The sequence below is a fragment of the Enoplosus armatus genome, chromosome 10 (genome assembly GCF_043641665.1).
Source record: "Enoplosus armatus isolate fEnoArm2 chromosome 10, fEnoArm2.hap1, whole genome shotgun sequence".
Classification (NCBI taxonomy): Eukaryota; Metazoa; Chordata; class Actinopteri; order Centrarchiformes; family Enoplosidae; genus Enoplosus; species Enoplosus armatus.
This window is the reverse complement of record NC_092189.1, coordinates 19,011,481-19,083,569: the sequence shown is the minus strand read 5'-3', so window position 1 is coordinate 19,083,569 and position 72,089 is coordinate 19,011,481. Positions and strand designations below refer to the sequence as shown.

General features: G+C 39.1%; 1 protein-coding gene across 1 annotated transcript; it reads left to right on the top strand.

Annotated features, from left to right (window-relative positions):
- The first annotated feature begins 24,727 nt into the window (after window positions 1-24,727).
- lingo2 (leucine rich repeat and Ig domain containing 2) lies at window positions 24,728-37,309 on the top strand. Its single transcript, XM_070913350.1, has 2 exons — window positions 24,728-24,811; window positions 35,456-37,309. Exons 1-2 carry the CDS (start codon window positions 24,728-24,730, stop codon window positions 37,307-37,309), a joined length of 1,938 nt encoding a protein of 645 aa, XP_070769451.1.
- The last annotated feature ends 34,780 nt before the right edge of the window (window positions 37,310-72,089 follow it).

Sequence of the window (72,089 nt, the reverse complement as noted above, 5' to 3'; positions counted from 1 at the left end):
AAACCTCCATATTTGTTAGCCATCCTTTTTACAGTTTGGATACAATCAAACCAAACACCATATTACCAACACATATAGGTTAACAGGAGTCCTGTTTTACTGTACGTCAAGTTTATTCAAAATAGTGTCTTGATTTACTTACCTTATAAATCCAATACAAGTTAAAATATGAAAAACCAAAACTCTTATGTTGAATAAAAAAGGAAAGTTTAAAATCTTGTCTAAAAAAACTTCAGTTCAAAATTTCAGTTATGTGTTTTGTTTTTTTTCCATTGATTTAGTTGCTTTCCATTTAAGTAATGCATCTGTGAAGATACACATAAACATCCTACGCAGAAACACGAAGGTCGGACGTAGGTCAATAAGGCGCACACCTCCCAAATCTCAACAAGTCATGCAGATCTGTGTGTCAAGTCATGATTGGTTGATCCAACTCCTGTCAGTAGGTGGGTTCCAAACAGAGAAGAAAAAGACGTATATACAGCGCTTAACAAATTTATTAGCCACCACCCAGTGTCAGGTGTTTGCCACCGCTGCCCTAAATTAACAGTATTGCTGATTACCAAAATATTTTATGTTTCTGTAATGGTTAATCCACCAGTATGTGCAAGCCAAGCTCTTTAATCAAAATTATATCTTTAATACTAAAATATAATTATTGTTGTTATCCATGAATTTTCAAATTTACTGTTTTACAAAAAAGCAGAAAAAAATAGTAAAGCACATTATTATTTTTTGATTGAGATACCAAATTACAGTTATTTACTTGCATTCCTGAACAGAAAAATTTGTTTTGTGGTTGCAAGAACATAAGCTGTTATCAGGGCCAAAGGAGGTCATACAACATATTAAGATTTTTGGTTAATATATGTGGATAAGGACTATTTAGTTGTTCCAGTTTGTTATTTGCCTAATAAATAACAATACAATTTTTACTTTGAAACAAGTTTTTGATAATATTTGTGTTTTCTCATTTTTATGACAGGTGGTCTAATAAAGTATAAAGGAAACATCGACACAAGCATCTCTGACCGGCCCTTTCACATTCACCTACGTGCATGCAGCCCAGAGAAGCATGTTTCAGGCTTTAGAAAGGCTCTGGGAAAATCAACAGGCTTTACCTTTTAATGCAGCTTGGCTAGACCCATCCTCTTTGCATATTTTCACACAGAATTAGCTCTTGAACACTATAGAAGGTTACTCTATTAAAGGGTAGCACTGACCTTATCCACCTTTCCTTCAAACAGACTTCATCTAAAGAGACAGCTATTAGACCTACGAATGCCTTTGTCCCAGGACTCTGTCAGACTCTGACCCAGTCTGATCACCACTGGGCCATGTCAGGGCAGAGTATTTTCAAGCACTTTCCCCTATGGAGTCTCTCATGAAAGAGGACAGTGAGGAAAGTGGCGATGGCTGGTCCAAACTCTGCCTTGTGCCCCCTTGTATCTGAACAACCCCTGAACTAGGACTGTCAGTGCTACAGAATAGTTTTCCATGATCCCACCCCAGTTGTTAATGAAGTAGGACTTGCCAGAGTTGGTCAGATCATCGTGAGTGAGCTTCATTCAACACCAATGACCAACTGTCTTCTGGAGCTTGTGTGAAAGCTTCTAGTAATCTTAATTCTATGAATACAGGCAAATCCCCCTCACGCTTCAATAGTAGCTAAGGACTTGGTGTATGTGGAATGGGGTCTACACAGCCTTTAACAACCCGATAAGGTTAAATCAATCAGTTTTACATCAATTTTCATAGCACTAGAGTTACAATACGTAACCACTGTTTCTTTATTGTTTGAGATTACAAGTCACCAAAGACATGTGGGCAGGTAGAAAATGATGAACAAGGAAATAAGAGTAAATGAGAATTTGAGGGTGTTTATGTGATCATCATGATTACCGCTGCTCTTCTGAGATGCCAGAGACAATATAGTGAGGTTAAAGCGTCATGGTCCTTGTTGCTTACTATTTTCTGGAACAATATACACTCCTTCTTTTTATACACATGTTTGCTATGGTTTGTTTTCTGTTTTGTCACAACACACTGACAAAACCCGCCTACAATAAAGTTTAAGAAATGTCCTGTTAGAGAAGGGAGAGACTGTTTTTAATGGACTCCACACATCCGGCCTGTAAGAAGATTAAGGCCCTACCGACTGAGAGAAGGCTCGGTGTCCTTCCCTGCAGGGTCAACACATAAAAGAACTCATCTTCCCTTCCCTCCCCCATTTTGCTGTTGAACAATATGTAAAGGCAACTGACCAGTCCTCACACTGTAGACCTTCAGCAGTGTTGTCTGTTTACCGAAGCAGTCTTAACATCATTAATGCGTGCTGGATTCTGTATGCATCCGTACGGTATTCAACCTTGTTTTCCATCACGTTGTGTGTTTTTTTATAGCTACATGGTCTGCTGTTAAGCACTGATATACAAAACGGGCCCACAGGGCATAATGAGGATTTCAACTTCTGTTTGGTTACCCACATATACCATATAGCTATACTGTATATGTCAAAACAGTGTAGACAAACATGATTTGAGTTGGAGTTACATTTAAAATGTGAGTGAAGCATCAGTTCCATTGGAACTCAAAAGGTGTTAGGCATACAAAATTATTGTGAACCCCACCAGCGGATGGGCTGAAAGAACCCTAGTTTTTTAGTAACACTGAAGTGAGAGAGAGTGTGGATCTGGAGCTGGTGGGATAGTGTCACCACTGGGGAATTGTTGCAGAGTGTTTGGACTGACCGTGGGGTATGGTTTTGCTGACACAACAAGAATGTCTAGATTGTGCTTAAATTGTGTTCACCTCTCCCCAGAGTCCAGTGTTGGTGGAATTCAGGATGTGGTTTGGTTCACTGAATTTAAAATCCTCAGCAGCTAGACCTTTCACTTAATGCATCCCGGCACGATAAGATGATAACATTACCATTGAAAAGACAGGTGTGACCACAGCTGCAGTGATGTTACACAAAAAGGCAGCTGGTGAAGACCCAGCACAAGGCAGCGCTGGCTGCAGTAGTGCATGGGAAAGCTGTCACCTGTGATGTACTGCTATATTTGCATTGCTCTTTTCATACGTATTGTAGCAAAACACGCACACAAGCAATCAAGTCTACAGCAGTAAGTCCTTACCTTACACTATGCACATAGAAGCTTACAAACAAGAGCCATAAAGGGCAGACCAAAATGTATGCACCATCATTACTTCCTCAGTCATCCACACAAGCCACAGTCATGCATGCAAATATATTCCTCAACGCACACACACACACACACACACACACACACACACACACAATTATTGCCCATGCTTACACAGTGTGAGACTTTTTATTACATGTAAGACAGACTGAGTGACGCCAGGCACCCAGTATTCACCCTCCTCTCTCTAGCAATCTATTCTTACCTAATTATTGGGAGGGGGGCTTGAGACCTGCCTTAATTTGCCACTATGCAGTGTGCAATTAATCAAGGCCCTTGCTAACTGACAGCCTTAATGGACGCACTAAGCTCCTCTGTGATTGTCTGCTGGCTGCCTGTTCCGTCAGTGCGTAGCCTCAGAACTCAGACAAGCATACCCTTCAAGAGCGACTAGACATACGAGGACACTTCCACTGAATTGAATGGTGGGGTAGAGTGCTGAATGAGTACATTCATCTTTGCTTACACACACCCACCTCTCAGTTGCATTGCGGTAATAACTGTGTTAGAAATATCAACCTTTGATTCTTTATGATACAAAAGGCTCATACACAACTGAAGCTTGAGTTAAAACAATTCCTGTTTTTCTGTTTGCTTTGTTTTTCCTTTGAGCAGAGGAATGAATGTTCTGTGATTATATAAATGGGGGAAAGCAAGTAACATGGAGACAAAGGCAAGCATGGGTGCTTTTAGGGTTTCCAAATAGTCCTCTGGCACTTAAGGTTTCAACTGCACTCAGATGGAGAGAGAGTCAGGATGTTGCCTGAGGTGTAATGCAATGACAGAGATGTGGCTGCATTTACACCTGGGAAAAACTTTTCAGAGAAAGTCGGAATTCTCCAGAGGTCTGACCTCCACGAGGATGTGATGGAGTGCTCTATGAAGCATTAGCTCTAAACTTGAGGCCACAATTCAAGTGCATTACACCTCCAGAGAGACTTTTTTATATAGTATCTCAGGGCTCATCATGGCACTTAAGAATCACAACCACTTAAGCTGTACAGTCACTTATAAGTACCATAAATGCACGTTATTTCTTTTACACAGACAACTAGCATAGTTTTTTTTTTTTTTATATAACATCACACATGGTCTGTTGGCTAAAGGACCTTTCAACTGGTCCTGTTGTAAAAATAGCTCACTATAGTTTCTTTCGCCCGGATGTTTGGTGAAATGGCTAACTGTTAAGAGCTCATTTTTACCATGCAGCCTTCCAGGAGAAACTTGCAGGTCGGTTTCAATCAGCCACCAGGTTGGTAATGCTTGTGGGAAAAGCACCTGTGGCTGTGTGCCTTTAAGACTGACCCCATTCCACACTAAGCCACATCAGAGGTCTTCTTCTGATTTCATAACCCATCTTTAGCAGGAACATAAAGACTTGGGTGTCCTTTTGGGTTAAGTGAGTCGATCTCAGTTTGAATCCACTCCAAGACACTTGTCTCGTGCCTCCCTCAATTGCCAATTGCCTCTCTCCTTCATTTTCTTCTTTTATTCCTCTACTAAAGCAAAGATTCATAAAAGAAACTTTAAAAGAAACTGCTAGAAAAGACATTATACAAATAGCTTATGTGCTTTCAATAGGACTGGTGTTAAACCCATCCCCATAAGATTAATTCACTCATTTTGAAGCACAGTTTTGGTCAGAATTGCTTTAAGAAAGAAACATATGCTCTTATGTGCCTCAGCGCACAACGCTGTGGACCAAGATAGTATCCTAGCCATAGTTATCATTGTCTATTTCCATCATTGTTTCTGCTTTATGGCGCCATAGGCGACCATGAATGGCAAATTACTGAGAGTACATGAAGATGAGTTATTATAATGAAAGCACAAACAGTGCCAAAGATGAAAGATGGGTGGAGACAGAACTGCCAATGTGATGATGCACCACAGTGCAGGGTGAAATTCCCAAAAGCAGCACCACTGATGTTGTTGCTTTTGACAGGAGTGCTGAGGAGTGAATTTCAGCTTACAATGATGTTCTTTACATGAATGACAGGGAGCCTAACTAGAACCTCTAAGCTTTGTGCCAATCTCTCTTTCTCCCTATCAATCTCTCCATCAGGAACCATCAGGAGTTTTACAGAAATTAGACTTTGGATCAGTTTACAGCGTGACTTACGTCAGTTAAAATGGCATTATTTGTATCTATATGTAATTTGAAGAACATCACATCACTAACTTTGCAAACTTTGCAAACAGCAGTGGGAAAAGATGCAGTTTATTAGTATATGCATCCATTAGGCCACGGTTATATAAAATGGATTCATGCCACTGACAATCCAAGTCTTTCTAAAGAAAAACTCAACATTTAATTTCCCCCTCATGTTCTGCCAAGAGCAGTTGTTTGCTTCTGTGTTGAATAGACATCCATGGATAGTAATTATGTGAAATCATGTGAATTGTTCTTCAGGCTATTTAAATATTCACTGCTACTGTGTCATACTGTTATTGTTTCCCTGTTTATGAATAGGCAGCTTCCTGGCAATGAATACCCAATGAGAGTTTAGCCTTATTGTGTACTACAGTGCTTGACCTGCAGAAGAAATATGATTGCATGCCTATGGAATTTCAGCTATTGCTGAAGGCTATTGATGTTTACTGTAGTAACTCACGAACATGCTATTTGAACTATTTTTAAACCTACATATTTGGACATATTTTTTAAATTTTCATATGGTTCTTTCTTTTCTGCTTATATCTGTCAGTTGAGTATATATATATATATATTGCATATATCATATTGAGATATATATATATATATATTGCATATATCATATTGAGATATATATATATATATATATATATATATATATATATCTCAATATGTGTATATATATATATATATATTGACAGCTGTATATTGACTTCTCTCACCATTATACGAGAATTGAATTAAACTTTAATATAAGCCTTAAATTGCATAAATGACCACCAGTGCCAATATGTCTGCTCATGTTACTGTAATCAACTTTGGATGAAAATATGCACCAGATGGCATGTGCTAATCCAACTGTGACAGCATTGCTTGAGATACCAGTGACCAGAAAATTGCATAAAGTAGCAATCCTAACAATGTGTGCCTCGACCTTTGTGGTTTCTCACCCAGATAGAGAGTGTACATTGATGGAAAAGCTCCAGGGTTGTGGTGATATGAATGACCAAGTTCTGACCTTTGACTCCTCGGTGCTTTAACCCCAACTGTGAATAAATGATTCTAAAGGGCCCCATCCCAGAGGATTAATGTGCTCAGCAAGCCTTCAAGCTGCTCACAGGGGGCAGAGAGAGTGAAACATGTGCCACTGACTCTGTATAGTACAGTGATACAGTGACAGTAAATGTTGGAACAGCTCTGTTAGGAATCCTGTTTCCTTTGTCATTGAGGAATCAGCTCTGTGTTAAGGGCAATAGAGGTACCACAATTGGTGCCAAGGTGAGATTAAACATAATGTGCAGAACTGTGAAGTAATGAAACATATTAATCAAGTCAGATAATAGCTACCTGCACATTTGACTCAAGTCAGAGAGAATAGTTGAAGTTAAAATTAATTGAGTAAATTAGTAGGTCACAAAAGGGCATCATTGTGAATTTTTCCATGTTCTAAAATCTCCATTTGTCACGGGGACTATTACAACTGCTTGAACAGGTGGTGTTGTAAAACACTGTATGAACCAAAAATGAAGTAAGGCAGAAATCTCAAAATCTGGCCAAACACCTAAATACTATAGTTCGACATTTTGGGAAATAAGTTTATTTGCTTTCTTGCCGAGAGTCAGATGACAAGATTGATACCACTCTCACATCAGTACGGTAAATATGGAGCTACAACCAGCAGCCGGTCAGCTTCAGAGCTAACAAAATCTGCCTTCCAGCACCTCTAAAGAACTGTTTCCAATCTTTATGTTAAACTAAGTGAATTGGCATCTGTCACCAGCTTTATATCCACCGTACAGATATGTGAGTGTCAATCTTTTTATCTAACTCTCGGCAGGGAAGGCATATAAGTGTATTATAAGTATAGTTGAACTATTCCTTTAGGAATTTCAACCCCTCAGAAATATGATATATTATGATACAGAGCTGTTTGAATCATATCAACAACAATAATTGTATGCTATTAGGATTAAACATCACAATATCTGTTTAATTGTCACTGTCAGATTGCACTGTACCCACTACTTTTATTCATTAATTTTAATTTTTTTACTTGCTTACACTTATTCAGGGTCATTAAGACCAGTCACGTATCCCGGAAATGACTTTAAGCAGTCCAACCGGTCGGAAAATGCTCAAACACTCAAACACAAACACAAATAGTCAGACATGCTTACATTTCATTCGTGGGAAAAACAGGAAACTCACAAGTTGCACGTGTGAGTGAAGCTAAAATGTTCTGTCATAAAATAAGAACAGTGTGTACGTTTTGAATGATACAGTAGATACATTTAAGGCAGAACAAAAGGTGATCCATAGGGCAAAATATATTTTACTGAGTTTGAGTCAGTGATGTATCTCTGACCGCAGTTATTTCAAGGCACATCAAACTTCAGAATTGCTTCTTCACAACTGAAATGTGAATAGCTGGAAGGAAACCAACCGGATATTAAACATGAAATAATTTTAGTGTGAAATTGCTATTTTCTGTTTTCTTCTACATTTTGCCATCTATCATCTGCCCAATGTCTGCCTGTTATTGTCAGATTTGATTCCAAACAAAATGGATGTGGTTGATATGCTTTCATATTCTGATAAATTTTCCAGCAGGAAGATAAATAGTCCAGATATGTTTGTGCTTGTACAAGCGTTTTGCAGGGGTAGCACATTTGTCAGGCGCTGCTGACAGTGTTGGGGAGAAATCCTCATGGATCACTTGGTATCCAGGAAGAACGGAGGCCAGAACAGACGGACGGAGTCGCTTTAAATGGAGATGCCACTCTTACATGCCTTTAAATAGATCGTCGGACCACACCGCTATGTCGAACCACATAGAACATATTAAATATATTTTCAGCCACAGTGTGTGCATGTGTGTGTGCTAGCTGGTTTTCACCCACGAGAGCAGCCACAGAGCCAGGGGTGAATTATGGCGCGTCAGCTGCTTTTTTTTCTCATCGTTTTATGTGAGTTGAATATGAAGCTCCCCCTTTCTTTCTTAATGCTAGTAAAGTAAGACCCTCGGAAGCTAAGGGCATTGTTTAACTGTAGGGCCTAATTAAGGACAGGAGTGAAAAATCAGAAAGGGAGCTAGGAGGAGGGAGGAGGGAGAATAAAGGGTTGGGTTTGGAGGGAAAAGCCTTGGCCCACTGCACACAGAACAATCCTACTGTTGTTTTCTATGCGATTTCACAAGCTGTGGCATCACCAGCTTGTGATTCTGTTTTCCTTCAGCTTGAAGTCTTAGTTTGTATTCCTGTCCGCTTCTTGATCAGAAACCCCCAATGGGCAGTCCTCTGCAGCCATCACTCCAGGAGTAAGGCTGGTTGAAGTTAATTAAATCTGAGCTAAGTGATGCGGCAGAGTTGGTTGGGAGGTAATGGTCACCCATCTTCAGCTAGGACTGTGGAGTGTCCCGTCCAGTGAGAAAGCAGAAGTGATGCACTGCCTCGGAACGGCACAGGCAAATAGTTAAGGAGGACGGGGGCAACATGCCGTTAAATTGAATGGGAAAGATCTTTAAGGCAGGGCAGGGCTCCCAGGCAGCAGGCAGAGCTGATAATTTCAACGTCTACTAATCACATAAATGCCACTGACTGCTAACAGCACCTGAACATGATGTTTTTACACTATTTTGTTATCTCACTTGGTAATATTTTGTTGTTTTGTTCTGCTTCCAATCAATCATTAAACACTCCATCAAACAGACTTGCTGATTTAATGAGAAAGCACAGTTCCCACTAATCTCTGATAGATATATCGTGTTTGTAGAATTCATGTTATCATTCCCTAATTATCTGTAAATAATTACTCATTCTACACATTATGTAAAATATATATGTCATATATATTACATATTATATCATATTCTCAACCCTGGACTTAAGTTATCTACTCTCATGTGTACCAATCCAGCTTGTGAAACACAAACATTTTTAATTTCTGACACTGCATTATTGCTGCTGGGAACTAAGCTGAAAATAATACAGATCCCAGTTATTTGGATATAACTGCCATAGCCGGAGCAAACACACAATAGGATATACCTCTGACAGCTGCTTCGGAGAGCACCTACTGCAGCTCAGATATAAACCTTAGTAACGTCTTTATAATGTTGATTAAAAAGAAATGTATAGATTTACAGCTGCTTCATGCATAGGTGAACAAGGAATTGACTTCTCAATCAAATGCATGTTGGGGTTGCTTTGCTATAGATCATAATATAATTATGTATACAATCCATAGTTCACAGTCAATCACTATCAAGTCTGAAACAGTGTGTATCGTCTCGGCCCACATGCATTATCCAGGGTGCTGTTGCACTAACTGTGATGAAGCAGTACTGACAGAAGAATTGTTTCACATTTCATACTGCTTTTGCTTTTTGATTTTGAGCATTTAGCTTGTACCTTCATCTACTTACAATGGGTAATATTGATCCAGCAGCGGTAAACTACTTCAGGAGTCTGTGCCTGTGCATGTATGTGTTTTACTCTGGAAGACAAAAAGTCTCTTTCATCAATTCATGCAGAAGCTCAAAACGTGTAGGCCTACAATTCTCTAGATCAATGGGAACTATCACCAAGTCCTTTCTGGTTAACTGGGCTTCAATTCATTTACTGAGTCTTTATGCAGTTCAACCCAATGTAGAAAAACACCCCACAGCACTATAAAGTAATGAGAAAGCTTTTCGGGCAGAGCTCTCACGACAAAACTCCTTAACGTTCCAAGGTTGTCTTTTTTTTGTTTCCTTCATGTCGCCGTGACATATTGAGAGAGCTCACGCGTGGATGAGTACATATTTCATTGCCGACCTAATCTCATCTCTAGGAGTGAATATGGCACAATGTTACCTGCCACAGCTGATGGAATCACATTCAGCAGGGCCACTAAGAAGAAGAAATTGAGGCTCATTTTATCTGAGTTTACATTACAATGTTATGATCCCAAAGCTATCAGGGGGAAAAGAGAACTGGCATCCACGGCTCAAAGTTTAGAGTTCTGGACTCTTTAAAAGTGCAAGGTCTGGTTACACAATAAAAAAGATGTATGTGTGCGCATGTGCCCCTGCAGAAATGCACTTCCGTTTATTACAATTCCATTTTACAGTTTATACAATTAGCAGATATAGAGCATCTTAATCTAAAGTCTGAGTCAGCCAAATTTGATCTGCACTGCACCCTCACAGACCTGATGAAGCAGATTATTTGAGTTTTTGGGTGTAAAACTCATAAAGTGATACCCAAGGATGTTTCTTTTTCTGAAATACTGAAGATTTATTTCACAGAGTTTTCAGGGGCTTTTAGTGGTGGTGAGATATGAACCCTGATTTGGTAAAGAGTTGTGGCATTGTGAAGGGCTGAGGGGTCAAGATGGACTCATTTGTGTCATGTGCCACAAAACTCTGTTGCTGTTCTGCTCACAAGATTGGGAGAGAATATGCTGTTCTGACTGAAGTGCACTGTTGGGACCTGGAGATGACAATAGCAAGAACTCTCTCTCATGAGAGCAGCTCTTAGTGTGATCCAGTGGATGTTGTAGAGAGCAAATTTCCTGGTTGGAATAGTGGCTACTGTCTTATAGGGCAGTTGGTTGTCGAAGATCACACAAAGGTCTTGGCAGATAGGAAAGGTGTTACTGTAGTTTCATCTTGTGTGGGATAGGTTTTCTCAGGGAGGAAGAAAGTCATTTTGAACTTGAGCTTGTGGGAAACATCCACCTGGAAATGTCAGTAAGGCATGCAGAGATACGTTTTTGAACCTGACTGTGTGAGATATGATAACTAGCAACTTGCAAAGTGAGAACAGGAGGGAAGCGTGTTTTGCCTAAACTCTCATATGCCAGCCTTGGTGTGTCTGTCTGTGTGTGTGTGTGTGTGTGTGTGTGCGCGCATAAGCCAATGCTGTATATCAAGGGGGTATTGACATCTGATATTAGTCTGTCAATGTTGCCCATGATGGAGATGAAGACATGATTTTACTCAACAGCTTCTGGGGTCTATAAAATCTGTAGTGAACCCTGCCTCACCCTGCTTTTGGGAGCTGCTAAACCTAGTACAGATTTCATTAGCATGTGTTTTAATGGAGGGTTTTATTATTCCATGGTGGTCTATTCTTTGCAAGCATTTCCCACCTAGAAAGAATAATGTTTCTGAAGTAAACACTTGAATCATTCCTTTGAAATTTCTGGATATTTTTAGATGAGAAAGCTGAATATATGTATCTTCTGAGTACCTGCCCAGTACATATACTGTCAGCAGCGTCATGTAAGAGACTTTGGATGTGGACTTGGAATATGAAGGTGTTCACATACCACTGGACTAAACTTTGTTTCACTGGACATTTAGACTAGCCTTTAAAGGACATTGTTTTTCCTTTGTCACAGTTGTCTCTGGGTGCTGACTCTAATTACTTATGACATGACTTGGACCTGTGGATGGTGTTGTAGGTTATTTATCGGTGCGGCCTCTGCCTTCAATTATCCATCAGTGGATTATAACTTGTCTTTTTTCAGTATTTGGCTTCTCAACTGCGACTGGCTTTATAAAATATGACAAATCTGTTTTGAGATTGTTGTAACATTAGCTGATGAAGCTCCGTGGGTGAATTCAGAAAAGCGTTGTGTGATGTTGTACTACAACCAATAGTCCCTCAGGTGTTATGGGAGTCGCCTTTTAACTTGTTGAAAATACAGAAAGCAGCAAAAAGCTCAAAATGTACCTTTTTAGGCTGGTATTTACCTGGAGGTGTCATCATTGAATCTTGTTTCATGTAACATTTACATTTGCCTCCTTGTTTTGTTGTGCGTATAATTTTCTGCTTCCTATTTTAATGCAATGTCCTTTGTCAGTCAAGTGGTCGGTCAACATGCATGAATTAAGCTATTTATATTGGTGACATGAAATAACTCTACAGGATTTCAAGTACAAAAGAAAATACAAAACACACTTAAGCTTTAAAGCAAAGAAACATTTAACAGATACCTCTGCTGCCCCATCACAAGTCACTGTGTGGCTAAAATCTAGAGGGCAGATTTACCAGGTCTGCGTATTCACGATGAATCTAAACAACAACATGCACTTTCTGTTTCTGTCTAGTTCTGCTGTTATCTTTTTTCATAGATGTGAGATAGATGGGTAATTTCTGGGGCAGCGCTTAAGAGATAAAAACCAGACAGAGCTGCTTTTGCCCTGAAAATAAGAGATGACTAATCTAATATCTGATATGATTCACAGAGAGAACTATCACATATAAAACATGGGATGGTCTGATAAACAGTCTGCTGAAGCTTTCAGATACCAAATACATTTGTATTATCTGTAATGTCCTGTTTGTATAATATACCTATTATTATTGTACTGCAGTGCATAAATAGATACAGTACGTAGACAGTCTTTATTGTCCCAGAAGGGACATTTGTTTTCAAGGTCTGTATGTGTTCATGTCAAATACAAATCAGAGACAAATCAGTTTTATTTTTACAAGAAAGTAGACTGTTGTGTTATAAAAGGACTATGTAAGTTTAACATTTGATGCATTGTGACTTAACTTTTTTACAAACAAATGTACAATAACAGGAAGTATTGTTTGTCAAGACTTTTAATTTGTATCATCCACTTGAGTGCCACATGTAACCCATGGATGTAGATATATAATGTCTGAGACTGTCGTGTTACATATATAAACATATGTAATAGTGCTGATATCACGCCTGATTGACAGTAGCTCCGCCTACTCTTATTAAAAACAAAAAACTAAAAGAAAATCACGGCTGGAAATATTGGAGGAAATGCTTTCAGCAGTGATTTTAATTTAAAGAGAAATTTGGCAGGAAGCAAAAGTGCTGTTGCTATGGTTACTTTGTGCACTAATTCTAGAACAATTGTTGACCAGAACTGTATTTGACGTGTCAATCATAAAGCTTCATGTAACCATGGTATTATACAATGCAGAACTTCATCAACTTGCTCTTGTTTGGAGATCATTTCTCTCAGTCAATCGGTCAGTCTGCTTCTATAATACAGGAACCCATGAACTCACCCCACCGCCTTATCCTTCACCTCCCTCCACCAAGTTTTGAAGGACTGCATAGCTTGACTCCTCGTGCTCGCCATCCAAGCCTCATCATTTATCATTCAGGAACCTCGCATCAGAAAATGGGCTTTTAATTATTTATTTTCTGGCTGTGTCCTGGGTAATTTGGGGGCAAGACCTTGTGGTGATTTACAAGAAGGCCTCGACAAATGATAAATGTTCTGCCCTGGTGATATGATTGGAACCTTTACTGTCTTCCTCCAACTGCCTGTTCTTTTTTAAGTTTACCACCAGTTACTAAAATGTATCTTTTGGGGATTTTTTTGTGCTCTCTTCACTATGTACCAGTACAGGAGTCGTAATTAAACATGGAGAAAAGGCTGCCGTTATTCACCACGTTTGAATTACCCCACAACACCCTGTTTGAAGCAGATACATATCAAATTAAAGAAGCAAGACGCCATCAAGATGTTTTTTAATGAGCAAACATTATTCATTACTTTGTTTCATCAGTCTTACCTTCCCAAATAATCAAGATTCCCTAACAGGTGCAGTACAAGCAACTGCAAAAAAAAACACATTTTCAGTAATAAAGACGAGATGTTTATTTTCTTACTGGCATTTGTTTAATTTTGAATTCTTTAAACATCTCTAACCAGGTTTAAATTGCCCAGCGGTCATAAAATGTGCCAGTGATCCCTGAACACATAGTGTAAATAACAAAGTGTGAATTAAGCAGAAAAAAACTGCATTTGTGCACAGTGACATCCATGCTCATTATGTGAGAAAAAAAACGCCATTTGGACAGATTACGCTCGTAACGTCTGTAACATTAGACTGAATGGGAGAAGCGTTACATTACAACAGATTGCTAATGATCACATTCAGAGTTGAATGACAAAACATAGATCAATGAAATTACTCTACTTGCATTATGCTAACTCACTTCTCTGTGAGAAACAAAACCATACAAGGTGAAGCACATAATTAAAGACAAAGCATAATTCCCTATAATATATTGTGATTTCTTCCCATCATTTGGCAAAAACAGTCTCCACAGACAGCAGCAGAGCTAAAATGTCACAGAGGAGTTCAGATAAAAGGCCAAGGGCCTGAGAGTCTGCACACTTTTCTTTTTTTTCCTCTCCATTCTTCTCCTCTTCATTTTGTGTGGAGGCACCATCATGTGTGCACTGTGGTTTGATTAAGAGCTCCCCAGGGTTTGGCAGAGAGAAGAGAATGTGTTTACTACAACACTTTTATGCCATGTACAATGTTCAGTTTGTGGTCTTGATTGAGCCCAGTAGGCCTATCGAGATCGCAGCCTCTGCTCTCTCTAAACCTCTGGGGGTTAATTAACCAGACTAGGTAACTAGCTAGCAGCCTCCAATCGTATTAGCAGACAAACAGACCTATTTAATCTTCTTTGTCCTGCTCGTATTAGATAGTGCTCACAAAGTTGAACAGATTTTGCCTCGAAAATGCAAGAAAACAAAAAAATAACAAAATCAAATCTTTCCTCCGTGCATGAAGAATGTGCGTCTGGTCGTTTGTGCCGTAGTTTCCTGCAGCTGTGATACTCTGGAGAGATTTCTGAGATAGAGGCAAACGCAGGACGAAATGGATGTGGATTCTGCTTTCTAAGGGACTGTTTTTTGGCTTGGTTTCCTTTTTCTGTGGAATATCAGTATCAGTAGGCTACTCTCTGTTTGACTGTGGTAAGACACGTTTACTTCAGATCTGTATTAAAGACTGATTATTAAATGTATGTCTCTTGAATCTGTCAGGATCATTAAGGTTCATTTATATAAGCACTGTATTTTCATTTGGTATTTATACTGCAGTATTATTCCAATCAGTACAATAACTTGAATAGATTAATGTGTGAACTGATAATCTCCAACTGGAAAGGGGGATAAGGGAGGCAGAGGGAGACATATCTGCATTCCTTTCTGTGTAATCCTCTTTAATTTATTAAGCTCCATTTATTTATGTTTTAATTGTTGGAGTGTAGACATGTCTGCATTCAGTTAGTCATTTGCTAGAAACATTCTGTAACCTAATTTAGATGCTTGGGGTTGTATAATTCCTGGTTTCTATGTTTTATATAATATACATTTCATAATCTGTAATACTTAAAGTGGGATTTTTTGGATTTTGGATTCCTCCCCCTGCTGCCTGAAATAGTTTCTGTGTGCCACACTGAGATTGTGTCTGCCTTCAGACAAATAATTATTTTTGACTCTTACACAGATGGGAGTAAATCCATGTCATCCCATAAAATCAGCGCCAGTGCCACCAAACTTCATGATACCAGATGCCCTCTGTGGAAAATCAGAACAGCTTGCATATTTGAGAACAGAACTTTTGTGTATACTACCCAGCCTATTATCCTATTCCTCATCTGCTCATGTGGAGCAGATGAGGAATAGCAGCAGGGGAAAATGGTATATTGAGTAATAAATTCATCTTTTCTACATGAGTCCCCAAATATTACATTAGCACATACCTTGTAACCTGCAATCCCTGTGTTACTATCATGTGTCAGAGTTACATCTATTACCATTTCCCTCTCATGCCATGTGACAAAAGGAAAAACGTAAGTTACTCTCATGCAGAGATTCAGATAGGAGCTGCTTGCCTTTCAAAACCAAAAGTATCAGAGCTCAAAAAGAGACAAAGAGTCTTGCATAGGCATCTTATGCATCGTACTTCCAACAGAGCCGTTCTTTAGGCTTAATCTTCCTCCTGCTAAAACGGTGTGGAAATCTGAGCCATTATTGTTTTCAGCAGTGAGGTGTACGTGTAATGAGCATACAATGCTCGTCTGAGAGGTTTCACCAAAGTGCTGAGGCTTAAGGAAAAGAGGAGCATGATTCATCTTGTTTGTAAGGCGAGCCTTTATTAGGGGCAGAGTTAAAAAAAGGCCTTCCACCCAGAGGCTCTGTAATTGCTTTCGGCTGCACCTTGAGAATTTGATGAGTCAAGTCAAGACTTTTGTTTGAGTGACTGAGCAAAAAGACAGAGCTCTTATAGTGAAAGTGAATTATCACAGCATCACTGTGGAAACACAAAAGTGAAGGCCATGGGGTGTGAGCAAGCTTTAATGCATTAGACGTCAGGGCTCCTTAATTCTGTTCATATTCTTCATTGCTTTCATATGCTTTAATAAAAGAAAGAAAATGGCCGAGCCTGCAGTTAATTTTTGAGTTTCTAAAATCGATACTCGCCTTAACTCACATTTACCATCATCTGTGATTACAGCTCTTGCGAAGCATTGCATTCCACATCTGAAGCAACAGCTCGCAAAATGTTTTTGTTTATGTCATCTGCAACTTAAATAAGGATCATCTTCACATAGAGTGGAAACCTGATATTGTGACTGCTGACGTTGTCTTGTATTGACTAACAAGGCATTAGGGTCATTTTAAGTACTCATTTATACTGTACTTGGCACAACTTTTTGCCTTAAGTAAGGCTGGCACATTTTCTACCGCTATGGCAAAGGGGTAGAAAAACAGAACATTCATTGGATGGATGTTAAAAACATTTAATGCATCCATCTGAAAGCAGTTTTGTTGAGGAAATAAAATAACCTCTCCTGTACCAGGCCAAATGTCCATTTCTCCCATTGGTCTACAACAACAGGAGACACTGTTTAACAGTTCTTTGTACTTCTGATCAGTCATTACCATAACTCTAACACGCCCCCTGCACAAAATGTACCACATCAAAGCAAGTTCAACTCCAAAGAGTAAAATCCCTTTATGTTTCCCCTTTGTTACATCTACCCATGGTTGTCCTATCTCGCACATCTGACTCTATGATCACACAAGTTCCATGATTGTGCCTTGTTGTTCTGCTTTGACTCTCTCCTCTTTAATTACTGCTAATTTCCATAATGCCCCCTCACTTTCTCCTCATCCACTGCACTCCACACCCCTCTAAAAAGTGCCCCCCACATTCTCCAACTTGAAGCATTCTACCAAAAGACTTTTGTATGGGAAGATACGGGCAACTCTTTCCTCTTATTAAAGCAGAACGGGGAGTACCGTATCTGTCAAAAAAAGATAGGTTTGAAGAGTCTTCACACGACCCTTTGGATATCCTGGATCCTATAATGGGGCCCATGGGCTTTGTCATACATGATATATATCAAATTAATTGTCATATGGGGAAAATGGTGGCCAGTGGCCAAGGCACACCTCCATATGATCTTCATATTGCTGGTAAAGGAAGTTTTCTAACTCTATCTGAAGTGAAAAACTTTGACATTCGAGCAGTCAGACGTCTGTCGGGAAAAGAACAGCTCTATATCCTGTTCCCTTATGAACCACCTTGTTTTTGCAAATAGGGTGCCAGAAATCATTTTTAACCCGTCTAAATCACAGCCATGTCCTTAAAAATTGACCCTGAAGGCACCTTCACTTTCCTGGCTGAAACACTCAAGTCCACTAAACATTGGAGCACAATCAGCTAACCGTGTGCACATTGGATTTGGTACAGTTTGGTCATGAGATTTTTGAGGTTTATGTCATCACAGAAACATCTGTGATAGGGTTGAGATGAAAGGTAGACACACAGTTGCTATGAACAAGGTCATAAAATGTCAGGGCATTTCCCTGTTCCAAAATGTGACAGAGGCCGTAAAGCTGTGTGTTAAAATGAAAACATTGAGGTGTACCTGACGTATATAAACAATAATCTCTTAATAATCTCTCTAAGAAATCATAATTCTATGGACAAAAACAATTTCAATCATTCCATTTAATAAGAACTGAGGTGTGCTCAGGGATACTGGCCATGTGTGGCACATGGACATTCAGTAATTAATTGTTGGAAGTACTACCTATTCAGACCATCTGGACTATAATTAGGCCACAGTAGTGCCCTCTAGCTTAGAATCATCATGTTTCCTCCCCCCAACCGCCCCACCCCTCACCAGATTGGAAGCAATAACCTTTTCCCCTGAACTTTTCTGCCATCATGACACAGCGTCCTTAGAAGCAACCCTAAGGGGCACCTTGGAACAAGTAGTGCGTGGTAGTGCTGTTTTTGGCATTAGTTTTTGTGGCCACTCACACTGAAGCCTTAATGAAAACAGTTGGAAATAGGTCAGTAATGAAACTCATTCCTAGAAGTGTATGTTGTGAGGGTTAAGTAAGGGGCACAAACTGGGATATATATATGGCTCCACCTCCCAATATGATAATTGGATAAATCCACAACTGTTGCATTTAACCAACATTACGAATTGCATGTCACCTTCAAATTGTGCAAATTTTGGCCGTCCAGCTATTGAGCAACTTTCCCACATCAGCCCATTTCTGGCTTCTTTGAGCTGTTGGCCAATTATGTTGAGAGTTAATTTAAACATTAAATGTGGTCCATGATTGCGTTAGTGACCTTTTAACTTCTGAGGGTCCTTTTCGGTCTGCTAATTTAGGTAATTTGGCTGTTCCGCAGTCTAGGTTAAAAACAAAGGTGACCAAATTTTTTGCTGTAATAGTGACTCATATGAAACAGTCTTTTAGTCCTTTAGTATCACATCTGCTGACATGGTCTCTGTTTTTTTAAGTCTTATCTCAAAAGCAGTTTTTACTCGATTTTGGTTCATTACCTGCATGTTAGTGTTCTGTCACTGTACCAGTGGACAGCCTTAATGATACTGTTTTACTACAGTTTTTATGTTTCATCCTCGACATTTTCATAATTTGACTGCCACAATCGATTGATACTTTTCTTTTTAATAAGCTGTGTCCTGTCATTGTATTATTATTATTATTGTTGTGCCATTGTTGTTGTTGTTGTTGTTGCGAGCATTAGCAAGACCAGGGCCTTAGTGGGTTTTCATGCCAACTTCAGGTTTAGACCAGCTTCTTCGCTCTTCTTCTTGATAATAAGACCTGTTAGGTGTCAAGTATGATTTAGATCACTTACACTTTATGTTATTTTCTGCTTTTATATGTTCTACTTTTAGTGTATTTGCAGTAAATTTACAATGAAATAGTTAGAGATTTAACAAAAAAAGATAAGACACAGGGTGCTGAAAAACTGACTGACTGATAATAGATTTGTAAATACTTTCTGTAAGGTTTTGTGGGAGAGATATAGACACGCAGTGAGAGAGAACTTTTCTTTATCTCAACACTTGCCCTCATCACTTGGCCCTTAAATTACAGTGCAAACAATGCCAAATTCATCTGTTAAATCTGTATCATATTCCTGAGCTGTTTGGAGGCTTGCTTTGTCATAGGTCAGTGATTGAAGTTGTTGGCATTACAAACATTCCCAGAGTGTAAGAAATGATCAGAATATCTCAAGTGTAAATCTGTCTGTGTGTCTGTTTGAATCTTTTAATGTTATGCAGATAAACAGGTGTATAAATAAGGTGTGAGTGTGTGCACGGGGAACACTGATATTGTCAGCAGACAGCAGCAGATGGACTGTGACATGGAGTAAGGGTTGGCCAGACAGAGGCTCAAAGGTGTGGCTGCCTTTTTTTAAAACAGCTGCCATGGCAGATAAGCTCAGGACTCCATGTCCTCCCTCAGCAGCGGTTTACCTCGAATACTGTCCTTCAATTTCTAAGACATATATGCTTTGAAAACATTTCTTAATCACAAACATAGTGAATGACATACAAACCTCAATTAACCTTAATTAGAAAAAATAAAGATAAAAATATAATAAATGGCAGTTGTTTAAGGAATGCAGTGTGGACAGCAGTTTGCAAACTGAGAGAGTGTCTGACTAATGCTGCAGAGTTGTGAGAGGAGTATAATAAGATTTTCGTGAGGTAGTCCACAGAGCAACTGATTAATCCAAAGATTAATTTAATCTGTTTTCATAATAAAACATTATTAGCCGTTCCCTCCTCTAAGCGTTACCTTTCAGCCCTCTTAAAAGATTATACACTTCCCAATCACTTACCTGGAAGCAGTCAAGAAAATCATTAAGTTAAGTAGACACTGTCAGTGTTCAGGATGCTGAAAACGATGGGAGAAATCGTTGAAGTGCCATGAGAAATGGCCATGCTAATGATTTCTTTGCAAAAGGGTCCATCTGCAGTAGAGTTTCATTTTGCTTATCTCCAGCAAACAGACCCTTGATGAAACCCGTCCTAGGTCTCCAGATGGCAACAAACTTTTAATGTGAGAAGTCAAATCCACAAAGTATCTACTGTAGAAATACAGGATTGTTGAGGTGTGTGTCTCCAAATCTCTTTCCTTAGCAAAATTGGTCAGCAAATGATCTCTACTTCTTTGCTGTCCACTCGGTTAGCATAAAATCAACAAGTATTTGAGGAATTGTTTGTTCATGTAGTCGGACCAATTCTGGATTTTTGAGGCCAATACTGGCATCAATATTTGAGAGTTTAGAAAATCCAATCATGATTTATCAGCCGATGATTTATATGATAACTGTGTTTTCTTACTGTATTCAAGTTATGTCTCTGGATTTTAGCACACGCAAACATTTTGTGTGTTTTGTGTGATCTGTTCTAATTGATATATCATCAATATGAGGTAGATGTACACATCAAACATTCCTTTCACTGTAGCTACCTAAAACACATTGCCTTGGTAGACCTACTGTTAAAATATTAGCTTCCCACACCACCCCATTCCTGATGCTTAAACCAATCACCCAGGGCTATTGTTAGCTAAACTGCTGCTGTGTGGTGAGCTTCAGAGTCCCTGGGAATGCTTTCTCACTGCTCCGCCTCACTAAGCAAGCAACTTCAAGGAGACACAAAACAGAGTGAAGTGGAGAAAAGGAGGACGTGAGAGAAAGGGGAGGCCATTTTGGACTGTTTATTTGATATACTATGAACATAATCGCAAAAGTGGTACTAGCTGTAACATTAACTGTGAGTAACTGTTAGTGAGTTTTCAAGCTCTAAAGGCACTTTGAGTGAGGAAATGAAACCATTTGCATATTTGTTTTTTTAAGAAGTTTTTGTTGCACATAGGTATGTTTATTTAAAGAGCACCAGCTCATTTTACTCCCACTGGAGTTATATCTTTTTTATTATGATCAGTGACATCTTAATGCAATCACAGTTTTTTTTTTACAGCTGACTTGCAGTTATTAAACTTTTTTATTGCACAATAACAAAAAAAAATGGCCACAGATTTAATCTTTTATTTAAAAAGAACTGCTGAAAATTCAGTCATTTTGGCTGCTATAATGACAGAAACACTCTGTGAGCTCCTGGAGGGACTGAGTGTGGTTCAGTGATTAGTAGTAAGGGTGTTCCCCTGCCTCATTCACCCAGCACCCAAGGGAGCCAACGGAGCAGGAAATGTGTTTCGGTTTACCATAATGATGACAGCCACCTGAGGAAGGCCATTTGTATCTAACTTAGATACTTTGAAACAAAAGTTATGTAATACAGCTGAGATTTTTTTTTTACAGTATTGCACTTTTACAAACTTCTCCAATTTGAATATTTCCAAAGTTGCTTGAACTGTGTCTGGTAATCGTATTCCTGTGTTTGTACTGGAGGCAATCCGCAACAGAGAATGCAATTTAATTAAACTTGAACGTGTTTATTTTGATTAAATTCTGGCTACATTGTTTTGCACTGTTTTCACAAGTCTACATTGTTTAAGCAGTAACATTACCTGAGCACCCACCGGCAATGCAAACACAATCCAGCACGTTTGACTGAATGCTGCCTGTGGCTATTGCCTTTGACAAGCAGCTCTGACAGATCAGTATTCAAATTCAAAGATCCCTATTTTTTCCTTTTTCTTTTCATTTTACTCCCACCGCTTGCCTTCCCCACATTGTTCCAAAGGCGAGGTGTGTAAACTATACACAGAGACCACGCAAGACTCTCCTTATGAATTATTCAAAGTATAAGATGTGAACGTATCATGGTAGGATAATTAACAACTAAATATAGATGAAGGGCATGTTTTGTTGCTCAAGTTTGGATTGTTTTGTATTTGGTAATACATGATTGAGTAATCATTTGTTACTGTACTGTAGAGAGTATTCAAATGACTTAATATGTGACATACATACTACAGAATGTATGTCACCTTTGTAAATGTCACTTGTTATTTAGATTTAGAGTTATGAATCAAGAAACATGAAGAATTTGGACTGAGATATGTACTGAGCGAGACATTTTAGTTGAAAAATACATTTGTCAGTGCTCTCTGGTGGACAAACTCCTCGATGGTGATATCAAATCATCAGTCAGGTTCTTGTCACAATGTGACAGTGGACTAGACAAAACACAAATAAAGGTGACAAGACTAAGTATAGGGATATGCGAGTACAGCAAACCATTCTTTGTCATTTCTTTGAATCTATCTGAAAGTGATGATAATTAATAAATGCCAGCTGTATCCTTACAAAAGTATAAAGCTATTAAAGGTAATTTAACTATATATGGGGATGGCAATGGAAAAATAGCACTATACAACTGTATGATCATCACCCCTGCCCTGAATTACTATGTCATTTTGAACACATTCACACACACTACACTGTAAATACTGTCATTATTTCTGAAAAACAATGGCAATATGTCCCACCATTTATATCTTTTTAGGCTTCTTTATAGCTGCTCAGGAGAAACCAGGAGTAGATAACGGGGGGAATATAATGACAACTATTTCACTGATATGATACCTGATGTGAGCTTTAGGAAACCTATCCCACAGTGTTTGAAGTGAACATGAACAGCATGAAGTGCCATAAATGCAATATTGACTGAGACATTCCAGACAAGAATCAGCAGGACGGTCATTTTGGACATTATCTTTTGCCACCTGCTGTGTCTTTTATTTTATTTTGTTGCCGTTGTTCTACAACAGCTGAATCACGTGACCTGATCAATATCCAATAAGGTTTGTGATCCTTGCATAGACTATAATCCCATAGGATAACCATATTGAATGGCAGATAAGAGCAGGCTATAAAAACAGTCAAATCACTCAAACGCCTGCTTTGATTTGTCCCCTGAGAGTTTATTAACCCTTTGTAAACCCTCTGTCTTCAGCCATAACTGCAGTCAGATTAGCCCTGCTGTGTGAATTCCCCTGGGTAGTGATCATACTGTGAGGTCTTGAGGCAATGCTGCGCACTTTTATGTGGATGCAGTGTTTCACTTGAATCAGCAGCAATGTTGCATTTACATTTTGCCATTGTAAAACCGTTGCCGTGTGCTAAATGTGTATCGACAGCAATGGTCTGCAATAGACTGCAACCTGCTGCAATAACATTAGCACTCATGACATTAACACTGATACTTCATCTTACACCTATCAGGGTTTGTATAAGCAGCAGTAGCCGCGCTTTCTACCTGCTTATGCATATTAAAACTTCTGAATACCTGCATTGTTTTCTATTATTTCTGCTGTTAATTGTACATCTAAAGGTAGCAGATGACCCTCGCAGATTTATAAATGTAGTCTTACAGTAAGTACTCTATACTCTAAACTACTCTAATTTATTTTTGTAATTCTTAGTAAATGGGCTTTACAATCTGTACAATGTACAGTACGACCGCCCTCATCCTTAGAAGCTCAATTCAATGAGAAGAAAAAACGAAAACAACAAAACAAACAAAAAAAATACCTTTATAAGGGAAGGAATGAAACAGAAGCCTCAGGAAGGGATCCCTCTTCCAAAATGGACGCAACATGCAATTTATGTTGTATATATAATAAATAAATAATTAAATAATTAAATTACAATATGGAGATAAAGAATGACAACACATTAAGTGCAAACATATATGAAGAAACTGTACTGAAATTCATTTGATGTTTAAAAATTAACATGTATGGATTGTCAGGATGTTCTTTGAACCTTTGCTGAAGAACTTGATTTGAATGTGAACATAGCATAGTTCCATTGGAGTCATCAATGCACCATTACCTTTCCCCTGACTGTGTTTGAAATACCAATGTAAAGCCAAATAATCATTTGTGTATCTTTTAAAGCCTCAATATAATTTTTGTCTCTCACCAAACACCTCACAACAGAAGACAGAAGACTGAGACAATATGAGCGAGAACAATATAGAAGCAGATATAAAGTGCTGATTTTAATGGCTGCGTAAGGCTACATTGTCTTTTCAGAGGCACTACAAGCTGCAAAATTGAAAGGAGTTTAATGGCATTGAGCTGCAAGGTCAGAGGCCAGATCTCTTGATTGGTTGAGGAGAGAGAAAACCAAAGAGGGGGGAGAGTGGGGAAGACAAAGAGGGAGACACAGAGGAACAACCATCTCACACGCAGAAAATAAAAGCACAAGAGAATGAGATTTAAAACAAGAAGTCGTGAATACATTTTGATTTAGAGGACGAGATGGAGAGATGTCCTGCAGATATTTGTACAAGATTTCTTTCCAAGTATGCTGACACACTGTTGGGACATCACAGAGATGCATGGGTATGTTAGAACTGCATGTGCTCCTTTTAGCTATCGTCATGAATAATTTCTGTAACTTACAAAAAAACACAAATGTTAAAAATTTTATCTCTGCATTTGTTTGTCTGTTATTTTGGGCATAACATACTTCTTGCCCAGTGGTCCCTCATGGGTGTGCTGAACATATTGTGTGCAGAATGAGGCGTAATGCACAAACGACAACACCGGTTGCTTTGATAAATTCTTAAAGCTTGTTCAAAATGTTACATTATCATGCTCTGTATGAAAATGGAGTCATTGTTTATCAGTGTGAGTATGAGATGTTTGCAGATTCTCATTGTAAAAGCATCCTCTCAGCACAGTACTTGGTTTAAGCTGATGTACTTCTGGCAATTGGAAGCATGATGCTTTCATTATGCTGCAGTAATATTGTTGTTTTCTGAATTTTTGCTACAGGCATTTATGGAGTCAGCAGTACATGTCTTCCTTTATTATGGCTGATTGTTGGTAGGGTTACTTTGTTTTTTTTACCATGCAGCACTGTTTTTTATGCCAGGCTGTATTTGCTTTATGGTATACTTCGTTTTTCTGAAAACATTTACATGCAAATATAGGCCAGAATCAGGTGAGTGGGTGTAGGGGTAAAGGGGTTTGCCAACCACCTTTAACTGTCCCCCTGGTTGAGTCATAGCACCGATGAAACACCCCCTGACTCAGTCCTGATGTAGGCTGTCCAGACGTGGAGGGGAGGGGGGCGCGAATCCACAAGGGCTCTCAGGAGCCCACACAATGTGTTAACGGCGGCTGCAGATGCATTTTAATCAGTCCACACAATTTATCTCACATGGCTTTTCGGTTCAAAGGCAGAGAAGGAAGAAATTCACTCGTGATTCTGCTTACCTTTTTAAAAATGCTCTTTAGATGTGAGGCTGAATAAAAATACAGTCTAGGTCAGTGAAACTATAAGAGATCAGTGACAACATTTTTTTAGGCAGTCTTGCTGGTTATGCAAGTTTATGATGAAGTCATTAAAGGAAAGAGAAGATTAAGGAAATGAGGATATAGGAGCTTCTGTCTTCTTGGCAGACTCTCATCCTTTCTTTACCTGTTCCTGGCAGCAGTCTGTCATGATTTAGGGAGCAGTTCTTTAACACCCGCAGCACCCAGGTTCAAGTCTCTTTGTTGGCTTGCGTGTACGTACACTGCCGGTTGTATCCATGAGCAAAACACAGCATCCCTCGCAGCTTCAGGTGTGCTGTTGTGGGCTAATCTCTCTGTGGAGGCAGCAGGTGGAAAAGAGAAAATCCCTCCAGGCATCACTGACTTATCACTGTAGCGTTGCCTGAAATGTGAAATGAAAAATGTCAAACCTTAATTATGCTTTGTGGTAGTTATACACTGTAACATCGTATATCTTATTGTAGTTACATCCCAATCAGTGGCGGTTAGTTATGATAATAATCAATAACATACTTGCACTCGTCCATATAAATGCCCACATAACGCTCGTATGACAGAGATTCTGGTCCTCGATGCAGTTATTGATTTTTCACTGGGATGTAGATAGAGTAGCCCAGTGAGCTACATGTTATATTTAGTGTTTGTGTGATAGAATATATGTTACATAGCACATGTGCAGTATACATTATCAGTCTAAGTGGTGCTTCGGGTGCAGATGGTGAAAGATCTGTTTTCATTATCTAAACATATTTCTAGTTACTATGATTAATGAATGTGGGTCTTTGCTGTCCTTATTGGAGTGGAATATTAATATGTTCTGGGTATTTAAAACAACAGAGATGTTTATCAGCTGCATGTCATGTTACAGATGATAGAGGTGGCTATGAGGAAGGATCTGAGGTATTTTACAGGTGAATGTGTATGATTTATATTAATTATTTTACTTCAGCAGCGTAGCTGACAGTAGAACTTATTTTTTTAATGCAAACAGTTTAATGGCAATACTGTTTCTCCCGCAAACAAAAATATGGCATCTCTGTAGTCCGTGTTGGCCAACATATATGCCTATAACTATATATCTGCAGGCTGGCTGATTCATCTGTCATGTTCAAATACCAAATCATTTCAGTCAGTTTTGAAAACATAAACACAATGTAAAATCCCTCACATGGGGTCAGTTAAAAGTCAATACAGAAGAGTTGCTGGCAGAGTGTCTCCGTACCTGGCTGTAGATTTGTTCAGCAGATGAGAAGCTGTCAAATGGTATTCATCTTTTGGAAAGCACATTTGTAATATATCCTTTGGGTCATTCGCACCTATTTAGACTATTTGCTCTTGTTAATGTGAGATTATTCAGTCACAGTGAAGGAACAGACCTCTCTCTGGAGATCATTCTAACATTCTTAAGTGGTACCATAAAGCACAATAACATCGCCTCACTATTAATATAAAGGTGCATTAATGTTTATATTGTATGAGTCTAATGGGAGTGGAAAGTGGGTGTCATTTTAACTCAGAAAAATACACCACAATAAAACTCTTAATAGGTAACACATTGCTCTCTAATGAACTGACAAATTGGTAGATTTTTCTTTTCGCATGTCACTTCGTAAATGTAATGAAATGCCAATGCTCTGTTCCCATAGACCTTATTAAGTCCTCTCACATTGCCACCGTTGTATTTTTATCATCACGCATTTAATTACCAAGTATTGTTACCTTTTTTTTTACAAGCTCCCTCTTGTCTCCAAAGTTCAGAATTTTAAATAGCTATTAAACATAGGATTAACTCTCTTCTCTGAGAGGCTTTTCTTGTGGGATGAATCGAGATCCGACTGTTTGATGCGGCCGTTTTGACTCCTTTTCCGAACCAAGGGTTATCAGACACAGAAAAGAGCAACTGACTCAATCTTCCAAGTTTATCGCTAATTAACACGGATTAATTGAGCTTTGACTTCGCTCTGCAAGCCAAGCAGAAGGGCAATTTGTGCATGGAAGCCTATTATTGCCCCGAGGCTGTTGATCCTCACTGTTAAGGGCTCCAGGCTCCCAAAAGTCTCGATCATGTGACTATGATCATATTGCTCTTGCAGTGTGTGTCTTAATGAATTATAGAGTTTGCCACATTGAGTCCAATTCATTTATGTTGTGAAAACGGACACAATTACCAACCGGGGTTTTTAGATCATCTATGTGTATGAAGAATAATCAAGGTTGTTGCTGCTGCTGCTGTTCATTTGTTTCTTATTCTACTGATTCTACTATTAGACATACTACTGTCTTCTCTTGTTAATTATTTGTGTTTGGAAAAACTGATGGAGCCTGAGTTGTTTAACCGTATCCAGGTCACATCCTGAGGAGGCATTTTGTTGCATGAGAAGTCAGATTGACAGTGGTTCATTACAGAAGTACAGTGTCGTTAAGCATCTTGGCAGGCTCACCTTAAAGCCTCGCTGCCCTTTACAAAGATCTTTTCAATAATGGATAAGACAAAGAGCATCGCAAGTCTCTTCCCTCTCATTATGATCCCTTTTGATTACTCGCCGATGCTCTTTTGAAAAGGTGGGTTAATTGCACACTCTGACTATGAACTAACCTGCAAGTTAATAACATCTTTCCTTCAGGGTAGCATCATTATAAGATATAAGCCTCATTAAAATAAAATGATGATTTAATAACTTTCCCTTACAATGACCCTTACGAGGATGAACTGTTATTGTGTAGTTATCTGGGAAATTAAGACGTCAGACCTCTGCTGTTTTCAGAAAGCAAGAATTAACCATCTCTTGTCCACAGAAACTTTAATTGTCCGGTGCTTACACTAACCATGCTGAAGTCAAGTGTGAATATGTCAAAGTGGTGAAATAGTTTTATTCCTGACTTGAATAAATTTGAGGAATATTGCATGTATGTAGAGTTTTTTTTTAACCTTCCTTTTGGCACTTTCTGAAAGAGTCGACTTTCTTATTCATTCCTCATTATAACCAATTACACTACGATGTGTTGGACCCATTGATGGGAGGGCAGCCATGTCAGATGCTAATGTACAAGAGAGCCTGCTGCATAACTGCTGCATCCAGTATGTAGCACATTCTCTCCCTGCATTATTACATATAATGTTGCTTTCATTATTGCTTTATTCCTCACACAGCCCCGTTCCTCTGCGACTTTGCTCGAGCTCTGAGAGTTAATTTTCCTCCTTTTCCTGCCTTTCGAAGTGGCTCTTCCTCCAGAGCAGTCTTCCAAGTCAAAATATCAAAATTTGACGCTTTGATTATGCTTTTTAAGGGGTGTTGATAATTGCCGGGTAAAGAAAGCAACTGTCTACTGCCATCCACCATAGACGCGGGAAGGCTTTTCTGTGTGAAGAGGAATCACATTATGTGCAATGATCAGTGCCTGGGGGCCACATCAAACACAGTCTGAAAACCTTTCCAGAGGAGATAGAGGAAGGCCAATTTCACAAGTGGCTTTTTATTGGTTGATTGCACAGAGGCCAAGTTGTTATCTAAATCCTCAAACTACTTGGGCAAAATAAGAAGTGCCTTGTGAGCGTTCAGGGTGTGCAAACTTACCCCTCAGATGAAAGCCAAAGCAAAATGTTTACAACCGATAGTTTGCCAGGATTATGGCTTAAGAGACTAAGTGCAAACAGAATGTAGTGGTTACAAAGTCGACCAGTGACAAATAGTGTCATTGCTAGTGCGGAAAAACCGCATTATGCCAACTTTGATTTTCATGTTTTCACTTGAACTGACGGCTTATATAATCTTTAAACGGATGAACAGGTTTCACGCCCGACAGCGCACATTCAAACAGATTCAAAACACATGAAGTATTTAAAGAATACAAATAAGTCATATACAAAACTGTGGTTTTTCAAGACACACTCAATGTGTTTGCATCAGATCATATTAAGTCAGACTTTAAACCCTCCGCTGCCAAGATCATGTTGCAGTCTACCCAGCCAGCCTCCTCTACAGTGAGATCTACCATTGAGTGATATAATTTATCATTTGGCTAATTACATTCACTCCATATTAGAGCTGTTGGGCTAATTAGTTGGTAAATAATTTGAAATCAAACATGGGTAGTGGGTGTCCACTCTGCCCATCAGGGGGAGAGACACTGATGAGCAAACTGACCCATGATTGCTTGATTCAATTTGCTCCAATTAAAACAAAATCAACTGACATGTTTCTGTGGAGTTCCTGGCTACTGTAACTCAGAGGAGCTTACAGGAAAGAGTACGCTTAGGACCAAGGCTGTATTCTGTATGTGCAGTATGTAAACTCACCATATAGATAGATATATATATATGTATATATATATACATATATATATATGTATTCATTTGTTTTGCTGATATTCTGTGTGCATGAATGTATGAATACTGTTAAAATGTAGCTAAAGAATGCAGCAGCATGTGAATTGTGTCGAGATATTTATTGTTGATTTTCTCATAAAAGAGAATCAATGAATAAATAAATGTCAGGCTTACCTTTGAAATCATCTCATACTGTATATTAAACAACTTCCATGTCCTGACTGCAGGACTTTTTAGCATAAGATGATTATTTGTGGACTGCTTTGTCACAACATTATGACACAAAATGTCTGGAAATATCTAAAAATTGCCTGAATAACCAACAAAATTATCTCTTTGTCTTTTAGTTTAGTGTTTTCAAATACCAAAATCATGAGATCTTAAACACATTGCCTTTTTAGTAAACAAATAACTAATCGAACAAATTCTACTGTATTTACTATATTGTTTCTTTAGCTGTACTTATTGCACACCCATAGGTTAAGTGGAAAATTACAGGTAAATGAGCCATAATCACCTTTTTAAATGGAAATGTTACTGACTTAACTTTTAAATTGCACATTTACTTGTTTGTCTATTATCACCACCTTGCGCACTGTAGATTCTACTCGGTCCTCTAAATGCTCATCTTAAACACATTTGCTTTATGATATATGTTCCTTATATGTTCCTATTGTGGAAATTCCAAACTCCAAAAACTATTTAAAGACCCCCCCCCCCCACCCCGTGAAAGCCTTCTGGTGTCAAACTGTGCATATTCATCATTCTGCACAGTGAAGCTCAAACATCCAAGTAAAGTAACAGTAATGATGAATCATTGTCTAAGCAATGCGTGACATTAAAAGCACTAAAAATAGAAACACAAAATAGTACATATCAATTAGGGGAGGTACAAACACAGGAAGTTAAAAGATGTGAGCAAAATGAAAGAGTCATAGTGAGGTTGTGCGAAAGAAAAATACCGAGACAGAAATTCAGCGATGACCCGGGGAAGATATCAGTTGCCTGCCTGGGGAGCGATTGCAATCTCCTGTGTACAGTAGCTCCGCTCTCAGCTCTCGATTTCTGTCTGATAAATCCTCTTGCAGTGTTCACCTGGATACCAGAGTGTGCAGAGGTCAAAGCTACACGGATCTACATTAGTCTGACAAAACAGGTAGCGAATATACCTGTAATTAGCGTGAATATGTAAAAGAGTGAGGTGCAAGATGAAGTAATATGAGCCTCTTTTTTTTTTTCACGGAAAGCATTTCAGAGAATTGGTGAAGACATGTTAGGGGACTAACATGCGAACGCAGGGCTGTGTTTTGCCGCTGTGGTAAAGACAAACGTCACCCCAACTCATGCTCTTACTAGTTAGCCCCGAGCTGTGTTGAAAACTAAAGAGCGGCATCACGGGATGGAAGAGCCCTGCATGTTCTTAGCGATTCATATGGAAATTAGTTTGAATAGAAAATAGAAAACTGGATACGTATTAGAAATGAGCTAAGACTAATATGTTCTCTTATATTGGCATAGTGGAGGAGTAAATCATAATCTAATCGTCTGGAGTGTTATGTAGGTTTTAGATCCACATTGGGCCACTTGTGTACATATGCTTGGGATGATGGCATTGCGCAGGCGACCTCAGCACCGCTGCAAAATGGCTGTTCACAGATTGATGCTGAGTCAGACACCATTAGCTGTTATCCTCCCCCTCTCAGGATCCAACCCTGCACTAATGTGGGTCAGGGGCCACATTATAGAAACACCTTCACTGTGCAGTCTTATCTCATAGTGCATTGCAGGATTTCTGCGTTCCTGAATGTCACTGGAAGTTTTCCGAATAGAGATAAAATGGAAATGTTGGTAAAAATGGTACAAGAAATAAAATTAACTGTCCTATGGGACCCTAAAGTAATTTTTTTGACATTTGTTGTATTCCAGGAGCTCTTTCTGGCAAAGTTCTGAAATTCTTGTGTTTGACTTTGAAGTTAGAGTTGTGTGAGAGATTTTTCATTCTATTTTGTGGCTGCAATATATTCTATTGCTGAGATCTCTTTTTGTAGAGCTACCGGTTGTCTTTGCTTCCTCCATGTGACTGGTGAACATCAATATAAAATGGCGAATCTAGAAAAAAGCCTGTGCCCTTTGATTCTGAAGAACTATTGAAAAAAACTAGCACTGTCGTTTCAGGTGGCAGAATATATTCTTTCTGCTACCATACTCTCACCTTGATGTCACGTTGTCTACATTCTGACAGTTTACAGAAACACAAGCTACACTGCTAAAATAATATTTTTCATTCAAGGCTGAAAATCCAAGTTAAAATCCAACCAATGGATCTTCTTTTTCTATAACTACTGAATATGATAGGTCACAAAATCTAGCATCCTGTGTTGTGTTTTGTCTTTCCTTTTGAAGGGCACAAGCAGCACACAATCAATCAGTGAGCAGATAGTGGGGATTTTATTTGTGGATGTTGCCTTGGGGCATCTGACTAATTCTGTGCAGCATTTGCTCCTGCATGGGACGCACTTCAGCGGGTGCTACTGATGATGCACTTGCATTATGGTTCTCCAATTCAGAAGCGCCCAGGTGAGGGGGGTCACATCACAGGCTCACTCTTACACTGATTACACACTGTTACAAAGACATCCAATCATTATACTGATTAGACACCCTCTTAGTAAACCATTGAATCATATGGTGCTGCAATCCATGTGGACAGTGCATGTGTGCATAAGACGGTTATTATGTGGGAAGAATCACACGGACACGAAAATATCTCCTGTACAGACGTGTGTGTGTGTGTGTGTGTCACGGTCACGTTAGTGTATCTAGATATGTTTGATTGAACACTGTGTTAGATAAAGTAATTGATCGACGATACTGAATACTGGGTATTGTTTACATTTTTGGGGATAATATTGCCAATTCACTACTGTATCAATACCAGAATCAATATTTTTTTCAATACCTGAATACGCTGAATATCCAAATTCATTTTGCCTCAATAAAATACAAAATATCAACAAAACTATTAACACAATCAAGTATTGTTTAAGAATTTGTGTCAAGATTTAGTACTTAACGGTTTTTGATACTTGATACTAAAGACACTATTCGGTCAGACCTCAAAAACAAATTGATCTAGCCTTTGAAAATGTAATGCAGTAGCAATCTATGAAAACAAAGCAAATTAAATTCACACTTCCCCGTATTGGTTCACAAAATGAAAAACAGCAATAACAGAGGTGTTTTGTGAAGACAATTTTTGCTGAGCATGTTAGCATAAATGTTGAGCATAATACAGAAAGGTAGTGCTTTTAATGCAAGGACTAAGGGTTTAGCTTTACATTACAAATAAACTATTAGAAAGCTGTTGAACACTTAAACGGGCCAATGCACATTTGGCAATGTTTTACAAGTCAGCAGCAAATGAGAGACAACCATATGGTGCCCACTAACTGTAGCAATAAAGCTTTATAGCAAACTGGAGGCAAGGGAAAGTAAAGACACAAAAAAGGAAAAATCTATGAATATCAGTAACTGATGCACATTGAGGTCATGAATGAATACAAATATTTACATTTACATATTAGGTCAATGACGCACATGAATATGATTTAAAATCATATCAATGTGGTGCCTGCGTTTTAATAGAAAACAATATTTCGATTGTAAATTATAAAAACATAAAAACAGTTGTCTAATTTTATTGTGCACATTTGAATTGTGTCACTTGGAGCTTAGAGATGAGCGCTTGAATTGATTTCTTGGGTTTACATACTGTTTCTCTTTAGATGGGTATGCCATCATATTATCTTTGCACGATAATCTGTTAGCATATTAAGAGCCTGGGGAGAAATTCAGATTATTCCTCTCATAGGTTAAATTTAGCACAGTCCATGACACACCAAATGAAGCAGGGATGGTTTGCAATCCTTGCAACCTGTCACCCAGTCTGTTTGTGGCAAGCAGTGCATTCAGGTCATACAGTATATCTGCTCGTCTTCATGCGCTTCCAGCATAGCAAATAGATTTAAGATGGACCAGGTTTTGTTTTAATGTAGATTTTTGCAGAGGCTGCATGAAAACAATGAAATAATAATAAAAAAACATAATAAAATATATATACATACGTGAGCCAAAATGCCTGATATTTCTCATCTAATTCATGTATGTACACATCTATCAAGATCACTTAAAATGGAGGGGGTCGACCACAATCTTTTTGACCACAAAAGTGCAGAAAGTAGAAATAAGAATTCCATTTTTATTCATTTTTGCTGTATAATGGTGTTTGCTAATTTGTGCTTTAACACACAAATGGTTGATCAAGTTTATGGTTCTCACTGTACTGTAGCAGCCCTGCGCAATCACTTTAAATTACTTATGAGGTGATATATCTGTCAGGCTGACTCTCTTTTGCCATTGGGTTTATTTGAATGGAGATGGTACAATTATCTGATTTAATACATCCACCATTTTTTTGCATACTGTTTGAATTAATTACTAAATTGGATTAAAAAATATTAAACATGAGACCTTTGTTTAGTGGCATTTGCGACCTTTGTAGTAATCACATAAATAATATTTTTGCAACACTGAATAATGCCCTTCAACAATTGTTACTTGTTGATTGGCTTTGGTCACATTTGACCATGAACTGCATAAAGTGCCAAGCATTTTTTTCATGATTGATTTCTTTCATTCTGCCATTTTAGCTGTTTGGGGTTGTTTCTTCCTTTTCTTTATATAGACAGAGAACATGTGTGAAAAAACAAACCATGTCAACTAGAGATACAACACGTTTACTCAGAACACACTAAGTCACCCTGATCGGTTCTTCTGGCTTAGATTTGCAGTAAACACTATCAAAACTCTTCTAAAGGAAAACAAGTTTTGTGAAATTGTTAAAACACAGAAAGTGAAGTCGTAAAATGGGCAGCAAAAGATGCACGTTTAACAGTTATTTTGATTTTTGGTGAAAATCAAAGTAACTGCAAACACTCAGCGGGGAAACATTTTAACCAGAATTGTTGTGCCTTGATCAGTGTCCTGTAGATGAAAGGAAAACAAAAACAGCAGATGGAGACAAATTCAAACACTAGGAGATGCCCAACCAAAATTATGAGCCCAATTGTCAAACTTGCCTGTATTTGAATAAAAATCTAGATGGCAATACGACGGCAAGAATGAGACATTAATGTGCGGTGAGGTCCATCCAATCTGTTGTCATACTATACAATACTAGTAAAGGCACCTAAGGCTATATTTTTGCCATATTATTTGTAATATTAACTAATTCTACTGGAACACAGCTACCACAAGGCCCATCCTGAGTGACTAACCTCTTCCTTTCTCTCTTTGTTCTCGTCCTTTCTTTCTTGCAGAACCGTGACAGAATGGTCGACTGTATGAGCAAAGTCATGCTGCACACGGTCGTCTCATGCTGGCAACCATTCCTGGGACTGGCCCTCGTGGCTGTCTTTGTGGGTTCCACCCTGGGATGTCCCTCGCGCTGCGAGTGTTCGGCACAGAGCAAGGCAGTTGTCTGTCACCGCAAGCGCATGCCCAGCATCCCGGACGGCATCCCAACAGAGACCAGGATTCTGGACCTGAGTAAGAACAAAATGACAATGATCAGCCCTGATGACTTTGTTGCCTTTCCTGGGCTTGAGGAACTTGATCTCAGTGGAAATATTATCAGTTATGTTGAGCCCGGAGCTTTCAATGCCCTGTTCAACATGCACTTGCTCAGTCTCAAGAGCAACCGTATCAAACTCATTCCTCTGGGCGTCTTCACGGGCTTAACAAATCTTACCCGACTGGATATAAGTGACAACAAGATCGTGATCCTCCTGGATTACATGTTCCAGGACCTGCACAATCTAAAGTTTTTGGAAGTGGGTGACAATGATCTGGTTTACATTTCTCACCGTGCATTCAGTGGACTTTTAAGCCTGGAGATACTAACCTTAGAAAGATGCAACCTTACAGTTGTACCCACCGAGGCCCTTTCCCACCTGCACAACCTGGTCAGCCTCCATCTACGATACCTCAGCATCAGCACTTTGCATCCTTACTCATTCAAAAAGCTGTTCCGGCTGCGGAATTTAGAAATTGATAATTGGCCTTCACTTGACCATGTGCCAGCCAATACCCTGCATGGCCTCAACCTGACCACGCTGTTCATAACCAACACCAACTTGTCCTCCTTCCCTTACCAAGCCCTGAAGCATCTGCCCTACCTGACACACCTCAACCTGTCCTACAACCGCATTCGGCACATTGAAGGGGGAATGCTGATGGAACTGGTTCGGCTTCAAGAGCTCCATCTGGTTGGAGCTCAGCTAACCACCATTGAACCATATGCCTTCCAGGGCCTGCGGGGGCTAAAAGTCCTCAATGTCTCTTACAACCGACTGGATACACTGGAGAAGGGTGTTTTTCAGTCTCCTGAGGCTCTGGAGGTTCTTCTGATTGACAACAACCCCTTGGTGTGCGACTGTCGTCTCATGTGGATCCTACAGAAAAGGCACTCCATCTTCTTTGGGGAGTCACAGCCGGAGTGCAGCACACCTGAAGGTATTCGTGGCAGGCCTTTTAAGGAGTTTAAAGAGACTCTCCTGTCTTATTACGTGACATGTACCAAGCCAAAAATTCGTGAGAATAAAACTCAAACGATCACTGTTGATGAGGGCCAGCAGGCGATGTTGCGCTGCAGTGCTGAGGGGACACCAAGGCCCATTGTGTCCTGGTTGTCCCCACGTCGACGAGTTCTGACAAGTAGGAGCCATGGTAGAGTTACCGTCCACAACAATGGTACACTGGAGATAAAGTCAGCAGAGGTACAAGACAGCGGAGTGTACCTTTGCCTTGCCTCTAACACTGCTGGGAATGACACCCTGATGACTTCATTGGCGGTGAAAAGTCTGGGATCGCTGTATGCTAACAGGACCCAGTACTACACAGATCCCAACAATACCACTGCCAATGGCACGGCCGGCGTGACCCTCGGTTTAGACCTAAAGACTATTTTAGTGTCAACAGCTATGGGTTGTTTCACATTCCTGGGAGTGGTCTTGTTTTGTTTCCTGCTCCTTTTCGTTTGGAGCAGAGGGAAAGGAAAACATAAAAACAACATTGATGTTGAATATGTGCCTCGGTCAAAGTCTAACGGCACTAACGTTGACTCGGCAGAGGGACAAGCTGGTCCTCGTCGTTTTAACATGAAAATGATGTGACTTCTTACATAGAACCAAGATTCTGGATTGTGGAAATGCCCAAAGTACAATGTATTTTTTTGGAAATTGGACTACTGAACTTCCCACTGCTGCAGGGAGAGTGGTAGTGAAAAGATTTGGGGAATCATAACAAGATGAGCAGTACTTTAAATCGCTGGATCTTGACATAATGCTTGGATACTGTGTTTCAAATACCGAATATCGTAGTAGGACATCCTTACATAATTGCCAGTGGGCAAACTTCTTTATGGATGAGGAGTGAAAACTGCCGCCACGGGGACCTGAATGGAATAGGTGTCATCTATCAGCTTTTTGAAATTTATATGCCCAAAAAGGACATTTCAGTTTTGGGTTGGATCTACAGACTCTGCTCAACCATGTACAGTACCAATTTGTATCTAAGCTATTAACCTTCTTTGTTTAGTCTTGCGCCATGCTTATTCACTGAACAAATCAATGAAACAGACCATAATTTCCTATGTTCAATACATTGCATATGTGTACTTAATGCTTCATTATGTACATGTATGTACATATTCATTCAAAAGAACTATTCATAGCAATATTCATGGGATGCATTAGCCAAAATTGATATACCCCATATGTTCAGCAAGAACATTCTTCAGACTTTTGAAGTTTCCATGGATTAAGGAAGGGCTTTTATGGGTGATTATCTGTCCCTGATCCCCCAATTGAATCCTAGATAGTAACAAATATATATTATTTATCAACAAAAATAAAATAAAAAAGATTTTATTTATGAAAAATGTTGAGCATTTTGCAAAAACAGTCCTCAAACACTGTTCAGGATCTAACATAACACTTGGCTCATCATCAAGATGACCCAGTATTGGTCAAAGTACCTACATGAACCACCTTTTTGTCCTATTTTTGTCTCTTTTTATTACTTTACCTGTACCTTTGCTGGTTGGCAAAATACATGTGTCAATTTTACTACAGTGACATTTGCATAGTTTTCCCCAATAGGAAATTTGGACTTTGTTGTGGTAGTTCTTCATTTTGTTGTTGAATCATTTAGATTGTGAAAACTTCAAAGTAAAAGTAAAAAAAATGTATGTGAAATAAATGAAGATGTATTTGTACCAATGAGTCTGACTAAATACATAGTGAAATGTTCTTCTCCTCAGCCTCACTGACGGATCACAGACTTCTTTTGAGTATTAAGTAAACAGCATTATTGTATTAACATCACAACAATGAAATAAGGAATTTGCACATTATTCATGAAGCGTATTATTTATGTCTCCAGAAACACTCTCATGCGAAGTGACAATTATCCACCATTTCGTACGACATGAAACAAAAAATAGAAGCTATGTTATTACTTACATATACCATACTTTAATAGCAATACATTAAAGATTGCTAACATTGTACAGTGATGTACAGCTGTAGTACTACACTATACAACTCATTCACTTTGATAACGTAATGTGTCAGAAAACTGTTTCTAATTATTACCAAAAATTCATATTAAGAGTTTTTGATAATCAGGACAATCCCATGACAGTACATAACATACATAGTAAACTACTAAGCATTTACTGTTGTGCTGCATATATACATAACCTATATACACCACAGCTGAATTACAAACATCCATTACATTTCACTTCAGTTACCATAAATGTAAAAGGCCTAGTTGTCATTGGTAACAGCCACAGTAAAACTGTATATTATGCTACAATTTCTCAAAAGAAAAGGTGTTACCCAAGAACCTTTAAATAGTTTTGATGTATTCTTTGGCGATTAAATCAGCAATGACCTCTCACAAACTTTGGTGAACCACCCACTGATATCATCTGACTTGCATAGTGGGTACAAGTCAACATCATTTTTGTATGCTGATGTTAATTGTCGAATGACTACAATCATATTTCAGCGTATTACTCGCAATTACATTACAGTTTTCTCTAAAAATACATCGAAAATTGACTGTGAATAAATAATATTGTAATAAATGGTATCTTCTCTAAAGCAGTGTGTGAAACAATCAAGGAAACTAAAACTGTACTAGAAGCTACTCTTAACTTTATGCTTTATGTTTCTGAAACAGCATGAGTTGTCCGGTGAATGCACATCAAAAGTTAGGCACAGGTCATGACAGTGTTAAATTTTGAAGATTTATGAAGATGGCCGCACATGAAGCTCCAGTGACTTGTACTGATTGTAGACCACATCCTTTACCAGTGTATTGAATTTACATTGTATTTCTCCCAACTAATTTTCAGTGAGTACAAAAGAAATACATGCTTGTTGAAACTGGACCCCAAAAGAAACCAATATTTAAATTTTGATAATTTAACTTTCGCTTAAAACCTGATGATGTGTTTTTAAGAAAATATGCCCATATTTCTTAAAATATGCATGATGTACTGCAAATGTAGACCTTCATTACTCCCATCACTTTGTTATATTGTTCCTCAAAATGAATTGTGCACCCACTGACATAATGTTTTTTAAACTGCAGTATATAAACTGCTCTGCTTCAACTGCTGATGAACGGATTATGATCCAACTATATGGTGTTATTACATCAAGAAATACTTGCATAAGAACTGGAGTTATAATATACAGTAATTGCTTTCTGCTGACATTAACAACTGAATCTACTTGTATGACACGTCAGAAATGATTGGCTTCTTTTAAACTTTTTTTTCCATTTTGTTCCAAAGCATGTTTCTCTTGTGCTGTCCCTCATTTGTACAGTCTCATTATCTTTAGTTTCTGAGCCTGCGGTCCCCCGGGCTGCTTCAGAAATCAGAGCGCCAAATGCTACAGCTCCTCCAAAAATACAAAAGAAACAAGGTTAACTTTGTAGGTCAGCGATGCCCACGTCCAGTGTGTTCATTTAGTCAAATTACATGAAAAATGTTTTCCTCGCTGAACCTGGGAGAACGACTTTGCATTCCTGTACAAATGAGGCCCCTAAAGTAGAACCTCTTTTCTCTCCTCTTGTATAATGAGGCCTTTGGTTGCTAGAGTGGCACTCGTATACATAGGGTACATTGTATGCCCAAAATAGCTCTAAAAGAAACATTCTGCCCACCACGGTGTGGTAGTTTTTCAAGAGATATAAATTTCAGCCTTTCATCATAGATTATGGGAAATAGTTGCTGCAATAGACAGCTGCAATAGACTAGCATTATTCTGGGTACTGAGGTGTGTTCAAAGCTGTTGGATTTTCGAGTCTGTGTAAACTGCGTTTCCATGGTGATATTCAGAATCATCATTTTGTGTCATGCAGACTTCTTTATACTAATTGACTGCATTTTGATTGGACTGGTGCATTTGGATTGTATCTGAAAAGCTGTTAGCGCTATGTGGCTGTTTGTCCTCCTCTTATCAGTTATTGACTGATCTGACCACTCTTTTTTTCAGACTAATGAGTGAGGATAATTTTGCAAAGCAGATGGGAGTCTCTCAGCCTAAAATGACTAATGCAGTTTCTATTAAAATAGAACAGTTCTTGGCTCAAGCTGCACAGGAAAAATTTAAATGTCTGACATATCACTATCACCATGTTCAATCAATCAAATAGATCATTAATACTTCAGTCATTAAAACTGAAAATGACATACAGTTTTTAAAAGGTCAGAAACATAAAACACTTTTGTAAATTCCATGAAAGTATCGCTACAAACTAATGCTGTTTTTTGTGGTAAGTCATGAAAGCAGCCACAAGTCACAATGTTTTTACACGTTGTAAAGAGTAGAGTCAAACGCCCCACAGCCCCCCAGTTTGGGAACATCTGGTATATACCTGTGATTTAGATTTTCTTTTTTTTAAATAAATACTACAAAAAACAAAAGTGTACATGACAATATAAATGTGAAATTCAACTGAGAAGAAGAGAACAAGACTAAGGTGTAAAGTTCAAGGTATATTTATTTGTCATTCTCCAACACAGGGCTGCACAATGAAATGAAAGTTGTAGTTCACGCTACACACACACACTAGCAGCTCTGTGAGGCTGCACTTAGACACAGCAGGGCTTTGAGCTAAATGCTCACAATGACAATGCTAACATGCTGATGTTCAGTAAGTGTAATGTTAATTTAGAGTGTTAGCATGCTAATATTAGATATTCAGCATTAAAGACAAGCACAGCTGTGGTTGATGGGAATGCTATTAGTTTTGCAGGTATTTGGTGATAAAACAAAGTATTAGACACATTTAAATATTGACCTACTGGTGGCACTAGATGAAAATCATAAACATGTGTACCAGATTTTGTGCCAGTCCGACCAGTAGATGTGTCACTAATGTCTGCATAGAATTTCATGGCAAATTATTATTGACTCTGGACTAAAGCTGTGAACGGATCGAGTGAACAAAAGACATCACTACCCCTACAGCCCCACCGCCAGCAGACACACAACAGCAGCAGTAGTGGTAGTAATAGTAGAAGTCTGAAAAGCTTCCTTCAGTACCTCAAAAGAATCCTTTAAGATGCTGTAAGGATACAAAACAAAGTGCACCCCTACACACACCCACCACAAGATCACATGAAAATGGCAGATTGGCTGTGAATGAATGAATGAATAAGCTGTCTCATAAAAAAAAGATTGTCAGCTAGTCTGTGTAAATACACATCTGCAAAACAACTCCCAGGAATGGAAAAAAAAAGTCCACACTTGCTCACTGAGATCCCTGTAGTTTTGAAACTACACGCCACGTTTTTGATAGATTTCCAAGCCCCACGGGCGACGGAGCCCCTGCAACACATAAAAGATCAGATAGACCTGCATTTCGAGTGAGGAAAAGGAAGCTTGAGCAAACGGGAGTTGTGTGGTTTTGCTTTGACGAGAGAGAGGAGCTGGTTGTAGCTGAAGTCTGGGGCAGATGTTAGCCGGCAGGTTTTGGCTGTGTGTGCTTTCATTAGGTTTAGCTTTCATACGCTCCCCGGTGACAGGCTGATCTGCCAAATGAGCTCCCATGTGAGCCGACTCCAGTTCCAAGCCGACGTCCAGAAATTGTGGCTGGCTGCAAAAGAGGAAGACATGCATGTGCTGCTATGCGTCTTTTACACACATTCAAACATTCACTAACATAAAATAAACCGCTTGCGTCTGGTGAGAGACAACACACAATGCTCCAATCCTTTGGCACATGTTAAAAGGCATCCACACACACTGCCTCCTGCACATCGCGTCATTGTTGATCTGCAAGTTAAGACAGCTTCTTTTGTCTTTGCTCACAAAACAAAGGTAGATTTATGGGATTGAAAAAGAGTTATTCCCTCCTTTTTCAATATAAACCTCTCTCACACTGCAAGGCAGCTCTGAAAAACGTCTTCCTGGATAATGGAGGGGAAAACATTATTAGCAGCAAAAACGCCTTCACAATTCACACCGAATGGTCTCCTGTAAGCCAACAGTCGATATTTCTTTGTTAGCGTGTTGCTGCATTCTGTAATTATGGTTTTGCCCTTTCTGGGAAACACGGTCATGAAAGAAGAAATGAGAGGAGGGAAATTTAATTCTTTGCCTATGTAATTGTTTAATGACGAATGGACCCATAAATTGGAGCAAAGGGATGGAAAATTTTACATTCCTCCCCTCCAGAAGTGAATGCAATATTTCTTCTCAGTGAAATAAAATAATTATTTACTCTGCTTATTTTGTGGCACCATCGTCCCCAAGTAGCATTTTATTACCAGCAGTATATTTTGATGATTTATTAAACAATATGAATACATGGCTGAAGCAGAGCAGATAGGATCCTATTTAGAGGTGTGGGCAGGCGTCTTTCTCACATCCTGAATCCAAGTGTGATATGAACTCTGTTGAGGTTCAGCCCTTAAGAAACACTTTCTCACATTCATCCTCATAAATGCTTAAATGTCACATAAACATTTACCTACTGAGGTTTTCAGAGGAAGGTACAGTATAGATAATTGGTCTTGCTTTAGTTCTTATAGTGCAGTTGCTCCAGCTGAGAGGCATATCATGCTTTGAATACCTGCACAATGATTTAATTAGAACATGGGTTCAGCCAGACACTCTCCGTGGAACCAAGGTAATTAAAAAGTGGCCTTAAAAAGTCCATGTTCATGTTTCATGATATCACGTAAGCTGATACTCTGAAGTCTCTGGAACACCAGACCGAGTAAATTGAAATGAGGGTAAAAACCTAAAAGAAAACCAAGGAAATTAGTCGTGACCCACAAAAAGGTGGCCTATCAATGTACAGGCCACGAAGTAGCTCTTGTTACAGTTAATTCATCTGAAATTAATCACTAAATTCACAAAGGACAAAGTCATATGTGTCAGATAAAGATAATGAAAATGTTGATATAGATAATGAATTAATTAATGTAATCACATTGTTAACAATCAGTGCTTACAGGTCAGTATTGTTGATTGTCTCGTCTTCTCTCTTCATTTTCTGCCACAGTACGTGCTCTAATGACACATTGTTGGTAAGTGTACGATTACTGACACTGCTGCATTTTTTCTGTTTTTTCTTACAGCAGGTCTTCAAACTTTGCACTGTCTTTGTCTTCTTCTTTACTCTTGGGTGAAACTTTTATGAACAGGTGACATTCATCCGGTTCTAACTAGCAATTTACGACAAGTTTGCCCAGTTTGGAACAATCGTATAAGCAAACCTCATGGGGAGGAATAAGCGAAGTTTAAAATAAGAATATGAGGCCTGTGTTGCTGGTAGATTAAGGGTCTGTTTAGACTGAACGTGAATTGTATTCTAGAGGTGGCATGACTGCATAAAATGTCAATATGGACAAGACAGGATTAGATGCAATGTGAGTTTAAAGTGTTGCAACTTAAGTCAAACGTTTTTGGTCATCCGAAGGCCTTAGGAGGCCAATTCATGACTGATACCCTCCACAGCTAGCTAGCTATAGCTAACATCTATACATGAAGTAACATTGGGTGTTTGGGGTAAATAAATAGGTTGCAAAATAACTCGAGTAGTCATAATAACCTTGAACACCTCAGTCTGAACCACTCTGTCCTTCCGTATCTACCCCCCTTCTTAAACCCTTTTTCTCGTTCTCTGTCACTTACACTGTCCATTCAAGTTCCGACTCCCTTCTGTGCTACTTCCCTCAGCAGGTATTGTCAAACTTTTGTTTTTGTTTAGGCTCACATAGCCAGATCTCCACACTTCATTTCAGCACTGTGCCATGCTAGCTAGATCATTAGACGGTCTCAGACCTTGAAGAATCCACCAACAATCTGCAGCAAAGCACCCAGTTAAACCAAACAGACCTCCAAGACGTCACAACAACATTCTGGTATCTTCAAAGTAACTCTGCCTACTGAACATAAGTCATCAACACCTTCTCTTTGCCCTCTGTCCCCTTCCCACACACTATATCTGATCTGGACTAGATCTGGTGGATTCTGGTTTCCCTTCCCTTGAGCATTTTTCTCATCCCTAACTTTCAATAGATGCCTTGGGTTATTTTAGATCACTGCTTTGTAACTTTGCTTCCATAGTGGATTCTATGTAGACCATGATCACTGCCCCAGCAGCATTCAAGATCGGTCTCTTTCATTAACATATATCTTTAGCTATAAGGAGAAGTTAAGGAGTCCTCACTTCACCTTGCCGTTGATCATTAGTTTAGGGGATGCTTTTGTCCAAAGCAACTTACAAAGACAGGAACTAGAGCGAGATTTTGACTCACAGTTTTTAAGAAGAAGTGCTAGCCTGATGTGTAGGTGTTGTTTCTGAAAAGGTGGATTTTCAGCCTGCAGCGGTAGATGGGCAGTGACTCCGCTGTTCTGACTTCAATGGGGAGTTCATTCATCCAGTGTGGGGCCAGAACAGAGATGAGCAACCAAAGGGTCCTCTGAGTGGCGGGTGGGCCGTCATCCTGAGGCATAGCAGCACAAGGGTTGAGCTGGAGTGTGAGGTTGGATGCACTGTAGGAAGGAGCAGTTCCCTTCAGTGCCCTGTAGGCCAGCACCAGAGTCTTGAACTGCAACAGGAAGCTAGTGTAGTGAACAGAGAGGAGACTTAGCATGGGAGAACTTGGGGAGGTTGAACATCAGACAGGCAGGAGCAATCTGGACTAGCTGCAGAGATCTGGTGGCAGACACAGGGGCTCCAGCAAAGAGGGAGGTGCAGTAGTCCACACAGGTGGTGATAAGCAGTGAGGAAGGTGCAAATCCTCCAGATGTGTTTGGTGAGATCTGCAGCTCGTCGCCGAAGGTCACACCCAGGTTCCTCGCTGCCCGAGTTGACATCACTGCCGTCAGTTGTAATGGACAGGTCTCTACTGCCAACCTGGGGATCATTTCACAAAAGCAATTTGCGAGCGCTGCTTGTGCATGTTTTCATGTTTCACAGATGACTGTCGCTCACAAATTGCAGATACATTTCTGCGTCTTAGAGGGGCTCTCGCATGATCATGCAACTGCCGTGAGTTTTGATTAGTAGAGAGGAAATTGCAGGTTGAATCACCCACTTCATGAGATTTCCACTCTCTCCATGATGTCCCTGTTCTACCTGTGGCCCAAATTACTCCTGCTATTCAGGGACCAGTTTCACCAAATTTGCAACATTCCCTCTCTTTTATTTAATTTTGACACTTTTCACTAATCAAACAAATGCTACACTTGTGACTAATGAATGAGTATGCAAGAGCCCTGTAGGACTCACAAATTAATCAGCAATTTGTGAGTGATAATAATTCCGAAACGTGATGCTGCCACCATTTCCGTTTAAACAGTGCTTTCAAATAGCTTTTGTGAAACAGGTGCCAACTCTTCAGCCCTCCTCCTGCCCAACATCACCTGGCAATGATCGCTGTCAGTGCCCTCGATGTCCTCACCTCAAGCACCTCAAACTGTCAACAGCTTTCTGTTTGCATTCAATTTTCTCCATCAAACCCTGACCTCAACCACTCGAAGCCCCACACAGAACCGTGCAGCGCTCCTAGAAAGGACGAGAGTGGTACAAAAAGTGATGTAGAACATGAATGAGTGAGTCACTTGAACTTCAAAAAGTTTGCATTACATTAGTGCTGCTGCAAAGTTCAAAAACACATTTGTCTGCTTTTCATTTACAGTGATAGACAATCAAATTGATTGTTTTCTGCAGCATTTGGAATTGATCAGAGTGAACGAGTCTGACAAAGAAACTGACTTTAAAATATCTTCAATCGAGTCAAAAGAAAGACCATGTCTGAGACTGACTTTTCTAAAACCATCATCATGGTACACAGATTCTGAGTTTTAGTGATCCAGCAGTTGTTGAATCTATAGTGACTATGGAGCATAGATGATAACCTGAGGCTATTTAATGTGCACTCACATACAGGAAGCATCAGCTGGAGAGCCACTGTTTTTCTCATTCTCCCTCCTGAACACAGAGAGAGACAGAGATTGCCAAAGGAAGCGGCTCAGAGGAGTCTTGAGCAAACAACAGAATAAAACAGGCAAACAAAAAAGTGTGTTTGGTGTGAAAATGAGGTGTGTATAGGCTGCTAGAAAAACACACATTCATTCGCAGAGGTTGCTGATGAGTGACAGACTGTGTCTTCATGCAAAATAGATTTTGTATTTAAAATTCAATGTAGAGGATTTGTCATCTTGGGAAGGATAGGGCAGGTCATTTTTGACCAGAAGGACACGAGGTGCATACAGAATAGGGAGATTACATTAAGAGTTAAAATGATGGAAAATGTAAAAATGGCGGTGGTTTCTTTGTACTGCTGAGAGCTAGGTCTTGTGAAACGTGCAGCAAGGCCAATATAGATCAGGAATCAGGCTTGTTGACAAAAACGTGCTCAGCAGGAAGGAGTGGTTGTGTAGTTTGCAGGGCGACAGGAATCCCTGCTCAACATATATCCAGCCTGCTGACAAGTAAATGAGGCTGAATGTTCCAACGGTGGAAAATAAACCAGAATTTCTGCTGACATTTTGAATTGATTGCACTGAAAACGAGCTGACCCCACCTGTGCTGCGGAGAGATAAGAGATTTACAATGCACGCAGGTCTCAGTCAGCAGCACACTGCTCTTTTACCATGTAAAATGAATACAACATCAGGGAAGAATAATACAGTTTTATACGGTTGTTTCATCCTCTTCCTTTTCCAGATTCTAGAGGGACTTCTAGAGCTCCTTATTTAGTCTGTGAGATGAAGTTATTTTCCCGTGCTATTGTGTGAATGCCTGGCCACCTGAGTTCGTATATGCTGGTACGAGCAATGTCACAACTCCCGGCAAGAGAAGATCAAAGCCACACCTCTGGGCTTTGTTAGAGAATTAACTTCCAACGCTCACGATGCATCTCTCTCTCCCTCAGCTCTTTCTCCTTTTGGCAAAAGAGCGAATTCAAGTCGACTTGTGTCATCATACGCAATCCGTCTTCATTTGTTAGTGCGTCAGAGCCAGTTGTTACTGCATTGTGAGCTGAAACCAAGCGACACAGCCTGCCTCACAGCTTGTCATACCGCCAGGGCTGTTGCTTAGTTTTCAAGGTCTCTGACGACATCACCTCTTTTCAGCGATGGATTTGTCACGCTGGTAGAGGAGGAGAAAGCAAAGCAAAAGTGAAGACGAGTGCCACGTCCTCGTGCATTTTTTTTTCTGTTGGTACATGATGTGTGTCGAACCCTTTCCATCATGTCCTGAAGGTCAGATTATTCCATATAAATTATACAGTTATAACTCTTTCATGTAAACTTCTCTTTGATTAATTTCGCTTGCCTGACATGGAGGAGTAAACTGAATCATCCTGGCAGAGACAAAGATCCCACAAGTCAAATGCAAAAAGGAGTGACAATCCACCCAAAATTCATTGGTTTCATTGACTTGCATGTATTTTTGGTACAAAAACAAGTTTAAACCACGTCACAGAATTTGAATATCCACTTAATATGTCATCAAAATTTGATTAATACCCACCTGATGTGGAACTGCTGTCAAACTGCTGATGTATGTCACATCTGGTCAACACCATACATAGACTTATTTTCTGAGTCAGTCAGATACTAATGAGTTTTATTTTCCAGGGAAATTGATTGCTTGGTTGTGAGCAACAAACAAACAGTAATTTATTGCACAAATGCGACCTCTGGATCATTGACTGCGTTTACGTGCACAAAATATTCCAGTTTTTGCCCTCATTCTGAAAAAGCCAACCAAAACCAAAAATGTGTGCATCTCTACCGCAGCCTGGCAGACTGTTTGCTAGTTAGTTTGTTTACAATGCACAGAGCTGACCGCAAACAGACAAGAGGCCGTGTGTCGCAAACTGCCATAAAAACCCTGAGTGAGACGCATTTTCCGAAGATCTGCATATCCTACGTCTTAATTGGAAAATGCTACATTCGGAACAAGGCCTAATTCAATATATCAATATGCTGTTGACATGACCCGTATCAAATTCAGAATTCATATTCTGAATAATAGTGGAAAATTAGTGTGCATGTAAACGTAGTCAATGTCAACTGCAGTATCACAAACTCAATATGGTGTTCTGCAAATAATGACAGGGATATAGAGCAATCAGGAGAATATGATTATTATATAAAGACACATATAATAATTTGTGTCATCAAAAGAGATATTACTCAAATGGATTCCACAGTGGATATATTTTACCATTTTTATACCCAGAGAACAAAATAGCAACAGGAATCTACTTTTTGTCATTTGACTATAAGTTGTCTTGCTGCAGATTCACGAACCTGCGACCGGTGATGTGACAAATCACTTCAACGATACACACCTGAATTTGATCCTTGGTGATTTTACACCTGATGAAGTTTTGGGTAGTTTGGGCTCAAACTGTTGTTTTTCTTTCATGGAATAGATTAAAAACCCTTCAGGGAGCGTTTGACTGTGTTGCGAGGCTTTTCAGAGATGTCATTTACACATTTTGGACTCAAGTGCAAAGTACAAAACATACACAAGACAAGATAGTTTCTTGTTTTTACAATGTTTGTTGTGCACACACAGATGAACTATCAGTATTATGTTGAGACTGATAGCATAATGAGTATTAAACTACTAGAATATCATAGTGCAGTTACTCATTATTTTTAACCTTGATTATTAAAATAAAAATAATAAAAAATCTAAATTCAACATACTTTTTTATCTGCAGCACAAGCACTGTGCACAGCAGTTTAACTGTCTATTGTTCTTTTTACTCCGTGAGTGTCTGGTGCATAATCAGCAGCTCATTGGTGCTTTTTCATTTTTCTCTTCACTTTCTATCAGCAGGAGCATTTTCTGCAACAGTGAACTTTACAGGAGACGTTGCTTACTGCAGTGATCAGTTTATTCTTGCAGCAAGAAAAACAGTAACTCTTGGATGTGTGGGCACAGAAATATTTTGTGAAAGTAAATCGGGCTGTTTTGGTGAAAATTGAAAACAAAGCCTCACGTAAACAAACTGCCTCAGCGATACTTACACTCCTGTCTGCCTCTCACCAAGAGCCCTCTTAAAATAGGTTAATTTTTTATCTGTCATCTCTCGGGTAGTATAAAAATAAAACAACAGGACACCAGGTAAAACTTTCATTCTTAACTTAAAGCTTTTAAGAGGTGAAGGTGCCCTTCATTGTCTTGAGTCTCTGCCTCCTTGAATTGTCTTTGCATGGTCAGTATTGCAGCACAGGATTTGCCGTAGAACTAAAGAACTATAATATGCTGTTAAGTGCTTTTTGAAGTTGGCTGAAATGCTTGGCTTGTGCCCAAACAATTCTGAATCAACATCCCTTTAATTGCCAATTATTATAATTGGAAATTGTCTTGTGCAACTAATACACAGAGAAACAGAGCTTTAAGTCTCTCACTGGTGAGAAGAAGTATTATTACCCAAGTAAAAGTACACAGTATTATCAGTAAAATGTACATTAAGTATCAAAAGTAAAAATGTCCCCTGTGTTATATATATTATTATTGTTATTAAATATTACATGATTTGATCGTTGATACTGATACATTAATGTTTAAGTCGTATTTTACCGTTGCAGCAGGTCGAGGTGGAGCTAGTTTTAGATAAATCTGAGTGGTCGTGAGATAATTAATAGATATTAAATGAAGAAAAAGTTCTGCTGCACACATCTGTATTAATTTGTTGGACTTTTTGTTAATTATTGGATGATCTTACCTCTTTAGGAAACTGCTGACAACTCAACCACTGATTTAATCGTTTAAAATGTATGTAAATTGTATTTATTTTTCAGTTTATTATATGTCTTTTTATGTAAGATCTTAATCTGAAAATAATTAGTAACTGTAGCTGTCAGATAAATGTACTGCAGAGGAGTAAAAAGTATAATTTCCCTCTGAAATGTAGAGGAGAAATGGAAACAATCAAAGTCCAGTACAAGTACCTCCAAAATGTACTTCAAAGAGTATACTGAATTAGCATTGCACTCATGCCTGACTCAGAATGGACAGTCTAAAAAACAAGGATCAAAATCGATGCAGCAGAACAAGAGATTTAGGGCCTTATTTAAACGATCCAATGCACGTGGTGCAAGTGGGCGTGTCCTACTCCCCTTTGCTAGCTAAACGGCACATAATCTGGGCACAATGTACAGCGCAAGGCGCAAAGGGGTCGTATTTAGTCTCTTGATTATTCATAGGTGTGTTATTGGCATAACATGTATTAAACCAATCAGACTGTCATCTCCCATTCTCTTTAAACACCAGGTGCTCCTGCGGATATTTAGAGTGTATGTGCATTGTGAACCTGCCTATGTAGGCGCATCCGAATATCTGGATAATGCGTCCTTTAATTAGCAGGAAAATACCGCGCCAGACTTTAGACCAGGTTTTTGACGGTCAATGGCGCTATCACTTTCTGCTGCCTCAAGACAACGATGCACCACACCTCATTTTAAGACCCACACGCCCATGGGCTGCGCCGTGCACCGCTTTGCGCCGGGTGTAAAAATAGGGCCCGTGGTCTTTTTTATCCTTCTTCCTTGTCAAAACCTGATGGCTACATTACCCACAATGCAGCTCGAGCACTGACAGCTTAGCATGTGACATCACTTGAGGCAATTTGTCAGACTTTTCCTCCTGGAGCCACAAAACTCAGACCTATCTATTCATTCTCTAATCCACTTTCATCATGTGTTGGGTGAGACGGCAGGCACCAGTCTATCACAGGAGCAACAGACAAACACATAGAGACAGACAAACACATTCACACCCACAGGCAATTTGTGAGTCTCCATGTCACTTAACCTGCATGTCTTTGGACTGTGGGACGAAACCCACGCAGACACGGGGAGAACATGAAACCTGCTGGCTGCGAGGTGACAGAGCAAACCACAGAGCACCACACTGACATTTAACCTGAGCTGCTGTAGTTAAAAGTAAATGTATCTCTCCAGCTGCCCTTTGTACCTCCCCACTCCCACTTTCCACTGCGCCATTTCAGTGTCAAACTGCTGCCTGCTCCTATTTGTCTCCTGCATATTTGTGCTGGAAAAACATTTCTCATTTCACAAAATGCGGCCACGCTGAAATTCACAAAAATAAAGCCTATACGTGCCGCAATCTACCATCAAGAGTACTTGAAGAGTACTGCATCCAAAATAAGTGTTTCACTCATCTGAATGTCCTGTTTATTTGTGCCAGCATTCAGAAATTCATGGACTTTCACCAAGTTATGAATAGCATTTTTTGTCTGCAGCTGCTGATGCCTGGCTGAGATGACAGCTCACATGCTGTGAGAGAGAGACACACATCAGTTGACAATAAAGATTAAGTCATCACCTTCTTCTTAACCTGGACCAGCAGAGCTTTCGGTTTTACTTTCAAATGAAGTGTTGGCTAATCTGTCAGAATGGTTGGTTTGTTTACAACCTGAATGAGCAGCTTCTAAATCTGCATCCAGAATGTCTTTTTCCTGCATACAAACAAGAACAACACTGTGTCCGGAAGTGTGTTTTTTCTTGCCCCTAGATGTCATCAGATGACCCGTCGGATGACCTAGTTTGCTTAAAGCATACTGAGGCCTTCATGTAATAACCTGACGAGCAGATTCAGATGAAAAGGTGAGCTCAGAATTTGTTTACAAATCTTTGTGTCCTGCTTTTAAATACAATTACATCCTAAACAAATGTGCTGTTTCCAGGTTAATTAAAACCTGGCCCAGACATGTGATTTTGTATTTTTCTCTTTAGGTATCAAGTAGTTGTATGCCATCCTGCAGGTTCTTGGAGTAGGCAGCGAGCACAATTTGTTTTTTTACACTACCAACTGGAGTCACAAAGTCACATTATTTTTAAATCTTACACATACAGTGGGGGCTTTAACCATGAACCCCGCAGTACATTGACCACGGAGGAAGCAGATCAGAAAACGCTCATATGAGTCAGTGGAAGATACTGATAAGCAACCTATTTTGCTGCTTTTTTTATTCACGCTTCAGTTATATAAAACAATGATGTATTGGAGACTTTAGACATTTTGTTGGCCAAAGTTCAATCAGATTGAATTGTTTATGGAACCAGGCTTGATCGTCATTGAAATTAACTGGTAGTGAAGTTTGGTGTCGCTGTTCCTTATGATATATGAATGAAAGGGAACCAAAAGGTTTGAGCGATTAATGAACGAGTAGTGGAGAAAACAACTGAAGTAATCTTCCTGTGTAATCTTTTGGTAAACTGCTAATTTATGTTAAGATTCACTGGTTGTAAATACCACTTTAGAATTACATTTGTTCAAAGTTAATTGGCAGGCTGATTGTAGGTTAATAGTCCAGTAAATATAGATGAACAAGATAAAACCAATTTCAGAGAACAGAAAAGTGAAAGTGGAAAGCGCAATAGTAATTTAATAAGAAATATTAGCTTTTGATTAAAAGTTTATTCTCAAAATGATTTGCATACACGGTAATCTGAGGTGATATTGAAACACGCTGTACAAATGTGCTTTTCAAAATGAATGAAAAGCACTTGAATTACAAAGAGCAGAAAGCTGAACTCAGTTCATTCTGTACTTATGTTGTCTTTGATGGTTTGAATGCTCCACAGTGAAGGGGTGAAGAATCGTTACGCTCATTTTAAAAAACAAACTGTGCGACAGATCATTAGTAAAATCTTCCTCTGCATTTCAAACTGTTTCCAGATGGACTCAGTTCAGCTTCCGCTCCATTTTTAAACCTTGAGCACAATAAAAGTAATACTGTGATTGATTTTTTAAAGTCCTGTTTTTAATTTTCACCACACAGCTTTTCAGACGTTGCTCCTAAAGCGATACTATTGATTCCTGTTGCAAAATGATGGCAAGATTTTGGCCTTCATCATCAGCTGAAGTGAAAGTATCCACAGAATAATTTATAAAATACCGACCTTATTCATCCTTTTAAAACTGATAAATCAATTATAGTATTAAATGAATCAGATATCGTCTATTCACGTCTATTCAGCACATTTATATGCTTATTTTTACTATTTGTTCTTCCTTCCTTGTTCTTTTGATCACTGTATTTTTTCCTTCCCCTCACCCGTAACGACCCGGCAGAGCGGAGGCTCATTAGTCGGATGAGGATCACCTGTGCTTCATGACCTGGAGCCTCAGCACATTGCGTTTCTTCCTTGTTCTGCTCCTTCATTGCTACACTCAATTAATTTTTTTTGTTTTATTGTTATTAACAAATCTGTTTTATTTTTACTGTAACCACACGTGTGATCTCCCTTCTTTGAGTCTGAGCCAGTTCATGACATGGATCAGGATTAGAGCACAAGGTTTGACCACCTTTACCACCTGTGTTGTTGCTGACTACCCCCTTATTTTTCATATTTTACTGTTGGATATAATTTTAACTGTGTTGTCAGTGTGCACAATCCACTAAGAGGTTACATAAAACAGAGCAACAACTCTGCGAATCACATTTAAAGGGCTACTCAAGCAATTCAGTGTTGTACTTGAATAACTCCAGAGGCTGAGATCTGTCTTGTAGTCCCTTGTGTGGGTCAACCTCAAGAACACGCAACCAACAGCATCGTTTCAACTAATAAACACAAAATACGAGACGTTATTTCCCTGCAGAATAATATCTATGTGTTATCTGATCTGACGCTTTCAGCAGGAGAACATCGTTTGATTGGTGCTGGTTTTCGAAGGCTCAGATACTGCTGAAAACTAGAAATGACAACAAAAACGTACTACCTTTTATCCACCATCATTTACATTGAAATACTTTAAAAAAGGGATCTTTTAGCAGCCAGTATGGAAAGGAGGTACAATTGAGCAATTCTTTTAAAGTACGCACAGTATGGAGCATGCAAGTGTTGTTTTAAAACATCTTGGTCATGGTTAAACTAACCAATGTTGACTGTCAGTAGGAAACAGGACTCTCATCTCAAGTCTTTTTGTTGACCCATCGATCAGTAGCAATGAATCAAAACACTCACATTGACATGAACTGATACCTTTTACTTTCAACTATCTCATATTTACTCGCAGAAACATTTAAAACTGACACTGTCCACACAGAAGGCGTAGCGTGAGCAGCAGCAGCTCCAGTCCTCTGTGTCTACACATGATGCATTCAGGAACAGTATTAAAGCATTAAATAAAAGAAAATAGACTCAAAGCACAAAAAACGTGGCCTGTGTAAAATGGGAACGTATCTGTTCCAACACATCTGAAACACAGAAGCCATAACGTAGAAACTTGCAGCAAGACTATGTTACTGCTCTGAAGCGCTGAAACAAGCTAATACTTTATATTTCCAACAATTCTCCAGTTCAGTACTAAATATTTGTACAGCAGTTTTGCACAAAGCCCAAAACAGTAATGCTTGTAGGCACTCTGAGCTTTTCCTCTTCAAATTGCTTGCTGTAGTTAATTTAAAGTCCTGTGTTAAATATTTAGATGGTCGCTCTCCTCTCAACTAAATGCAAAGGCCTTGATGTTTAATAGCACACTTGTGTATGCTTCCAATCTGTGGGAGCACTGAGCATCCGGAGCACTCCATTGTAATATTCAACAAGACCGGTGCACGGTGTAGTGATTTATGAGGAGCAGTTGAATTCATTCGTGTCAAGTTACGCGTGCTGCGCTGTAAAACCAGCTGATCTTATCCATGGGTTTTTATCAGGGCAGTTCATTCATTAAAGGGGATGAATTATGAGATCAGATGCCTTTTTTTTTAAATGAGTCCCCCCCCCCCCCCCCCCCCATTTCATTGAAGTGGTTTGACCCAAGAATTTATGGGAACATGTGCTATTTTAAAGGCACAGAGCGTCTGCCAGGATGTTTTGAGGTTTAATCCCTCTATAATCTCCACCTGCATCCAACGCACTAAGTGTTTACCATAAGGCAATATTTATTTAACTCTGCGAATGTGTGTTTCTGTGTTTCAGGGCATCTGTTTAAGAAGGAATTACTGCCCAGTAAAAGCTATGAATCTGCAGAATGTTTTTCGAGAAAAGAGAGACTATTTTCTCATTTTCGGGGGGGGGGGGGGGGGTGTTACATATAAGTGACCATGTAAATGTCACTTCAAGAAACACAAATTAGTTGTATTTTCTTTTACTCTTTTCTGACTGCAGTGAAATGCAAAAAACTTCTTACTTGCAGAAAGCTCTCCACATATACTAATGTGCAAATCTTCTCTGGTCTGTTCAAATTTACCAACATAACGTCAACGTTGAGGATTGGTAAGCTTATAAATAGCATCTCTTCCTATACACAAATGATCAGGTCATCATAGACGCTGAGCTGTTTTGTTTTACATAATACAGACTGTTTGAATAACCCAGGATTGTCCCTTTCAATTGATTATGTATCAATAAATAGTATTTGTTATTGCAGGATACCTGCTGCTGTTTTGTCCCCCTTTTGATTTATTTGATATAGTTTTTTTCTGGAGCATTTGTATGCTTGTATTAGTGTCATTTATTTCTTGTTGTAGAAATCTTGTATATTAGTCTAGTTCCTGGAGCAGGGTGTGGCTGACGATGGGCCACCCTCCATTGACACTGGCAACATGTGATGCACGTTTAAACATCTAATAATTGTCTGTTTTTGGTGACTGCTGTGATTTTGCAGTTTTTTGGGTATCCCCTTTCCCACTGAGTAAAGGCCTTCCTTTCTTTATGTCACAATATGTCCAAGATGGTGCATCAGTGGGGTGTGGTCCATTAAGGGCGTTGGGGCGCCCTGCAATTCCAATTGTGAAATACATATTTTAATGAAAAATCGTCAATGTTATTGTTGTGTGTGTATACATTTAAGTTGTTACTACATAAATCATACTTATAACAGAAACATGCGAACAGAGGACAGAAGCAGCGCGCCCGTAAATGACACCAAAACGCGGTAGAGACTCTCAGCATAGTATTTTTACGTGACAGTATGGCGGATAGCATGCCAAGATTTAGTAGCTCCACCTAGTGGAAAAGTCACGCCACGTCACTGTAGTGCATACATACCAAACTTGTGCACACAGGAGGCAGGATAAATAAAGTGAGATTAACACATCTGTAGGGGTATTTCAACAGTTTCTTACACCGTCTCACACATAATCTATTTATATTTCAGTAGCTCATATAAATGCCTTTCATTATCATGTGCTGTCTGCGCTGTAAGGTCAAGTGCCAATGAAAATGCTTTTGCATAATGATGGAAGATTGCACTACATGCAGATAAGCAGGATATTGGAGAGCAGGAGCACCAAATCAGTGACATTTGTACTTAAATGGGTAGTGTAGTATATTGTGATTCAATAACCTGTAGTGTCGTCTTTTTAGTGAAGCTTTACAAAATGGGCCAGAATGTACAAAAAAAACTCTCTTTTATGCCATCAAATTTGAAATGTTTATAAAATCATACACATGAATACATGTATCCATTTTATTGTTTTGTGGGACCACACTGTTGAATGTCATGGCAAAAAAAGAATGTTTTTTTTTTGTCCCAAATCTAAAAACGAAAAGAAAGTTTGGAGAGACTTGATGACACCTTGAGTACTTTTCAGCCACCATGAACCATCTGTATACTAGAAATCATCTGACAGCTGTCACTGCACAGCTTGTTTTACTGCCATCTCAAGTGCTTTCTGAAGCAGCATTTTATAACAACAATAAATGTCTGGGTGCAAAAATGACTTTTCATCAAGTTTATTCACATACTTTGAAAGTCAAACAATAAAAGAGTTTTATCCTTTTCTTGATAACTTTGTGTGTAAATGACTTTAAACAAAATCAGTTCATACCGTCACTTAGGTGACAATGGTAACGATCTTACACAAAGCTATCACTGTTTTTTTAAGAGTGTAACTATATTATCCACAAAAGAGAGCTGTAGGTGATCTGTAATGATTGAGAAATATATTCTCTTAAGAAGCTGCATGTCTGTGAAAAGAAGGTTTTAATTATTTCCTTCCTCCTGTTCTTGTTAGTACATGTAATGCACTCATTTTCTAAAAAGGAAAACAATCAAAAGAGGCTGCCAAACAAATACATGAAACTAGTTCAAATATTAGATTTATTCAAATGATGAACAATAGCTCCAGGAATGTCACAGATTTAAATGTACCGATGCAACATCTGCTTCAACACTCACTTACAACCTGCAGAGAAGTTCAAATGTCCTTTTTTGTGTGTGTGTGAGATGAAATTGTGAAACAGTTATAATATATTTTTGCATGAACTGCCGGTTTAGTACACTACCTTGAATATAATATGTGGGAATAATTCAGGAAATTACTTCAAACTGAGAAAACTTTGAAAACGTTTTGTGCATTTTGAGGTAGTATTTTCTGTAACTATATTAATAATAGATTAGAAACCATGAGATCACAGTTAAAAAACTTTCTCTGTATTTTGTGAATCATTGCCTTATTATATGATGAAGAGATAACGATATAACAAGTGCACAGATGCTAACTCATCTGTGTTCCTTTATCTGTTGCCCACTATTAATGTATGACATGCACTATACTGTTTCAGTGCCAAACAACTTCTGAGTCTTTTCAAACTGAATTTCCCCACGGACAATAAGCAGCACTGTGTCGCGTCATGTGAGCAGAAACCTAAGGAACCGACTGCAGAGAGAAAGGCCTCTTGTGTAGCCAGATCAGAGCTTAACTTTCCGGCATCCAGCCAGGACAGCTGCACCCATTTTGGAAGACTTGCAGCCACAGCCATGAGGCGCCTCAGAGGAGCGTCTGATGCATGGATATCGCTGCCTAACCTGAGAGATGAAGCAGGAAGAGGCACAGATGGGCACAGAGAGAGGAGACCACTGCCTGTTTACAGGAGATGGTGACAGAAGCTACCTTACGGTCAACAAGGGCAGGAAACAAACCCTGTTCTCCTTCAGGTGCAGTGGCTGGTAAATCCTCTAATGCACCTGTCACAAAGCATCATACTGCTGGTGTTGCCTGTTTGTAGCTGTTTTACTACAATTAAAAAATGTTCCACCTTATTGTTGACCATTTTCTGAAACATGCAGCAAGCTAACAGCAAGTTTAAGATTGATTTTCCTGGTTTCTGGGCTGCCAGTGGTTTCAATTCAATTTTATAACAGTATGAAAACCCTTATTTTTTTTAGTTAATCCATCACAGTGAACACATTGTAGCCTTTAGCTGTTTGACAAAGCTCTGTTTACATGGTAATGTAGTAGAAAATGAAAAGAAAAAAATCTGTTTGTACATTAAAGGTCAGCTGCCAAACACTTTGAACAACTTTTTATTTTCCCCTTTACAAAGTCTGTTTTATTGTTTGTCTTAGTTTGATGTTCTGTCAAATAATTAATGCAATGCTTCTGACCAGCTGACTCTCAGATGTCGGATATAAGAACATTGTTAAATGCACCACAGTAGTGCAACACGATGATTCAAAATCATTTTAAAGTGACTAAAAGCACATTGTGGTGGATTACTTGTCTCCACAAAAGTTCCAAATTTCCATAAGTTATTTTCACACTAGAGCTCCCTAAAGATATTCAAAAAAAATGATTTGATTAAATGTATTAATTTGAGGTCCCCAGGCAACCCCCAGAGGCCTTGTGCATGCCTCATTATCAGCATTTCTAATTGATAACGTTAAGGAGGTTACTGATTGCCATGGATGCATAGATGGATGTTTTATTATCTATTCCTACACAAAACTGCTCCCTGAACCAGCTTGTTCCTCCGCTAGTGTTTCTAGATTATATGTGTTTTAAAAATACTGTAAGTGAAGTCAATTGAATCATAATTTTTTTCTCTAAGGGCTTTACAATCTGTACATCCTATGACACCCTCCATTCTTACACCCTCGATTTGGTTAAGGTGAAACTTCCAGAACAACTTTTAAAGGGAAAAAAAGGGATAAACTTCAAGTGAATCAGAGGAGGGGTCCCTCTTCATGGATGGACAGAGCAGCAATTGATGTTGTGTGTACAGAGTAGACAAAAACAACAGTAAAGAATGACAGTATAGGTAGACAGAATACAAATATATATATATATATATATATATATATATATATATATATATATATATATATATAAATGAAGCGATCTGGGAAAATGTTGTGCTACTTCCCGATGCTGTCAAAACGTCGAGGACCTGAGCTGTATGACCTCCTCTCTACAGCAAAAACCTGGGCTGGACTCTACACACAAGAGGAAGAACAGAGAAGAAGATGGGATGGGAAGAGGGGAAGATAATTTTATATTTATTTTATCTAAACGTCATATTATATCTGTAGCTATTAGAGGCCCCAGGCAGTTGCCCACTTTAGCTAATGGTTAAGTCCTCCCCCGCTATATAAACTAGGTAACTGTAACTTGTATCATAAAAAGAAAGAAAGAATACACCTCCATATATTGCATGTAACGGTGTCCAGTGACAAACAATAAACTGGTTGGTTCTTATTTCTGTTCTGCGTTGAAGAAAGCTATTTGTGGTTAAAAGCTGTAAATTTAATTTTATTTGAAACAGACGCAGGAATGAGGCTTCTCATTTAAATTGGACTAAATCCACGTATTCCATTTGTATCTCTGTGTTCCCCTTAAATGTCTAAGATTAGACAAAAAACCCCTGGGTAAAGCATGAGTTATTCATGAACAGAGGAACTGCACTTGGCACCTAGTATTCAAATGAAAGGAGCATCAGATAGATGAATACTAAATGGGGAAGTCAACAGCGGCGTCCCATGAAATTTAAGACTCGGAGCAGAAGCTTTTGTACGTGAACTGCTGTAATGGCTTACAAATATATATACAAACATTAATAACAAGAAAACAAACACCCCAAAATATTTGACATCTTTGTACAATTACAGCAGTTAGAGAGCAAAATCAAACTAATCTGCAGGTGAACTCTGTAGACAACGGCATACATTGAAAACTGGTGTTCCCACATGTCAAATGATCTAATATTGTTTGCTAATTTTACAGATGCTGCTCTGATTTTGCAAACAAATGGAAGAAAAGAAAATGACAAAACACACCATTTGTATCACGTTAAATTACATCCTCAGGTGGACACTGCAAATACCTACGATCATGATAATGAATATGCACTAACTCTATACAGTATTATCTTTCATGAATGCAGGTGAATTTTCTCCTTCCGTCTCTCTCACAGGATGTTTTTCTCAGCGCTTAACATAAACAAGTGGTGAAGCACAGTCCATGTCCTCATGTAACTTCAGAGTTACTTCAGAGTTACATGAGGACAAAATATTCACATTTACTTTTAGCTGAGATCTTCTGGCCATGTTGAAAAGGTACTAGGAGACGCTTTTTGACGTGGTGCACAAGTTAAATATGTCAATGCAACTCCAAATATGTGTTACAGTTACTTATTTATTAAGTTAGTTGGGATTTTCATTTTTGGCCCAAGTGAGATCGTCTATGTGTGAGATGAATTGAAAATGAACAGGAAAGCATCCACACACCATATTAAAATGTTTAGCTTCAGTGTCTGATTTTGGTTTGCGGTGATGCCATTCACATGCATCAGCTCTTTATGCTCCTGGTATTATGAACAGATAAAGCTGCATTAAACAATTTTTGGCCTCAAGGGGGCAGAAAAACATCAAAACAAGCTGATAGCAACCACCGTATCACCAGCTTTTATAGCTATATAGCCTACTTACACATCCAGTAGATCCCCAAAACATTCTCATTCATTAGGAGATGTATTTTTCTCCAGTTCATACTTTTTTAGCTCTGTTTTAGTCTCCACCAACAAAAATATCTACAACTTTAGCTTGTTAGATTAAACTTTTTTCACCAGCTAGCTGCTAATTATGTGTGCCTGCAGTTTGGTGCTAGGCAGGCAGCGTACAGTAGGTTTATTAAGGCTATTTCACTGGAAACAGCTGTCAGACTGAACTACACTGAGAGGCTAAAATGCTCCTTAAAGCTGCTGAGTTGGATGATTTTTGCACAAAAATCTAAAAAAAAATGATTAATTCAGGTTTCAAAATGACACTAAAACTAATTGATAAAGGTTAGAAAAAGGTTAAAAGAAAGTAAAACTAACACAAACTGTGGTCTCCAGTGTAAAAGTCATGTACTTTGTGCAACCAACCATCCTCCTCGTCTTCCACCCTGAGACTTTTTACAGCTTCTTTCGCCTTCGCTGCTTGGACAGGATAGTCATTATTCGCACAATTACAAGAGGTCACAAGAGGGCACTTGTCAGGAAACTAGGTCACATGCCTCATTTTAAACAGGCAGTTTTGAGCAAATGACCAGCGCTGTTTCTCTGGCGAGGACAGTCTCAAAAAATGGAGACATTTAAATGGGCACAAATACACAAAACTGTAATGATTCCTTGGAGGTGAAGCCACCGGGAACATCGAACAGACTTTTGGCAGCTGGTAGTTTTTGTCACAGTGTAGTTAGTTTGTCTTGTGGTGGAACTCTGTAATGACTTCGATAATGAGTCTGAAAATGCCAATCTCTTAATACTGGCACATGTTCACCGGAGAGAAGAAACTTGTCCTGCTGAATGGGGCCAAGTCGTGTATTTTGCATCTCTTTAATGAAAGCAGTTTGGTTTGGCAGACAGATGCTTCTGGATTGTTGCTGTTGTGATGAAGATTGTGTGCTCGTTATGGTGCCTGTTTCCATGGTGTTGTATTCTGTTCTAACTTTTAACTCACCCGGACAAATTTACACCAGTATTCAGAACGTCTGCCCACGCAGTCAGTGGCTTTATAGTAAAAAAATCCAACAACCTTGTTTAAGCTCAATGAGTGGTTCGCCCCAAAAATCGCAGTACGGTGGCGATATTGCATCAACACTAACATGTATTGCTTTGAGCAAGGCAATAACAATGAAACTCCTAAATGTGCAGTTGACAATAACCCTCCATTCGTCAATATGTCTGTGTAACATGGAGCTCTGGTGTCCAGAAAGGTTGATATATAGACCAAATTATCAAGGAGGAGATTAAATAAATCTGTTCTTTTGCTTTTATGGGCATCTCTCTTTTTTTTGTCAGCGAGATGATGAAGCTCAGTAATCCTTTGTCAAAGAATTAGGGCACGGGACGGGAGTGACCTGTATGGATTGGAAAAAAAATAAAAACGAAGGCATCTATTGATTTTTACCTCACTCTGTCAAGGTCATTGAAATGACTGTGTAATTGAAGTTCTTTAATGGACCCAATGAAATATATATGCGGCCAGATGAGAGGGTCAACAGAAACCGGCCTGAGGAGATAACTGTCATTGTTTTCCATGTGTAGATGTGCTGTCCAGGAAGGGGAGGATAAAATATAATGTGGAAGGAGATTAAACATTTACATTAATATAATATGACAAAATGCTGATTCAACCTCTCACAAGAGTTTCTGTATGAATTCATTAAATTTTTCTGCTTGCTTAGTCCTTCGCAAGGTCACTATAGATCTTCAGTTCAGACAAGCAAGGAGAGTCTCCTTGTGTGGCTCAGTGGAGAATCATATTTAATGATAAGGTTTTGATGTCTCACTAAAACATTTTTGACTTTGCATCTTGCCTTTATTTCCAATCCACTGATTCATTCAAATATTTCCATGCGACTGATCTCGGTACGGTCGGCTTGAAATGACTAAAGATTTGACTCTCGGGGGTTTTCATTTAAAGACTGAAGTTTCAGTGGTGGAAGAAGTATTCAGATCCTTTTCTAAGCTCCTAAATCCTACTTAAGTAAAAGTAAAGAAGTATTGGTCAGCAAAATGTACTTAAAGTATCAAAAGTACTGATTCTGCAGTAAAATGTCCCCTGTGACTGACTTATTGCATGACATTATTAGGTTGCTAATACTGATGAGTTAATGTGTAAACAGCGAGCCAGTGTTAACTACTTTACATACAGTTTGGTAGTTCAGATGTAGGGGTTAGACCCCCTTAAAGTGTCACAAGATAAATCTGAGGGGTCCCCATGTGATTAAAAGGAGAGGAAAGAAGAAAAAACAAAGTTCTGCTACACAAATCTGTTTTATTTTTTTGTACTTTTCTCTAATATTTAATTATTTGTGAAATATTGAAGAGTTTGACCTATTTGAACGACTGTCCTCCCAAGAAGAACGACAACATCTGTCAGTTCAGCAAGTGCCCCAAAACGGCATATGTTTATGTTCATGTGACGAAGCCCTCCTGAGGCAGTAGTAATTACGACGGGAGCAAAGGTGAAGTTGTTGTTTTCTTCCTTCAGTCAATGAGATACTGTGTAAAAGCCCTGCATAAGTGCTTTCAATTGGTTTTCTCAGCTTGTTTCTATGTGATATATATAAATAGTTATGTCACAGTAAATAAAACAGGCTCAGTAAGTACAGAACTTGAGTGAATGTACTCTGTTCCTTCCCACCATAGTAAAGATCTCATCAAGACAACATTTCATGGTGGAGGATCTGTTGTGTGTAATAGCCCTTTTTTTAAATTTCATTTTATCTTTTGACGTCAGCTATTCATTTTTCGCTTCTCCTTGAACGCCAGAGTAAGTCATCACATCTTTAATCTACCTGCCTGTGCTTTAAATCAGCCCAGTGATCCATGTGTCCCCCGTTACATATGGTAGCATGGCACTGATCATCTCTTTAATTGCTGGGTTTAATTCCCATCATGTGCGCTTTGATTCAACATTTGGATGCTATAGATGATCTCTTCATTCGTTCCGGGGCGCAATACGTCTCACATCTGTTCTGTGTTAAATTCATAACCTCCCTTTCCTCATCTATCCTCCCCACATCTAGCTTGTCTTTTTATCTCTGTTCTTTGCACAGGCATTGTGTCCTCTGGCAGTCTAAGTAGCTCATTGTTGTGGGGAGAATGTTCTCTCATGGGAGCCATAGCCAGTCAAGAGTGGATTGCTTCACTGAGATGCATTTTTGCTTTGTCTGTCAGTTGTGATGAGGGATAAGAAACATTGTGTTCTTTTGAGACACACTGAATCAAATATGCGAATTGTGAAATGCCTGATAAAAAAAAAAACCCACTTCTTTACATACAGTTGTTAAGGGAAGAGTTATGGAAAGATAAAGTTATATCTATTCCCAAGGTGACGTAAGACCTTGCTGAATGTATACTTGAGTAATATATGTACCCTGCTGTTTATCATAGTCACCATGCACTAAACGTGAAATATTGCAGTCCCTGTAACACGTGTATTAGTTACGGTCTTGGTTGTATTTTTTTTTTTTTTCACAGCACGAATGTCACAAAGAAAAATTAGTGCTCTTTAATTGACCTCAGTAGAAAAACAGCAATCTGATTCTGACCTTGATGTAAAAGTTTCATACAAGAAGTGCATGATGGTAAAAAAAAAAAAAAGGCTGCATTTATACAGTACAGTGCTTTATGGCAGAGCTGCCATGCTAAGAACTGAACTTATCATTTGGGCCACATCAAGTTGCATGGGAAGAATTGACAATATATTAACACTATATTCATTAAAAATTGGAATTTTATATCTTTAACGAGGGACATTGTCTGACGTGAAATGTCCATGTTTGTTTGTTTTTCAGGCACTACAACTTTATTAGTGGCAAGATGGAAGTCAGAAAGTGGCAATTACGTTATAACTCCAACATGACATGAAAATGGCATTATTGTCTTGGTCACAGACACACTGAGAATTGAACTAGCGACCTGCTTTATCACCATAGCTACTGTTACCCAAATTACTTAAAGGTTGCCATTAGAGCTGAAATGATTCATCAATTTGTAGATTAGTAGAAAGAAAATCACTGAGCAACTTTGAGAAGCTATTAAACACTCCAGTTTATCAATTGTGAGGATTTGCTGCATTTCAAGTTTCATGTGGACTGTTGGTCAGACAAAGCAAGAATTTCTTCACTATTTACTGATGAATAATTTTTCTAAAACTTTGTCGACTGTGAGCAAATTACAAATCAGCATGCACCTAAGTGACGCAGTCGGAGGCAAAAATAAAAGCATGTTTCCATGATTTCTCCAAAAATATTACTTGAGTGCTTTTTTTTCTTGTTTGGTTCAAGCTGTGAAATTACTAATGAGACACTGCTTGGGAACAATGGATTTATTAGAAATGTGTTTACCTGATACTTTTTATTAACCTGACATCCTGCAGGGAAAGTCAACATCTCATTACAGTCCCTACAAACATCAGCTAAGTTTGTTGCTGTTTATCTACTCTGTTACAAGATGCACACAGTTTCTGCTACTTACAGCACTCATTTGACTTGTATTGACAGACGATTGGTACTACTATTACTAATAATAATAATGATAATAATAAAGTGCTGTGTTTGTTCTAACTTTTCTGCCTTTCAAAGGAGCTTTCAGGCACTCCTCACAGGTATAGGAACCAGAAAGAAAGGGGTCACCATGTAGCTAATTTTGCTTGCTACAGAGCTGTGAGAACCCACCAGCAACTCCCACTTTGTCTGTGATCTCTCCCCAATCCTACTGCCCTGCAGCAATCCCCTCAGCAGCCAGCAATGTCTATGTGACCCCTGAGGACTGGCCAGCCAATGAACTCCTCTAACACAAAGGGATTTTTGACGATGGTTCAGTCGAAGAAGAAGAAGAAGAAGAAGAAGAAGAAGAGCAGCTCTGTGTGCTGCGAGACTAATCAACACACTCATGGGCTCCTCCAGACCGAAGTTGCCAGACTTCACCATGGAGCTAAAAACTATCTTAAGGGAGCATAAATCAATGCAACACACTCATCCAAGATCTGTGTATGACCTGCTTTTTGAAGCATTGTTGTGTTCTAAAATACTGAAACAGCTTATATCAACGTTTTTTAACTTTCACATCACTGTCCTGGGAATATGTGTGAGTACATTACTCCAAAGAACAAAGCAGGCAGTTGATTGATGGGTCCAAAGTGTTCTGTAAAGTATAAAAGACCAGATGACGAAGCAAACATACGCTATCAAACTTTAAGTCTCACAGGGCGTATTGTGCATTTTTGAAGTGAGCACAAAAGCTTCTCTTTTGTTGAGCTGTGAAAAGGCAGATCTTAGGGTATTTCCAAATAGTTTCCATCTGTCCAAAATCCTCAAGAACATTTTGGAATAAACTTAATAAAGTTATGCAGAAATTAACAACATTCTTCTATCTTCAAATTGTTCAGGGAAGTCCCACTTATATCCCCGCCCCCCAGGATCACATCAGGATACATCTTCCACAGAAACTAGACGAATTAGCAATAAACAATAAAAAGCATCACCTCCAGCTCACTAATGACTACCCATGATCCTCCTCTTCTTCCTCCACATATTCCACCAGGGAGAGGGAGAGTGATGTGGGGTGTGCCTGAAGTTTTCTGCTTACCCTTATTGCTTTTGCTGCCGAAGACAATATTATTATCTCCAGCTGCAGGCCTCAGAGCACACAACTTGTAAATAATAAACCAAGCTGGACAGAAGCCTGTGAGGCCACTGCTAATCCTGGTATTATTCCACTTTTATTGTTGCTATTTGCTCATTATTTCTCATCTCCTCTGGCTGAAGACAGCCAGTTAAATTATTTTCACCCCATTGTTTTCTTCTGCCACAAAGGCCAAATTAGCATTGAGGACAGGCAACATTTAGAAATGCCTTTATTCCTTTTTAGCCCTCCTTTCCTCACTCTTGACCCCTTTAGCGCCCACGAGGCATCGCAAACTGTCACTGTGGGTGTTAGTAGATGCTCTAAGTTCTGAACATAATAATGAATAATGTTTTTATTATGTTTTAATTTGCAACATCATCCCATTTAGGGAGAATCAGGAAAACAGTAGGCAGCAATCTCCAGATTCGAGCTATAACACTGTTGGGTCCCTCGTGGATGTTTTGGGAGAGTGAGATCAACACAAAGCTAAATCAGATTGATCTTTTACTCAAAATCCAATAGTTATAATCAGCCGTCTAAGGGTGGTTTGAGCCTCCAGAGATTTGCAGTATTCTGTATTTGCTGAGAATGGAAACGTTTCACCGAGGTTTGACTCAGTAACAGCCTTCTTATGGGAGGAATGACTCTGACAAAGCCTGGGGGCAAAACTAGTTGTTCGCTCCAATGTGCTCATTGTTGCTCTGAAGACACCTAAAGATATGCAGCTAATGAAACGGCTGTGAAGGCTCTCACTATATGGAACATTGCTTTCTGTGCTGTATGAATAATTATTGTTGCTCATACCGCACATGATAAAAGTTCTACTGCATAGAAAATCTGCATTTAAATTCTAATCCAAACCAACCCAAGACAAGAAATTATAATAATGTTTAAGCATTTTAGATACTCTAAAAAAGGGGCACTCTGATTGATTTCACACAAACTCTGTTTACAGGTTTTGGGAGTACATATATGAAAAAATGCCTTTTGTGGCTGAAGCCGTGCCAAACCTGATAAATTGCCTCAAGTGATGTCACTTGAGTAAGCGTCGGTTGAGGCTGAAAATGTAAAAAATCTGGGGGAGTGTATGGGAGTTAGAAAGATGTCAGTTTACCAGAGCTCTGCAAGTCTAACCACTACTAGCATAACACACCAGAATGTCCGACTGAACTGTCTGTAGTTGAGTTGCAATGTGGGTAATGTAGGCGCCATGTTTTGACAAGGAAGAAGAATGTGTGGGATAAAAAGACGGTATCTGCTGCATCGATGTAGATCCTTTTTCCATCTTGAGTCAGGAGTGCAATGCTAAATCGGTGGAGACCTCTTTTAACATGTTTTCATCTACTGAAGGTTACCAGTGCATTCTCAAAATCACATCATGCGTTTAGTGTTTTCTTTTTAAAAAATCTGCCAGTCTGCCATTGTTGTCCTCCACTTAAAATATGTAAAATTGAAAAAAAAACAGGGGGAAACTTGCTGGTCTCAAGTGGTTCTGAGTCATGATGGGTGAAAAACTGTGATGACAGCCTTCATTAGTCAGCACGTCATTAAATTAGGAGAAAAAAATAGAGAGCAAAAGAGTTCGTGGTGATGAATAATCCCTCGGGACAAACGGTGGGGAGAGAAATTTCTGCAGGAAACTGCACTCACATTAAAACATTAAATGAGCAAGTAGGTTGTAATCGTAGCTTTATACCTTTTTTTATCTTCTACCAATAATACTAATCAGTAGGCCCAGAATTTTGTGATAACATGTGATACCAACTAATACAGCCCTGGGTAACTCATCTGCTGATGGACTGGAGCCAAATGTGAGAGAAGACAGTGATAGAGGTCCTCACTGTGTGATCACAGCTCCAGTAAAGCAGCAATCCACAGTTCTGACTGGCTCCTCTGCGCTCAGGTATAAGATTCACAGTGAATATTGATTTCCCAGTACTAAGTGCAGAGCACACCTAAGGCCTTGGGCTAGTACTAACTGTAGGACTGTGAAGTAGTGCATCGCTAACAAAGAGCTTGTGTGTGAGCAAAAAACAGACAATGCACTTGGGTAATTTGCATGATCACACTATGAGCTTAGCAGCCAGATATCACAGTGAAATTAAATGGGATTGAGGAGGCCGTTTGAGTGTTGAACAGGTTTCGCTTCCGGTTGCTATTTTTCATTTCATTAAACATGCAAAAAGTGCATTGATGGCAGACATTGGGGAACAGAGGCCTTCTTGTAACATGTTTTCTTATTCACTGTTTTCTTCCCTCCCTGCTCAGCACAGCTAAATCAGAGCCAACATGTTAATTGACACCTGGTTCAAACAGAATTTCAACAATAGATCACATGATGGAGACTTTAAGACAGCTTTTATGCTCTCAACCAAAGAACAGAATAGCATGTTAATGAGACTAAAAATATATTGGTGAAAAAAACAACTTCCATAAGCAAAGTGAAAACCATTAATTATGTGAATTAAATATGGTACAGTTCTGGCAGAAATGGCTGCCCTCCTGGGATTTTCAAGTGTTAAGAGTTTACAGAAAATGGAAAGATAAACATAAAGAGAGGAGGTCAGGTTTGGGGGCAAAACTGTTCCACCTGACAGCACCAACAACATAATTTGCACGGTAGAGAGCTCCGTGCTCCTGTGGGTCAGCGTAACATAACGCTTTTACACTTGGCAAGAAAAGCCAAATTAAGACTAAAAGTCTACAGCCATGGTAGCAGCACTGTGCACTGAGCTTTGAGCTAAATGCTAACATGGTCACAATGACAATGTTAACATGCTGCAACAAAGTACAGCTGAGGATGATGGGAATGTCAGCCATAACAGTTGTGAAGACATTTAACTCAAAACCACAATTGTGAACCTTGTCGTGGCACTAGAGGAAAAATCTTGAGGCTTCATCATAAATGTCTGTCCCAAAGTGTACCAACCAGATGATGCATGGTAAGTAACTGTTTCAGTAACTGCATTCAATATTACTTTTAGGTCCTGAAGCATGTCAGTCGGGTCAAGTCACTATCAGGCCGATATTGTGAAGCCTGATCCCAGCACAAGTGCTTATGTCTGAACTTACAGCAGCCAAACTCCCTGCTAGGTTCTGTTACTGTCAGCGAGACCAAGATGAAGCTTTATTTTTTTCCGTAGTGAGCGATAGAGAAGAAGACCAAGTTTATCTACAACTTGCCACCAGGTTTTGATATTGTAAACTCTCTTCCAGGCATCCTCACTGACAGCAAGAAATACAGCTACATACTGCCATATAACTGTTGCTTGGGAGATTTACTGCATGTAATACAGCCATTGTGTCTCATATATAAAAGAGGAGCGCTGCCATTTTATAGACGGCTTCCTGTCACAGCCGTACCTTTTTGGAAAAAGACAGACTTCTGGCAAAGTGGCTGCACCTGTCACCTTCTTCAAAGGGTCTTCGTGCATCTTGTCACACCTTTCCCAACCCACATTGTGAAGGGAGCACTGGCTGGCAGGTCTCCATTGATCTGCTTCAGAGCTGTGATAATTGGGCCATTAAGATCTCAAAAAGACACCCAGCATGTGGCAGAGATGGAGTCTAACTGTCTGCCAAGGGAAAGGACTTCCAACTCCTTGGCATCACTTGTTAAGATTTCTTTGCTATGCCATAAAATATGTGTAGGGACAGCATGCTGTTTTACTTGTTATGCTTTGATTTATAAGGGGTGGTAGAATGGATAAGTAGTAAATGACGTAGAAGTAACACACAGATAACAGATGACTGACAGATAATCCACCCACCGATTATCTGGCTGACGTACTGAGGTAAGTGTATTGCTTCATTTCGGGTTTCTGTGTCACTGGTAGCGTGTTTGGCTGCTCTAGCTCAAACACGTTAAATTTGTTTGTTATATATTTCATTAAGGAAGCTAATCACCCGCTAACCACTTAAACGTACACTAGTTCGTGGGATTGAGCCAGGCAGCATGACTCTCAACGCTACAATTATTATTATTAGTCATAGTTCTGCTATTAAGCTGTTATTGCTATTATTAGTCGTATTTCCATTATTATTATAGTTGCTACTGCTATTACTGGTGCTGCTATCTGTCTATCTGTCCGTCTGTCTGTGTCGGTGTCTCTGTCTCTCTCCAACCCAACCGGTCAAAGTAGATGACCGCCCACCTAGAGTCTGGTTCTGCTCGAGGTTTCTGCCTCTTAAACTGTCGCCATAGTGCTTGCTCATGGTGGGAACTGTTGGGTCTCTGTAATAATAGTACAAGCCTAGACCTGCTCTATTTATAGTGTCATGAGATAACTTGGCGTTGAATGAATGTACTGAATGTAAGTACTGCTGCCCAGGGAAAATGTACAGCTTTTAACAATGGCCCTTATAGTACCGGCATTAACATGCGTATCAAGTGACCACTTGTGATCGGATCTCACTTCCCCAATCTATATGCAAATAATACACATCATTTCCATTCGCAATGCCCAAATGCGTTGTTGTTTTAAAGCTGAATTTTATGAATTTACTATTTATCAGACTACAAATGAGAGTGTTTCTGGGGGCCGTGCCTCACTGATTACTGTACAACAACACAGCTTTGTAACTTTAGTCACAAATTTTGATGAAACTGGATCATATTTTATGGAGAAAATATTTTCTGTTTTCCCTATGATGTCCGCCAGCTGCTCTGCCTCAACTCTTGGTGATTTACAGCGTTTTCTGATTGACAGATAGCTTTACTTGTTGCTAAAGTAACCGCTAACTGTAGCTGCCGTTAGCTAATTAGCCAAGTTAGTCGTGCAGTTAGTGGTCTATTTTCTTGAAAGCTTAAATAAAGCTTTATTAAATCTTCTCCTCCCAATGGTCCAAAGCTCCTGTGCTTATGGTGTGAACACCAACACTCCCTGGAAGTTTGAACATTTCTTGTTGGAAGGTGAATGAAACGACAACAAAGAGACACAAAGCAACAACAAAGAGATGCAAAATGACCACAAAAACACTTGAAGACTACAAAGGGAAGCAAAACAACAGCATG

Coding starts and splice junctions, on each gene's coding strand:
- lingo2 (XM_070913350.1), top strand. CDS start 24,728: ATGGAGAGATGTCCTGCAGATATTTGTACAAGATTTCTTTCCAAGTAT. Junction 24,812..35,455: donor GACATCACAGAGATGCATGG/GTATGTTAGAAC, acceptor TCTTTCTTGCAG/AACCGTGACAGAATGGTCGA.